The sequence below is a fragment of the Myxine glutinosa genome, unplaced genomic scaffold, assembly GCF_964187855.1.
Source record: "Myxine glutinosa unplaced genomic scaffold, kmMyxGlut1.1 SCAFFOLD_718, whole genome shotgun sequence".
In the NCBI taxonomy this organism is placed as follows: domain Eukaryota; kingdom Metazoa; phylum Chordata; class Myxini; order Myxiniformes; family Myxinidae; genus Myxine; species Myxine glutinosa.
In genome coordinates, this window is record NW_027616813.1 from 42,238 (window position 1) to 103,185 (window position 60,948).

General features: G+C 46.8%; 1 protein-coding gene across 5 annotated transcripts; it reads right to left on the reverse strand.

The window, feature by feature from the left end:
* Positions 1 to 34,833: 34,833 nt before the first annotated feature.
* Positions 34,834 to 60,236, reverse strand: LOC137427475 (uncharacterized). 5 transcript variants are annotated; one of them, XR_013621583.1, is made up of 6 exons: positions 59,939 to 60,221; positions 59,798 to 59,854; positions 49,023 to 49,076; positions 41,063 to 41,206; positions 35,716 to 36,900; positions 34,834 to 35,217 (listed from the first exon to the last, which is right to left on the reverse strand). XR_013621583.1 is itself a non-coding variant. In XM_068117006.2 (6 exons), exons 1-6 carry the CDS (start codon positions 60,081 to 60,083, stop codon positions 36,107 to 36,109), a joined length of 1,257 nt encoding a protein of 418 aa, XP_067973107.1. In that variant the 5' UTR covers positions 60,084 to 60,231; the 3' UTR covers positions 34,842 to 36,106. The 5 variants fall into 5 exon arrangements, 3 of the variants coding, with proteins under 3 accessions (XP_067973108.1, XP_067973109.1, XP_067973107.1); XM_068117006.2 differs by adding an exon at positions 49,367 to 49,429 and having other exon boundaries at positions 34,842 to 36,900; positions 59,939 to 60,231; XM_068117007.2 differs by having other exon boundaries at positions 34,834 to 36,900; positions 59,939 to 60,227.
* Positions 60,237 to 60,948: the final 712 nt, after the last annotated feature.

Here is a 60,948-nt window from a genome sequence, read left to right on the forward strand (position 1 = left end):
GCCGCCCCCCGGTCCTGCACCCATCCCAGGGGCAGCCAGGGGCATCCCAACTGGCATCCCTGCACCCCGGACGCCGCCGATCGCCAGGGGGCGCTTCGGCCGGGTCATTCGTCTGCCCCACAAAATGGCCCTCCAGGTGCGCGGGAATTCTGGGGGGGCGCGTGTGGCGGACACAAAAGCCCACTGGCGTGGTGACATCATTCCGCGCACCAAGTGGGCGGTGGCCACGCCCGAGGGGTAGGCGTGGCCTCATGATATACACCGGGCGCGCAGCCCGGAGCGCGCCAGTGTTACAGTGAGCTCCTGAAATAAAGACGCTTATAAGTTACCGCTTGACCGCTTCCTCCTTGCTCGCAAGCAGCGCGCGTAACGCCGCGCTTTAATACCATCTATTTATCACGCAAGGCAGAATTACCAGTACAACTACAACGGCACTCAGGAGAGAACAAACCTCCGCCTGATTGGCCATATCACTCAATGGTGAAGAATCACTTAAAAAATTCTACTAGCTGGAACCGGATCCGGATCTTCTCCAAAATCGATTTGGATCGTCCTTATCAGACACCCAACCTGTCCACAAAGCTTTGTCCAAATCCGGCCACAACTTTTTCAGATATCCTGCTATGTATCGTTTTTGGCCCAATCTCCCAATGGTGAAGAATCACTTAAAAAATTAAATAATTCTCATATCCGAATCCATATTGAGATCTTCACCAAAATCGAATTGAATCGTCCTTGTCAGACACCCAACCTGTCCACCAAGTTTCGTCCAAATCCGTCCACAAATTTTTGAGATATCCTGCTATATGTCGTTTTTGGCCATATCTCCCAATGGTGAAGAATCACTTAGAAAATTCTCGTACCCTGTTCCGAATTCGGATCTTCACCAAAATATAATCATTTCGTCCTTGTCACATACGCTACATCTCTGCCAAATTTCGTCCGAATCCGTCCACAACTATTCGAGATATTTTGTTCACAAACGGACAGACAAACAGGGGTGAAAACATAACCTCCATCCACTTTTGGTGGCGGATGTAATAATGGCAGAATAAACTGGGCGGTGTATAGCGCGCGGACCACTGACTCGATTGCACCCATTTTTTTCAATGTACCTTTCTTATATTATAAATGAACAGGATTGTAACAATTATATGTATGTGTGAGAAAATTGCACACCACTGCCTTCATCGCTCCCGGTTGTAGTTAAACATCAACATATCTATATTTTATTCAAATGAACCGGATTGTCATAATTCATATGTATGTGGGAAAAGTACACGCTCAGCCCAGGAATCGAACCCCAGCCTCTGGTGAACCGTATAAACTGGGCGGTGTATAGCGCGCGGACCACTGGTCGATTGCACCCAGTTTTTTCAATGTACCTTTCTTATATTATAAATGAACAGGATTGTAACAATTAATATGTATGTGTGAGAAAATTGCACACCACTGCCTTCATCGCTCCCGGTTGTAGTTAAACATAAACATATCTTTATTTTATTCAAATGAACTGGATTGTTGTGGCGGACACAAAAGCCCACTGGCGTGGTGACATCATTCCGCGCACCAAGTGGGCGGTGGCCACGCCCGAGGGGTAGGCGTGGCCTGATGAGATACACCGGGCGCCCAGCCCGGAGCGGGACAGTGTTACACTGTTACAGTGAGCTCTTACAATAAAGACGTTTATATGTTACCGCTTGTCCGCTTCCTCCTTGCTCACAAGCAGCGCGCGTAACGCCGCGCTTTACTGGTGACCCTCGACGTTGGATCTGCCGGAGCGATCCTTCCACACGCGACGCATCGCCATGGCCGACTTCCTCAAACTTCCGGAATTTTGGGAGGCTCAGGCCGAAGTCTGGTTCGTCCAGGCCGAAGCCCAATTTCAGCTTCGGCGCCTCACCGGCGATGACACGCGCTATTGCCACGTCGTCGCCTCCCTCGGGCCCGGCACGGCCGCTCGAGTTGTGTCCGTCCTTCGCCACCCACCGGACGGCCACAAGTACGAGGCACTCAAGCGGCTACTCCTAGCCACGTTCGGCCTCACGGACGACGCACGGGCCGACCGCCTCTTGGATCTCCCCGAGCTCGGTGAGACGCGCCCGTCGGTCCGAATGGACCATATGCTGTCACTGTTGGGCGACGAAGCCCCCGGTTCGCTCTTCCGGGCGCTTTTCCGTCGCCAACTTCCAGCGCAGGTTCGCCTCGCGTTGGCCGGGACCGGGCTAACGGAACCCCGAGCATTGGCAGCCGAGGCGGACAGGTACTTCGCCGCTTCGGACACGCGGGCGAGAGTCGGCGTGGCCATCACGGCCCTCGAGGCTGATGTTCAGCAACATGTTCCACAGCATCAGCTTCTACAGCATACGCAGCATGCTGATACGCACCTCGTGAACGCCGCCACACCCCGCCCACCGCCGCGGCGAAAACCGCCACCGTGGGGAAACCCACCAACTCCACCGGCCTGGCGGAGCCAGCCACGCTCCTCCAGCTCCACCACCTGGTGCTGGTTCCACGCCAAGTTCGGCCACGAAGCTCGGCAGTGTCATCCGCCATGCTCCTTCAACAGGTCGGGAAACGCCCGGGCCAGCGCTCAATAGTGGCGATGAGCGCCGGCCGTTCGAGCAGCCTGCTGTTCATAACGGACACCTTCTCCGGGCGCCGTTACCTGTGCGACACGGGAGCGCAGGTGAGGGTCATTCCCGCCGGCACATCAGACAAGCACGCCGCGGGTGGGGGCCCCGCGCTGCTTGCCGCGAACGGGACGCCCATCCGTACGTACGGAAAACGCTGCCTCTCTCTGCGGTTTGTAGGGCAGGTTTTACGATGGACGTTCGTCACCGCCGACGTGCCCATGGCACTGCTTGGCGCGGACTTCCTGTGCGCTAATGGGCTCCTGGTCGACGTCAAGCGCAGACGTCTTGTCCAGGCCGAGACGTTCAGCTCGCTCGCTTGTGCGTTGCCCAGCTCAACGAGCGGCTTGCCAAGCGGCTTGCCGAACGGTTCGGTTCCGGCCACGTTGGTCTGTACGCTTCCGGCAGCAGACGCATTCACCCGCCTCCTCGCCGGCTTCCCGGCCCTCACGCGGCCCACCTTCTCGGCGGGGGCCATCAAGCACGGGGTGGCCCATCACATCCCCACCGTCGGGCCACCGGTCTACGCCCGGGCACGCCGCCTCGAGCCGACGAAGCTGGCGGTGGCAAAAGCGGGGTTCGCTACCCTGGAGCGACTCGGCATCGTTCGGCGCTCAGAGAGCGCTTGGGCGTCGCCGCTGCACATCGTGCCGAAGCCCGGCGGGGGATGGCGACTGTGCGGGGACTATCGCCGTCTCAATGACGCCACGACTCCCGACCGCTACCCCGTCCCCCACATTCAGGACTTTTCCACCCGTTTGGCGGGCAGGTCCTTCTTCTCGAAGGTGGACCTCATACGCGGCTACCATCAGGTCCCCGTCAGGCCGGAGGACGTCCCGAAGACGGCGGTCATCACGCCATTCAGACTCTTCGAGTTCCTGCGCATGCCCTTCGGTCTGAAGAATGCGGCTCAGGCGTTCCAGCGACTGATGGACAGCGTCCTGCGCGACTTGGATTTTGTCTACGTCTACCTGGACGATATCCTCGTCGCCAGCGCGTCCCGCGAAGAGCACCTACGCCACCTCCGCACGCTCTTCGAACGCCTGGGCCAGCATGGCCTGATTGTGAACCCCGCAGAGTGCCGGTTCGGCGCCGCCACAATCGATTTTCTGGGGCACCGTGTCACCAGGCACGGAGCCGTCCCCCTGCCGGCCAAGGTGGAGGCGGTGAAGGGGTTTCCGCGCCCCCGCACGATCAGAGGGCTGCAGGAGTTCCTGGGCATGGTGAACTTTTACCATCGGTTCCTGCCCCGTATCGCCCAGCTCCTGCGCCCCCTGCACGAAGCTCTCCGAGGTAAGCCGGGCAAAGGCGACGTTACCTGGACTGAGCAGATGGACATGGCGTTCACGGGTGCGAAGCTCGCCTTGGCTAACGCCACCATGCTCGCGCACCCGGCGCCCGATGCACCGATCGCCCTCACCACCGATGCCTCGGACTACGCGGTGGGCGCGGTGCACGAGCAATGGGTGCGTGGAGCTTGGCAACCGCTGGCGTTCTTTAGCCGGCAGCTTCGCCCGCCCGAACGCCGTTACAGTACCTTCAACCGCGAGTTGCTCGGACTTCACTTGGCGGTCAGGCACTTCCGCCATCTGCTCGAGGGCCGTGCGTTCACTGCCTTCGTCGACCACAAGCCGCTGATCTTCGCGATGGGCAAGGTCACCGAGCCATGGTCGGCCCGGCAGCGGCGTCACCTCTCGGCCGTGTCCGAGTACATGACAGACATCCAGCACATCGCGGGGAAGGACAACCCGGTGGCGGATTGCCTTTCCCGGGCCGTCGCACACGCAGTCCACCTCGGCATCGACTATGCCCGGATGGCAGCGGACCAGGCCGCTGACCCCGACGTCCAGGCCTTGTGGACCGCCATCACGGGCCTCCGCGTCACCGAGGTGCCGTTCGACGGCGCGGGCGCGGCCCTCTTGTGCGACGTCTCCCTCGGGCATCCTCGCCCCATCGTGCCCGCGGGCTGGCAGCGCCAGGTGTTTGACGCCATCCACGGCCTGTCCCACCCGGGCGCGAGGGCCTCCCAAAGGCTGATCGCTGACAAGTTCGTCTGGCATGGCCTCCGGAAGGCCGTCCGCGGCTGGGCCAGGACGTGCCTCGCGTGCCAGCGCGCCAAGGTGCACCGGCACACCCAGGCCCCGTTGGCCCCGTTCACGGTGCCGGAACGCCGGTTTGACCACGTCCACGTGGACCTGGTGGGACCTCTGCCCCCCTCGCAGGGTTTCACCTACGTCCTCACCATGGTGGACCGCACCACCCGGTGGCCGGAGGCCGTGCCCTTGGCGTCGACAACGGCGGCCGATGTCGCGCAGGTTTCATCGCCACCTGGGTCGCCCGGTTCGGCGCCCCCTCAGACATCTCATCCGACCGCGGCCCCCAGTTCACCTCGGAGCTCTGGGGGGCGGTTGCGCAGGGGCTCGGGGTCCGGCTGCACCGAACCACGGCCTACCACCCCCAGGCTAACGGCCTGTGTGAGCGATTTCACCGCTCATTGAAGGCCGCGCTCTGGGCCACCCTCCGCGACGGCGGCTGGGTCGACAGGCTCCCCTGGGTCCTGCTGGGCCTCCGGACGGCACCCAAGGAGGACCTGCACGCAGCCGCGGCGGAGTTGGTCTTCGGGCAACCGCTGCGGGTGCCGGGCGAGTTCCTCCCCGACTCCACGGCACCATGGTCCGCGGCACAGCAGCGCTCCGCTCTGCACGAGACCGCCCAGAGGTTCACCCCGGTGCCAACGGCATGCCACGGGCACCCACCGACGCACGTCGCCCCGGAGCTTCGCACGGCGGAGTACGTCTTTGTCCGCCACGATGCCCATCGGACACCACTGCGGCCCCCGTACGACGGGCCTTTCCGCGTGCTGGAGACCGGGGCGAAGCACTTCACCCTGGACATCGGCGGTACTCCTGACCGCGTTTCGGTAGACCGCCTCAAGCCGGCCCACCTCGATGTGGACCATCCACCGCCAGTGGCCCGACCCCCACGTCGGGGCCGCCCTCCTGCGGGCGGACCCCCGGCACCGCCCAGCCCCGCCGCCACGCCGCCCCCCGGTCCTGCACCCATACCAGGGGCAGCCAGGGGCATCCCACCTGGCATCCCTGCACCCCGGACGCCGCCGATCGCCAGGGGGCGCTTCGGCCGGGTCATTCGTCTGCCCCGCAAACTGGCCCTCCAGGTGCGCGGGAATTCTGGGGGGGCGCGTGTGGCGGACACAAAAGCCCACTGGCGTGGTGACATCATTCCGCGCACCAAGTGGGCGGTGGCCACGCCCGAGGGGTAGGCGTGGCCTGATGAGATACACCGGGCGCCCAGCCCGGAGCGGGACAGTGTTACAGTGAGCTCTTACAATAAAGACGTTTCTATGTTACCGCTTGACCGCTTCCTCCTTGCTCACAAGCAGCGCGCGTAACACCGCGCTTTATTGTCACAATTCATATGTATGTGGGAAAAGTACACGCTCAGCCCAGGAATCGTACCCCAGCCTCTGGTGAACCGTATAAACTGGGCGGTGTATAGCGCGCGGACCACTGGTCGATTGCACCCAGTTTTTATTTTAATACATCTTTCATCGTAAACTCGTATGGACAAGTTGTCAAAATGAATGGAAAACACTGTTGTTATCACTCTTTTGGGTCTCACTATCTGCCATGATCTTTCCTGGGAAAACTGTAAAGTTCTGATGTGGAATAGATCATGAGGCGATGTCAAAGAGAACAATCATTTATTGCAGCACCTGGAATCATGTTAATGTGCAACGACCCCGTACACACACCTCCTGCCCCCGACCCGGAACTCCACCTTCATGCTCCAAAACACGAGCAAGCACTTCCGGCACCACACACCAAAGTGCATAAATGCAAACATCAGATAAGCAACGTGTTTTATGGATCAAGACGGCATGGCGCTTTCACACCTCGGCCAGACCTCGTGTGGACAGGTGTCAGGTTCTGTGACGGAGGCGACATGTGACTAAAACTGGCAGAACGATGGGGAGATTGGTGAAGGTGAACCATGTCTGCTCTGGTCGCACAGGTGACGTCACGGTCATGATTCACAGGTTCATTACCACACCTTGCAGATGGTTCACTGTTCCCACTCGCTGTGGCTTCAAAACCCTTGTTTTGGCTCGAAGATTGAGGTTGTCCTCGTCGTGCACGTTGGTGATTCTGGTTGGTACCAGCGATTTGATTTTTCTGCCCATATAGTGGGGCGGTTTACCTAGGATATTCAAACCTATTGTGCATTTTTTAAAATAAAAGTACCAATTTTTGCACAGAGGTAGACCAATATATTGCTACAGACGCGGTTTTAAAGATGTTATTTTACCGAGCGGTTGGTATTACCGCGTCCGAACAGTTACTCCCCGATTAGAACCCGATTCCACCCGACGTTGACCAGATCGCACCACAGATATTCAATCGCGAAACCTCTAAAGCGACCGAAAGAGAAGGAAAAAGAGAAGAAGACAGAGTACGGAGGAAGAACAGATTTATTATACACACACAAGCAATGGATGGAAGAAGCAGTCACACAGCGAATCGTTAACTTACACTATTCATTTTACTTAACCCCAAGACAACGAGTAGGACAGACGACGTTCACACTTACTCAGGGGATATTGCAGGCAGGTAGGGCTTGAGGTGGATTGCTGGAGAGGGAAGGCAGGGTCGGAGGCAGCAGCTCTCAATTCCTCGCGGTTCTGGCGGGAAAACCCTCCGTCGCGTATCCGCTGCTGTAGACGTCACGCGCTGGCTCGGCACACCTGCTCCTCTCCTTCTGGTGGAGCCGTCTCCCTCCTTTCAGCGCGTCTCTCCAAAGCTGGTTTCCTTTCCGAGTACCTCTCCTCTTTGGCTTGGAGCGTTTCGCATCTCCCCGCTCCTCTTGGTGCCGCCTCTTCGCTCCTCTCCCAGGTCATCTCGTAAAGCAGTCCCTTACAGTCGCTTTTATAACTCGGGGCGGAATCAAGCCGCCGGCTGCGAGGGCACGCCTACCGGGTCGCTCACCACGGTGCTGATTGGCCATGTGGGGTTGGCTCACTCCTCCCCTCTATGCCGAGGTGGAGACACGCCTTTCTTCTCCGAGATTAGCACATGGGCAATGGCGGCTTGCGGGATTGAACACAACTCGCACCCTTTTCAAAGGAACTTTGGAGAGCGGAGATGTTTGGAGAAATTGCAAGGGCCTATGCTTATTTTGTTTGATACAATGCAAAGTCAATCTAGTGGGAAACACATATTTAGCCTACATGGAATAAGGAAATACACTATTTAAAAAGATATATCGTGACCTGCGTGTAAGTTTCATGGAATTAACTAGGAGGACGGCTGCGACCATTATTTACATTACCAGGGTGTTACCATACTTTTGTAACGTTCACATTGTAACGTTTTCACATTCGTTACACTTCCTCCAAAATTGTTACACTTCTCAAAAACCGTTACACTTCTCAAAACCGTTACACTGCACCCTCCTTTCTTCAGGCCCGTACTCGGGCCTACTAAACTTTAACTTAGTGTGACACGTAGGTGTAATTCCCTCTACAATTAACCTGACCCTGAGTGTGACAATCTTAAAACACAAATAAGTATGTCCCCCTATTGCATTTCACCCTGTCTAACAGACTCAAGCCCACAGCTAACCGAATTACGGAATTATTCTCAAACTATACATTTACGGTGGGGAGCATTATTTACAATGACGTGATTTCTTATTTACAACGCAACCCAGGACCTGTGTTTTTTTTTTGTTTCTTTTTCTTAGGGAACAAGAAAAAGAAATTCCTGTTGGGAGGGAGGAGACAGCACGCATTGCATCGATGCACCAGTACCAATACCACCAAAGCACCCAAAAACACCAAAAGCACCACAAAGCACCAAAAGCACCACTCGGTGCGCAGTCACCATGGTTCATAATAAACACAACAAAACAACTGGTGGTGGTCTTCTCTTTCTCTGCTGGGCCGATGTTCTTCCCGACGTCTTCTGGCTTCATGCGGCCTACTTGGAAATATAAAAAAGCACAACTTGTGTTCGTTTTTTTATTTAGGGCCTCAGGGGCCAACTAAGGGTGGTCCACCTGTTTGGCATAGGTGCCACCTTACCGAGGTCCGCAAGCAAGATTCCCTGGCCACTATGGCCGGTCTCCAACAGAGGTGCCCTGCCCCAGAACCTGGGGTCCATCAAGTGGTACTTGGCCGCAGAACAGCGGTCCATAAAGTGGTACATCAACGCAATGCATGCTGGTTCTGGGAATCTCGGGCGCACAATGGCCACCTCACGCATGCTCCCCTCGGCACCCAATGGCGCACAGGTCATGTGGGAGACAAAAGAAAGACAATTGAGCGAGGGGTAAGGTCACAAGGGTACACGTCAATAAGGCAATGCAAGGCGAAATGCGTACTGAGGGCGAAGTGAGAAAGCTCGTCCCTACCGTACGTCACCCCCCTGTCACCTACACTACCCTTGCCCTTACCCCATATGTACAAGATCTACACATTACCAATTCGTCACTACTGTCACGTCTTCCCCATATTTCCCCTATACCAAATTCGTCTCCACAATCCCTCGACTTCAAAATTTGCCATCACCAATTCATCATCAATCCTCATAAGGAGGGAGAGATGGAATTACGCACAATGTCACACCCACGTCATGATGCGTCTCACAATCCAAACATTTGCATCAAAAATAATTAAACATGGCATGGTGCGGAGTACCTGTCACCTCAGGTGAGTGGATGCAGATGGTGTGAGGAGATCCTTCTTCCTAACTATCCTCTAAATGACTTTAACACACTTTACACTACCCGGGGTCTCTCCCTGCCAATCCATTGGCCAACTTACACTATGGGTTCTAAAAACCAATTCCCATTGACCAAACTGTGGTGCTTCTCAATTTGGGGTCTCACTCCCCCGATTCATCTCCCGGTGCTCTCGCACAATTTCTGGGCTGCGACGTGTAGCTCTCCCAGCAGGTCTACCCACCTGCACACCTCCACCACTGTAGTTGCCACCCGAGCTTACCGAGCTCCTCACCCTAACCTAACTAACTGGGGAAAGCCCTCTACTGGCTCTGTCACCCCACTCGGTGCCCTCTGACACTGGGCTACCCGGGTCCGTCCTCCGGATCCTCGGGCCCCATCCACAACAACTACTACCGGCTCCCAGAGCCCACCTGCGGCCTCACCTGGCCGACATCCTCACAGTGGTGGAGCGCCCAACCAACTACACACACTAACAGGCTACACGCCCAGCCATTTCCACAACACTAATGCACCCATCCAAAGACCATTCTTTCACCCGCACCACAGATGCCAATATCCAACCACAATTTACCTGTACCCTCTACCTAACACTTACACTACCCGCCCCGGGTATCCGTGATGGGGGTCCACTCTTCCCCCATTCACACCTTCGCACCATCCACTCCACTCCACAATTTCCACCATACTCACTCCACGACCATCCATTCCAATACTCCAGATATTCCACACTACCATTTATTCCACACAGCCACATACACCTGTTGTTGCACACCTGTGCCCTCACACCTGGTGCCACCTGCACCCTCCTTTCTTCCTGGACCATTTGGTCAACACAACACGCAATCACCACTACTCCCTCATACACTGCTCCACACACCTGTTCAGTTGCACACCTGTGCAATCACACCTGTTCAATCCTCACACACACGGCATCATCTCAGCTAACTACTCCCCTCTGAAACTTGCGCTTCCCAGTCGCCCTTTTAAACTATTGCGCTCCCTCGTCATTATAATCCACGCTAATCTACCTGCGTCCCCACTACAGGTATCAGTCACTAACTAAACTTAACGTTACCTAATGTCATCTTCGCTAGATCCCTACACACGATATATCCTAACCCACCCGGGCTAGTTTTCACTGCCATCAACCCCATAAGCTATAGCGCATTTGCCCCCCTTTGTGAGAGATGGTGGATTGGCCATCCCACCACATCGGGCATCTCCCACTACCAATTTTGCACATCAAATTTCAACAAATCAAAAATTTGCCAATCACTACTCATCATCTGCCAATCATTACTGCCAATCCTTTGCCAATCATCAAATTTTGTTTTTTTCTAATTTTGGGTCCAAAACACTAACCTCATCACACAGTCTACTCACTAATGCCTCTCGGTGCGCCAATTCCTGTCCAAAGCCCGGCTTCGTAAAGCCGAGCAATGAATGCGGGTTGTTTGGTGCCAGCGGCTGGATACGTCCCGCACTCGGTGCAGGGAAGGAGGTTTACCCGGGCCGAGGTCCCACTTACCATCTCGGCACGGAGCCATCCCATGGCCCGATCTCGACCTGCCGGAATGCCTCAACAAAAAGTGGTCGCCATGACGACCCTTCCTATCGGGCTGCCCGCTCCGCCTAGTGGAGCCCGGACGCGCCGTTCCAAGCGAGGCACAGCGTGGATCGCGTACGGCGGTTCTTTCGAAACCGCCGTGGTTCGGATCCCCGCTGGTCCTCGCGGCACGCGAAGCTGCCCGACGCGCACCGAGGGCCCGATTCGGCTATAAGTCGTTCTAACCTCTAACCCGGTTACCGTCGATGCTTCACCTGGATGCTTACATGCATACGCTACCCCTTGCTTGCTCATACCTCCAGCCGTTCCCATGCTCCTCGTACCTTCTCTAACACACCCAGGTACACTCATTCCACTCACAGCCTTGGTCACACACCTGACCGCCGAACACTTTGGCACACATTCGTTGTTCGCACACCTCACCAACACACCTCTTCGCGCCCCTTCCTCGGTCACCTCCTCTGTGACAATCACAGGTGTGCTTTCACTCGCACACCCATCCACGTGCCTCACGACCAACTCAAATGTGCATTCCCACACACGCTCTACCATTCCAGGTGTGCATCCTTCCATTCCAGGTGTACATCCTCGCTCACCTGTCACAACCAACTCACGCTCCGTTTCACTCTCACTACTCTCACCACCACTCTTGGCAATGCACTCTTTCCCCATGCACCCGTCCGTTACACACCTTTCTCGCGCACACTCTCCCGTTACACCCTCTGTAACACTCACCACAGGCGTGCATTCTCCCTTACTCTTGACAGCATGCGCTTTCCCCATACACCCGTCCGTTACACACCTTTCTCACGCATCCTTTTGCGCACACTCTTTCGTTACTTCCTCCGTAACACTTACCACTCTGCGCTTCCATGTTCCCCCTCGCACACGCGCTACGACCGACTCACTCCTGACGGCACACTCACTCCTCGGCGTGCACTTTTTCCTCACACACCCCATGGTCGGACATTCTCGCACACCTCTTTCTTCGCACACCAGACCTGTCGCACACTTCACCAACGGCCTCTCACGAACACCCAGATCCAAACCAATCCCCAAGCCGACTGAAACTTTCCTCACATCATATACATTGCCACTCACCTCCGTACCTCGTCTCCGCACCTCCTTTGCCACCTGCAAACTCTTTATTTGGTTAGTGAGCACCTCATCATGATTTGAACACAGACCTTGTACATATTCCATGACTTCCTCCTTTATCTCCCTCTTAGTTTCCCTCCGTCTCTTCTTAATTTCACTCACCCCCTCTTCCACCTCCTCTAATTTTTCCTTTACCTCCTTCATCTCCCGGTGCGCCCCCTCTATCTCTCCCTCTAACGCCACCTTAACCGTTTCTATGTGCGTCCTCACCTCTCGGTCCTTCGTCTCCATTACTTCTGTCACCTCCTCCAACTTCTTCGTCAACCCCTCATGTACCATCTGACATTCCTTTTGTGTTGCTATTAATTCGTTTTTAATGTCCTTTTGTGTCGCTTTTAAACCCCCGATAATTGCAGTGTTCTTTTCCACTTGGTCCGCTAGTTCCCTTTGTCCGACTGTCAGCTGTTCTACTCCCTTCGTCAGACCCTCTATTCCCTCCTGTAACTTAGCCGTATTATTTCTCACCTCTTTCTCCATACGCTTCTCACCTCGCTTTACCTCCTCGCGTAGCCGTGGGACCCTTTCGCCCAACTTGCGGTCTCTGACCCTCTGCTCCTCCCTTGCTTCATATGCGACTCTGTCCCTCGCCAGTCCCTCATTTACTTCTTTGGCCCGGTCATTTATTCCCTCCAATTTTCCCCGATCACACCTTGTTTTGTCTATCATGGCATCCATTTTTGCTTCCAATCGCTCACCCTGAGCCTCCATACTGTTTTTCAAACCTCCAATTTGGTCTCCCATTTGTCCCATAAGGGCCCTCATTTGCAGGAAGAAAAGGTTCGAATCCACCAGCAGCGCTGCTACGGTCGCGGGCGGCGTGGCCATGTGCGAGGCGCCATTTTGCGTGCCCGTAACCTCGTGCGTGAGGGCGCCATTGTGTGCGTCTGATACCCCCTCAACCGCCTCCTCATTGCTCTCCTCCTCCCTTTCTTCCCCTAAGTCCTGGGTTACCCCTAACCCGTCTATCTCCCCCACCGACATCCGATCGCCTTGATTGTCCATGGCGCGATCTCAAAATTCGGGTTTTGCTTTAAAACAAAACAAATTTCGTCAGCTCGTAATTTTGACCAAAAATTTTTTCTACACGTTTTAAAAATTTGGTTTGGGCCTCGAATCTCACTCCCCGACACCAATTGTTACTTAATAACACAATTGGTGTTCCAAAATTTGGGCCTAACAAATTTAGTCCCAGTTCCGAATCCAACTCCTGACAACCAATTGTTACAGACGCGGTTTTAAAGATGTTATTTTACCGAGCGGTTGGTATTACCGCGTCCGAACAGTTACTCCCCGATTAGAACCCGATTCCACCCGACGTTGACCAGATCGCACCACAGATATTCAATCGGGAAACCTCTAAAGCAGGGGCGGGCAACCCCCGGCCCGCGGGCCACATCCGGCCCGCGAAGGCTTAGCGTCTGGCCCGCCACCCTGCTAGGCTTTATTATTGCAATCCGGCCCGCGGACCTCCCAGTAAAACTCATATCATTTGTAAATGTAAGAGTTTATATTTAGCCGGTCTGAATTCAAGAAAGGGACATTTTGTCTTCAGCACCGTCCTCTTCCGGAAGACATGCGCACGGGGAACTGTCTTGCCTAGACACCGCCTGCTTGCTGATAGGCGGTCTTTTCAAATCAGCCGGCATGTGATACGGACGTCCTTCCGATTCAGTCAGCTTGCGACAAACGTTGGTGTCTGGGACAAATAACTTGCAACAAAGAGGTAAGCGACGCAGAGTTCTCTAAACCTATTTCAATTTTCACTTTCTTTCAATTTGCTTTGTTTTGTTTGTTAGAACATGTTATTATCTTTCATTTGCTGCGTTTAAATAATTTTATTCTCCCTTTTTATTTGTAAAAATAAAAATATAACGAACTTTCTATTTGTAAAGAAAAAATATATATAACGAACTTTCTGTTTGTAAAAGAAAAAAGAAATTGACGAACTTTTGTTTAAAAGGAAAACGAAATTGACGAACTTTTGTTTAAAAGGAAAACGAACTCTTTAAAAAAAAAAGTATGCAGACTGATTCATTTCCTGTATTTCAGTTTTACGGTGAAACTGTGTCATATTCAGCGTTGGCCACGTGCGCGCAAAATAAATACATTCATCTGTACAATTCGTCTTCCGAGATTTTTTGTGCCCCAGATTGCTTGCTGTTATATCATTTATTCATTGCTGATATACCTAATTTTCTTCCTTTTCAGCTCATCATGTCTGCGACCCAGCGTGTTAAGAAGAGGAAAGTGGACCTCGAGCGTCGGATCTTCAACCCTGAGTGGGAGAAGTACTTCTTCATCGAGCGCTTTGGACAGGCCCAGTGCCTCATATGCTTGAAGACTTTGGCTGTCCTAAAAGAGTACAACGTGCGCCGCCACTGGGAGACAGAGCACCGCTCGTCAAACTTCGCGTCGGTGTCTGCCACTGAAAGGAAGGACGCCATGGTTAGACTATCAGGCAACTTGGAGAAACAAACTTCACTCTTCCGCAAGCAGAATACTGAGGCCGAAAAGGTGACGCGCGCCAGTTATGAAGTCTCCCGCATCCTTGCTCGCCGAATGAAGCCATTCGCGGATGGGGACTTCATCAAGGAATGCCTCCTCGCTGTAGTGGACTCCGTCTGTCCAGAGCAGCGTTCCGCCTTTGAGAACGTGAGCCTTTCGTCCCGCACCGTTCGTCGCCGCATCGAGGATATGTCGGAAAACGTGCACGACTCACTCAAAACACGCAGCTCAAATTTCGTCGCCTTTTCCCTCGCTCTGGATGAGAGCACCGACACAAAGGACACGGCCCAGCTGTCCGTTTTCATCCGTGGCGTCACCGCTGACTTTCAAGTGTGTGAGGAATTCCTCCAGCTTGTCCCGCTGCGCGACACCACCACTGGGAAAGACATCTGCGACGCCGTGCTTCTGTGTGTTGATCAGCACTCCCTGGACCTCTCCCGTCTTGTGTGTGTGACGACCGACGGTGCCCCGGCGATGGTTGGTGAGAAGAAGGGCGCCGCTTCGCTGCTAGTGCGTCACTGTGCAGCCGCCGGATACACTCAGCCCATTAACAAGATGCACTGCATCATCCACCAAGAGTCCCTGTGCGCTAAGTCTGCCAACCTCGTTGGTGTCATGTCTGTCGTGGTGAAGGTCGTCAACTCCATCCTCTCCCGCAGCCTTAACCATCGTCAGTTCCAGGCACTGATGGACGAGGTGAACGTGCACTACAACGACCTGCTCTACTTCTGTGAGGTACGCTGGCTGAGTCGTGGGGCCATGCTGTCTCGGGTGTGCGACCTACAGCAGGAGATTGCCACCTTTCTACGTCAGAAGAACCTTCCCCACGCTGATCAATTCTCTGATCCGCGGTGGCTAGCTCGCCTGGCCCTGCTCACGGACATCACGGCGCACCTGAACACCCTCAACATAAAGCTGCAAGGCAAAGACATTCTCGTGACAGACATGTACGTGCACATCACTGCCTTCGAGGTTAAACTGCGCTTGTGGGAGGCTCAATTGGCTTCTGGTCAGTTTGTGCATTTTCCTCGCCTTGCTGCATGTGCCCCTGACGATGTGGACCTGGGCACTTGCGTTAGTGTCGTCAACTCTCTACGTGAGGAATTTGCTTCCCGTTTTGCAGGAGTCAGGGTGCTGGCTGCGGACTTCAAGCTTTTCACTGCTCCCTTTCACTTCCCCGTGGAAGACGCCCCTGCCTCCTTACAGATGGAGTTGGTGGAGCTGCAGTGCAACGATGAAATGAAGGCGAAGTTCCGCACCTCTTCTCCATTGTCCTTCTTCCGCGACACCGTTCTCCCTTCTAACAATTTTCAAAAATACATTGCCCATGTCCAACGCATTGTGGCCATGTTCGGCAGCACCTACTGCTGTGAACAGCTCTTCTCGAAAATGAAGTACACGAAGTCTCACCTTCGCTCCCAACTCTCGGACCGCCACCTCAATGACATTCTTCTGTTGTCTACCTCAACCATCGAGCCAGACATGGAAATACTTCTTCATGGCAAACAGCACCAGCAGTCTCATTGATTTGTAGAGTGTTCAATGCAATTTTTGTACAATCTATTCATGTAAACAAAATATAGTAATTCTGAGATTTCGTTTTTCACTCCGGCCCGCGATCTCCTTCCAAAAATCTCATCTGGCCCTCACTCTGAAAAGGTTGCCCGCCCCTGCTCTAAAGCGACCGAAAGAGAAGGAAAAAGAGAAGAAGACAGAGTACGGAGGAAGAACAGATTTATTATACACACACAAGCAATGGATGGAAGAAGCAGTCACACAGCGAATCGTTAACTTACACTATTCATTTTACTTAACCCCAAGACAACGAGTAGGACAGACGACGTTCACACTTACTCAGGGGATATTGCAGGCAGGTAGGGCTTGAGGTGGATTGCTGGAGAGGGAAGGCAGGGTCGGAGGCAGCAGCTCTCAATTCCTCGCGGTTCTGGCGGGAAAACCCTCCGTCGCGTATCCGCTGCTGTAGACGTCACGCGCTGGCTCGGCACACCTGCTCCTCTCCTTCTGGTGGAGCCGTCTCCCTCCTTTCAGCGCGTCTCTCCAAAGCTGGTTTCCTTTCCGAGTACCTCTCCTCTTTGGCTTGGAGCGTTTCGCATCTCCCCGCTCCTCTTGGTGCCGCCTCTTCGCTCCTCTCCCAGGTCATCTCGTAAAGCAGTCCCTTACAGTCGCTTTTATAACTCGGGGCGGAATCAAGCCGCCGGCTGCGAGGGCACGCCTACCGGGTCGCTCACCGCGGTGCTGATTGGCCATGTGGGGTTGGCTCACTCCTCCCCTCTATGCCGAGGTGGAGACACGCCTTTCTTCTCCGAGATTAGCACATGGGCAATGGCGGCTTGTGGGATTGAACACAACTCGCACCCTTTTCAAAGGAACTTTGGAGAGCGGAGATGTTTGGAGAAATTGCAAGGGCCTATGCTTATTTTGTTTGATACAATGCAAAGTCAATCTAGTGGGAAACACATATTTAGCCTACATGGAATAAGGAAATACACTATTTAAAAAGATATATCGTGACCTGCGTGTAAGTTTCATGGAATTAACTAGGAGGACGGCTGCGACCATTATTTACATTACCAGGGTGTTACCATACTTTTGTAACGTTCACATTGTAACGTTTTCACATTCGTTACACTTCCTCCAAAATTGTTACACTTCTCAAAAACCGTTACACTTCTCAAAACCGTTACAATATTATGAACAAATTTGGATGTGGAGCCATCGCCCAACTGCCCCCTGGCGGCCGTGGCGGCCTTTTTCCAAAATGGCCGCCATGTGGCTGCCGAGGAAGACTTATCCCTAGGTGAATGAGATGTGCTGAGTAAATGTGCAGGAAAAAATGATTGTTTTGAATCTGCAATGTTGTGCAAACATTATGTTGCGTGTTGTTGCTATATGTAGGGTAGCACTTAACAACAAAGAAAGGTGCCCATGTGTTTTTAGAATCTTATCTTTTTATAGATTTCTTGAATTATTCATAGATTAGCATAACAACCATGACGAACATCTCTGAATTGAACATGTCCTAATTCACTTGGATTCTGAGTGCTCCTTTCATACAACTTTGTCATGTTCCATTTCCATTTGCTAATCCTGTCCACCTGGCGCGTGCTGCCCAAATTGTGAGACGCCACATCATCGGAGATGCCAAGGTGTTCAACGTGTTTCCTGCAGGATGCCAACAGGACTCCGTGCCACCCATGCTGCTTGCCTTGGTCAATATGATCTTGGAAGGTCCCAGTATCGAGCACCAGAGTGAAAGCACAACACCAGCGGCACTGAGCATCGCCCAGCTCCTCAAGTTCAACAGCGTGCAACTGTCCTGCAACTGGAGGTGACGGTCCTGTTGTACGTGCGCTCTCTGCGCCAAGCGTCGTTTGCGATGTACCTAGATGCCCTGCCAGAACTAGCAGTGTGGTTCCATGCCCTGGATCACACCAACTACGCGCGCTGGATTCCTGTGCATCTGCGAGACATTGTGGAACTGCCGACACACCCTGAAATAGCCCAGGAATTCCGAGCTGGGAACTTCACCGTCCAGAAGACGAACAGGTCGTTCTCCGCCATCCCCGTCGATCAGGCCCACGAGCAGAACAATGCTGCCATCAAAGGAGACGGAGGTGCAGTGGGCCTGACTGACAACCCCAGCGCTCTACGACGGTGGATGGTGGCAGGACCAGAGGTTACCACGCTCATCGAACAGTTCCACGATGAAACTGACCCGGGGAACAGACCACAAGACAAGACACAAGGCACCATGACCAGTCAGCAAGTGTGCAGACTGCTTTCCTGAAAGATGTACAGTCGATGGTCAACGTGATGACTTCGGGATGATGACCGTGACTTCGGGAATCCATTTGAAGAGGAGAGTCAAGATCTGCTGGTACTCGACACCAAGGGGATCGCGCCACCTGGAGCTGTAGATGCCCTACGTCATGCACACGAAGTGGGTCAGCTGCAGTTTGACAACTTCGTCAGAGAACGCCTGGTGGAGAGAACGAAACCCATAGGAGATGCCATCCACAGAAACAAGCTGAAAATCTTCGGTCAGCCTGCTTCAAAACCTCCGGGAAAGGGCAAGCAGCAGATGAAATCCCTCAAGAATGACGTGGACCTGTTCTCTCGTCTGTATATCGGGTGCCAGAACCGGGATGGGAATCTAGAGGAATTCTTCCAACATTAAAACCAAGCCTGCCCCCCTGCACTATCAGCTGGCGGTGGCATCCGGCTGGGTGTCAAGAGTGATCTTCTCGCTTGTCTAGTAGACCTCAGTCAGCCGAAGTCTGAGGTTCCTCCAACCAGCTGCATTGTGCTAGATGGAGCGGTCATCATCCAGATGCTGAAGCCAGCTACTGCAAAAAAGCTTCAACGAGTATGCACAGCAGGTCTTTGTGCCCTACATACTCTCAAAACTCCATCAAGCCACGCGACTGGACCTGGTATGGGACCGCTACAATACAGACTCGTTGAAGGGTACAGCAAGAGCCAAGCGCGGAAAAGGGGTGAGAAGACGGGTGGTGGGTGGTGCAACAATCCCCGGGAACTGGGCCAGATTCCTCAGATTCGACGAGAACAAGACTGAGCTGTTCAGCTTCCTCTCTGGCGTCCTCCACGACTCATTCCAGCTTGCAGACAAGGAGCTGGTCATCACTGAAGGAGATGATGTCTTGAGCAAGCCACCGCTCCTAGATACTGCAGCCCTGGCTCCTTGCAACCACGAAGAAGCCGACAGCCGCATGATGTTGCATGCCGCCCACGCTGCTCACAATGGCCACAAGAAGATCCTCATCCGCACAGTTGACACTGATGTTGTTGTCCTGGCAGTGGCTCTGGCACGCACCCTGGAGGAGGAAGCCGAAGTGTGTGTGTCCTTCGGCACGGGCAAGGCTTTCCGGTTCTTGGCAGCCCATGAGATGGCACGGGCTCTGGGCCCTGAGAAAGCACAGGCACTACCAATGTTTCATGCTTTGATGGGCTGCGACACGGTCTCCTGCTTCGCCGGACATGGCAAGAGGACAGCATGGGCAGTGTGGACAGCTCTACCTCAGCTGACCCAGACACTCACTGACTTCTCCACTGCACCGGATCATATTGATGAAGATGCCGTGCACACCATCGAGAGGTTCATCATCCTGCTTTATGACAGAACAAGCACCGCAACCGATATCGACAAGGCACGCCGCAAACTGTTTGCAAAGAAGAGCAATGTCCAGCTGATCCCACCGACAAGTGCAGCCCTGAAGCAGCACGTCCGACGAGCAATATACCAGGGCGGACATGTCTGGGGTCAGGCCCTGGTTCCTGCACCAACATTGCCATCACCAAACGACTGGGGTTGGATCAAGACCAGCGACATGTACGAACCTCTCTGGACAACGCTCTCCGAGGCATCCAAGGTCTGCCGGGAGCTTGTCTCCTGCAAATGCCAGAGGGGCTGCATCAAGAGGTGCAAGTGCAAGAAGGCCAGTCTGGAATGCACACCACTGTGTGCTTGCGACGGGGAGTGCTCTCAGAACTGAACTCGCAAACTTAAGATGAAGATGCTGAGCTGTTCCAGACAGTACACAGGTACTGTAAAACAGTGAACTTATCTGCATATTGCATTTAGCAGATTGTGTTAATTAACATGATAATTAAATGTAGTAGTGTCCCTTGACCACTGAAGTATAACATTTGACTTGCCCAGGATTGATCTGATGAGAGCAAGCCACCATAATTATCACTATCTGGTTCTGTTATTGTTGTATTATCGATGTAATTATCATAATTGTGTTAATAATTTTGTTAATTGGCATCTTAATTGGCATGGGCAGTGTCCATGAATAGCTATTGACAGACAGAGGAAGAAGGTCAGATAACATTTCCACAACTTAAATGAATCTAGTCTATTCACAAGGAATGGCAGCATTTGATGCCTGATCATGGGTTTCCTTGTCGCCATTTCATCTGCAATTAGCCTAAATATGTTAATATCAGCAGCATCTCCCAAAATGTGACTAAGAGCTATCTGGCATGTCTTGATTCAAAACATTCAATAAACATTCACTAAAACCTTCAGCAGCAAACTTTATCTAACTTCTGTGCGTCTTTTGGGTGTCTGCTGGCGGCCATTTTGGAAAATGGGCGCCACGGCCGCCAGGGGGCAGTTGGGCGATGGCTCCACATCCAAATTTGTTCGTAATATATTGGTCTACCTGTGCCAAAATTGTTGCTTTTATCAAAAAAAAAAAAGCACAATAGGTTAGCTTACCCGCTGTACTATTAGCAGTTGAGCAGGACTTCCCAAGCGGTAACTCACCTGGGTGGACCGCCAAGCGGTAGCTCACCAAGGTGGACCGCCAAGCGGTAGCTCACCAAGATGGACCGCCAAGCGGTGAAAATCGTTTCCCGCACTTTTTGATTTGCGGAGGATGGATTTCCCTGTCTCGACTTGGCGCTCAATGAATCCAGTAGATGTTGGGGATGTTGGGGATGACGTGACGTGGTCAAAATTCCATTTCCCAGAAAATGAACGAAATTCTGCGCTGGAGAAATGAGGACATTACCTCTCATAAACGTATCAGGAATTCCGAACTCAGAAAAATCTGTCCCAAGGTCGCAATAATCGTGTGAATGAGATGTTTACGTTATCGGTTGCTTTGTCAGCAAAATCACTCATAGTGTGCAGCTGTTTGATGCATGTGGCCGACGCCTCGTATGTGCGCCCCAGTTTCAAGGCCTCGTTAAGAGTAGAGGATACGCCCACACACAACAATTGGACACACACCCGCGAAACACTCACACCCCCGTGACACACTCACACCCCCGCGACACACTCACACCCCCGTGACACACTCACACTCCTGTGACACACACCCTCACGACACACTCACACCCCCGCGACACACTCACACCCCCACGACACACACACCCCCACGACACACACCCCCACGACACACTCACACCCCCATGACACACTCACACTCCCGTGACACACTCACACTCCCGCGACACATTCACACTCCCGTGACACACTCACACCCCCATGACACACTCACACTCCCGCGACACACACATCCTCGTGACACACTCATACTCCCGCGACACACTCATACTCCCGCGACACACTCATACTCCCGCGACACACACACCCGCGAAACACACTCACACCCCCGCGACACACTCACACCCCCGCGACACACTCACACCCCCGTGACACACTCACACTCCCGTGACACACACACCCTCACGACACACACACACCCTCGCGACACACTCACACCCCCACGACACACACACACCCCCACGACACACACACACCCCCACGACACACACACACCCCCACGACACACACACACCCCCACGACACACACACACCCCCACGACACTCACACCCCCACGACACTCACACCCCCACGACACACTCACACTCCCGTGACACACTCACACTCCCGTGACACACTCACACCCCCATGACACACACATCCTCGCGACACACTCATACTCCCGCGACACACTCATACTCCCGCGACACACTCATACTCCCGCGACACACTCATACTCCCGCGACACACTCACTCCCGTGACACACTCACTCCCGTGACACACTCACCCCCGTGACACACTCATACTCCCGCGACACACACCCTCATGACACACTCATACTCCCATGACACACTCACACTCCCGTGACACACTCACACTCCCGTGACACACTCACACTCCCGTGACACACTCACACTCCCGCGACACACTCACTCCCGTGACACACTCACTCCCGTGACACACTCACACTCCCGCGACACACTCACACTCCCGCGACACACTCACTCCCGCGACACACTCACTCCCGCGACACACTCACTCCCGTGACACACTCACACCCCCCGTGACACACTCACACTCCCATGACACACCCACACCCCATCCACACACACACTCACACCCCCGCAGCACACTCACACTCCCGCGACACACTCACGCGACACACTCAAACCCCCGTGACACACACATCCCCGTGACACACTCACACTCCCGTGACACACTCACACCCCCACGACACACCCACACACACACACACACCAATGACACACCCACACCACTGCGACACACTCACAATACACCCGCTCACACACTCACACCTACGACACACCCACACACCCGCGACACACTCACACACCCGCGACACCCACACACCCACGACACACTCTCACACCCGCGACACACACACACCCGCGACATACTCTCACACCCGCGACACACACACACCCGCGACATACTCTCACACCCGCGACACCCACACACCCATGACACACACACACCCGTGACACGCCTACATACCCGTGACACGCCTACATACCCGTGACACGCCTACATACCCGTGACACGCCTACAGAGCCGTGACACGCCTACAGAGCCGTGACACACCCACACACAACCACTGAATGCACACCCTCAGAAATGATGTTTTGCTCGAGTGTTCAGGACGCGCTTACTGCCACCTGATCCATCCTCATGACTGGGTCCAGAGTGACTGACCACCATTTTAAACAGAAGTGGCACCATGACACGACCTCAGTCCACATGTCATCAATGTATTCGATCACGTGTTCGTGCTGAATCCCAGCTGTGGATCTACGTGGTCGCTATCGATCCGATTGGCAACGCTTTATTTGTTGTGGAACTGTCCAATGGACACACAGTAAATAAACATATTGATCACCTCCACCAACGACATTGTGACCCCCCCCCAACCCTCTAAACCAGTTTCCCAAGGTTTTTTCGCGATGTGGCCCAACTGGCTTTTGACCTAACATGTCACGGTCCAGTGGGGATCAGAGCAATTTTTTGAAACCAAAGAAATGTCAATAGGAACCACAACTTAATTCAATGTAGACGTTTAGAGTATTTAATGGAACGATATTTCTCATTTGAACAATTTATTTGTGACATGAATTAATGCGAGTGAAGTAAAGCAAGTTTATTTGTGACAAAGGGTCTTGCGAGAAATTTTAGAACAGAACATCAAGAAAATCAATTGAAAAGGCAAATGAACACTTCAGACTTGGAGGCTTTTCCATAAAAACAAATATTTATTATAAATTAAGAAATGAAACTCCATTAACACATTGCAATAATAACCAGGAAAATAAAAAATATTTAAAAACTCATCTCCAGGGTGCTTTGCTTGTGAGTTGGAACACAAAACATTGCAGGATCTGCCGATTGAAAAAAACCTCAAACCAGTTTAACCTAAAGCTACTTTAATGAGAGATGTTCTCCTGAATTTTCTGCACCAGTTTCCAAATCCTAGGTTCTGTTGTGGAAACCGAGACGGAAGCCTAACAGTTCAATCTTGGTTTCATCAGACCACAGAATCTTGTTTCTCACAGTCTGAGAGTCCTTCAGGTGATTTTTTGCAAACTACAAGCGGCCTTTCATGAGTCTTTCACTGAGGAGAGGCTTCCGTCTGGCCAATCTGCCATAAAGTCCAGATCGGTGGAGTGTTGCAGTGATGGTTGTCCTTCTGGAAGTTTCTCCCATCTCCACACAGGATCTCTGGAGCTCAGCCAGAGTGACCATCGGGTTCTTGGTCACCTCTCTTACCAAGGCCCTTCTCCCCCGATTGCTCAGTTTAGCCGGGCGGCCAGCTCTGGGAAGAGTCCTGGTTGTTCCAAACTTCTCCCATTTAAGAATTATGGGGGCCACTGTGCTCTTGGGAACCTTCAATGCAGCAGAGATATTTTCTGTAGGCTTCCCCAGATCTGTGCCTCGACACAATCCTGTCTGAGCTCTGCAGGCAGTTCCTTCAACCTCATGGCTTGGTTTTTGCTCTGATATGCAGTCAGCTGTGAGACCTTCTATAGACAGGTGTGTGCCTTTCCAAATCATGTCCATTCAATTGAATTTACCACAGGTGGACTCCAATCAAGGTGTCGAAACATCTCAAAGATGATCAAGAGAAATGGGAGGCACCTGAGCTAAATTTCAAGTGTCATAGCAAAGGGTATGAATACTTATGTCAATGTGATATTTCAGTTTTTTCTTTTTAATAAATTTCCAAAACTTTCTAAAATCCTGTTTTCTCTTTGTCATTATGGGGTATTGAGTGTAGATTGATGAGGGAAAAAATGAATGTAAACGATTTCAGCATAAGGCTGAAACATAACAAAATGTGAAAAAAGTGAAGGGGTCTGAATACTTTCTGAATGCACTTTATGCATGCAAAGTTTGGGGCCGCTAGGTTTTATGGTTTTGGAGTTATGGAAGAGACAGACAGACGGACAAATGCTGCCTTTTATTGTCATAGATTAAACTAAAACGTCACTCGGTGGATCGCGTACCTCCTCCAGGCTTTCAAATTAAACTAGAATGGCATTCGGTCGATCGTGTACCTCCTCTCGACTTTCAAATTAAACTAAAACGTCACTCGGTAGATCACGTACCTCCTCCAGACTTTCAAATTAAACTAAAACGTCACTCGGTAGATTGCGTACCTCCTCCAGACTTTCAAATTAAACTAAAACCACTCGATAGATCGCGTACCTCCTCCAGGCTTTCAAATTAAACTAGAATGGCACTCCGTAGATCGCGTACCTCCTCCAGGCTTTCAAATTAAACTAGAATGACACATGGTAGATCGCGTACCTCCTCCAGGCTTTCAAATTAAACTAGAATGGCATTCGGTAGATCGCATACCTTCTCCAGACTTTCAAATTAAACGAAAACGTCACTCGATAGATCACGTACCTCCTCCAGGCTTTCAAATTAAACTAGAATGGCACTCTGTAGATCATGCTCCTCCTCCAGGCTTTCAAATTAAATGAGAATGGCACTCCGTAGATCGTGCACCTCTTCCAGACTTTCAAATTAAACTAGAATGGCACTCCGTAGATTGTGCACCTCCTCCAGGCTTTCAAATTAAACTAGAATGGCACTCCGTAGATCGTGCACCTCCTCCAGACTTTCAAATTAAACTAGAATAGCACTCCGTAGATCGTGCACCTCCTCCAGACTTTCAAATTAAACTAGAATGGGACTACGTAGATCGTGCACCTCCTCCAGACTTTCATATTAAACTAGAACGGCACTCAATCGATCGTGCACCTCCTCCAGGCTTTCAAATTCAACTAGAACGGCACTCCGCAGATCGTGCACCTCCACCAGACTTTCACATTAAACTAGAATGGCACTCCGTAGATCGTGCACCTCCTCCAGGCTTTCAAATTAAACTAGAATGGCACTCTGCAGATCGTGCACCTCCTCCAAGCCTTCAAATTAAACTAGAATGGCACTCCGTAGATTGTGCACCTCCTCCAGGCTTTCAAATTAAACTAGAATGGCACTCCGTAGATCATGCACCTCCTCCAGACTTTCAAATTAAACTAGAATGGGACTACGTAGATCGTGCACCTCCTCCAGACTTTCATATTAAACTAGAACGGCACTCAATCGATCGTGCACCTCCTCCAGGCTTTCAAATTCAACTAGAACGGCACTCCGCAGATCGTGCACCTCCACCAGACTTTCACATTAAACTAGAATGGCACTCCGTAGATCGTGCACCTAATCCAGGCTTTCAAATTAAACTAGAATGGCACTCTGCAGATCGTGCACCTCCTCCAAGCTTTCAAATTAAACTAGAATGGCACTCTGTAGATCGTGCACCTCCTCCAGACTTTCAAATTAAACTAGAATGGCACTCTGTAGATCATGCACTCCTCCGGGCTTTCAAATTAAACTAGAATGGCACTCCGTAGATCATGCACTCCGGGCTTTCAAATTAAACTAGAATGGCACTCCGTAGATCGTGCAGCTCCTCCGGGCTTTCAAATTAATCTAGAATGGCACTCCGTAGATCGTGCACCTCCTCCAGGCTTTCAAATTAAACTAGAATGGCACTCCGTAGATCGTGCACCTCCTCCAGGCTTTCAAATTAATCTAGAATGGCACTCCGTAGATCGTGCACCTCCTCCAGGCTTTCAAATTAATCTAGAATGGCACTCCGTAGATCGTGCACCTCCTCCAGGCTTTCAAATTAAACTAGAATGGCACTCCGTAGATCGTGCACCTCCTCCAAGCTTTCAAATTAATTTAGAATGGCACTCCGTAGATCGTGCACCTCCTCCAAGCTTTCAAATTAATCTAGAATGGCACTCCGTAGATCGTGCACCTCCTCCAAGCTGGACACTTTACGTTTTGTATCCCATTGATAGCCCGGATGGACATCGTTATTATTTGGGATTGTACGTTAGTTGTTATTATTGCCAAATTATACGACTATTATTGTTGTTAATATTATTAGTATTAATTAATATATGCTTTGTTACAATGTTGCCGTAATTTTTATTTCTTATTTTTTAATTAGAATGCCTTGCCATAGAAGGACCTATTAGTCAATTAATTAGCAAATCAACTCAGGAGATCATGACGATCATTTTTGTGTCACGCTCCACAAAAATATGCTATAGAAACAAAACTGGTCCATTTATAGTAGATCATGCCAATGCTATGTTATCGTTTTTGGCCCCATCTCACAATGCTGAAGAATCACTTAAAAATTATATGATCCGGATTTTCACCAAAATGGAATCGATTCGTCCGTCACACACCCAAACCTATCCACCAAATTTCATCCCAATCAATCCTCAACGTTTTAATAAAGGATGATCTTAGTTTAATAAAGGCTACTTTTCGTTCGATGGTTTAGTTTATACAGGCTAATTTTATTTTAATGTTTAAGTTTAATTATAGACTAATTTTAGTTTAATGTTTTAGTTTCATATCGGCTAATTTTAGTTTAATGTTTTCGTTTAATATCAGCTAATTTTAGTTTAATGTTTTAGTTAAATATAGGCTAATTTGTTTTATTATAGACTAATTTTAGTTTAATGTTTTAGTTTCATATCGGCTAATTTTAGTTTAATGTTTTCGTTTAATATAGGCTAATTTTAGTTTGATATAGGCTAATTTTAGTTTAATTATAGGCTAATTTTAGCTTTATGTTTTAGTTTCATATCGGCTAATTTTAGTTTAATGTTTTCGTTTAATATCAGCTAATTTTAGTTTAATGTTTTAGTTAAATATAGGCTAATTTGTTTTATTATAGACTAATTTTAGTTTAATGTTTTAGTTTCATATCGGCTAATTTTAGTTTAATTATAGGCTAATTTTAGCTTTATGTTTTAGTTTCATATCGGCTAATTTTAGTTTAATGTTTTCGTTTAATATAGGCTAATTTTAGTTTTATGTTTTAGTTTCATATAGGCTAATTTTAGTTTTAGTTTAATATAGGCTAATTTTAGTTTAATTATCGGCTAATTTTAGTTTTAGTTTAATGTAGACTAATTTTAGTGTTAGTTTAATATAGGCTAATTTTAGTTTAATTATAGGCTAATTTTAGTTTTATGTTTTAGTTTAATATAGGCTAATTTTAGTTTTAGTTTAACATCGGCTAATTTAAGTTTTAATTTAATTATAGGCTAATTTTAGTTTAATGTTTTTGTTTCATATCGGCTAATTTTAGTTTAATGTTTTAGTTTATTATAGGCTAATTTTAGTTTAATATAGGCTAATTATAGTTTTAGTTTAATTATAGGCTAATTTTAGTTTAATGCTTTAGTTTAATATTGGCTAATTTTAGTGTAATGTTTTAGTTTAATATAGGCTAAATTTATTTTAATGTTTTAGTTTCATATAGGCCAATTTTAGTTTAATGTTTTAGATTCATATAGGCTAAATTTATTTTGAAGTTTTAGTTTAATATAGGCGAATTTTAGTGTAATGTTTTAGTTTAATATAGGCTAACTTTAGTTTCATGTTTTAGTTTAAACTAAAACATTAAACTAAAGTTGGCCTATATTAAACTAAAACATTAAACTAAAATTGGCCTATATTAAACTAAAACATTAAACTAAAATTAGCCGATATGAAACTAAAACATCAAACTAAAATTAGCGGACATTAAACTTATGCACATAACGTAAATTTTAGTAATTTATGTCCATGACGTCAGTGTCATGTCATAGGGATAGTGTGCTTCTTTGGTTAAAAAAAAAATATATATATATATATAAATATCTATATATATTAGGCTAATATTGTCCGTCTGTCTGTCTAACTGAAACATGGAAACGCTCTTGGAGAGACGAAATTATGAAGGAAAAGTTGCTTCAAATTAATCCAAACTTACAACACATAGAAACCGGGTGGTGTATGGGCATTGGGCAACATGGCTGCTGCCTTGATCACTCTCGAAAAAAAAATCGCTGTTAAGAAATATATTACCACCCTTCCCCTCCCAATTTTGAGCTCTTTCAACCAGTAATAGAATAGAAGGCTTCCTTTCTTACCTTTTCATATTGTCGTATTTTTGCCAAGGATGCTGGTAGTGTTTCGTAATCTGTCATATTCATCTCGTAGCCTATTTTGGGTTCCCTAGTTCTTTAACTTGACTTGTGTAAGTAATTTTAAAGGAACCTAAGGCCCTCTTGGTATTTTGAGATGCTGAATTGAAGCTTGTGGAAGAATAGAACAGAAGGTAGGTAAATACATCACATAAAAATATGGCAACAGGGGAGAAAAAGAGGAAGGCAACAAACGGATGCACAAGAGCAAAAGGTGAGGATATTGTATAAAAGTATGAACATGTCTCAGTGGGTGTAGTATACAGCTCAGTAATGGAAATGGAAGAGATCATAAGGTAGTGGTGGGCAGTGGACTTGAAATAGAGTATGGAAGAGCATGCGACAACAGACTCTTGAAGACACTTTCACAGAAGAGAAAAGAGGGGTATGGAAGGATGAAGGTGGGTGTTGAGCTTAAATTTGGAAAGAAACAAGGAAATGGTTTCTGGAAGAATACGTATGATGTTGAGGGTCAGGCCAGTGCAGCAAGGTGAGAAGGAAAGAGGAGCAGGACCAAAAAATAGAGCTGAGGGATGGAAGGGAGAAACTACAATAATCCTGATGAGATTACAAGAGTCCGATACTGATACTCAGCTTCCTGATGCAATATTCCAATGGCAGGAAGGTCCTTGGATTCCAGGGGCTCAAGGTAGGTAGGTAGCACCAATTCAGAGTGTGAAGCCTATATTCAGTGACACTTCGGACGAGATGGCTTCATGCATTGCGAAAGCACAGGATGGATTTTACCCTGCGGAGAATTATGAAGGGACAACAAGCTTTCAAGGAAACTTGGGGATAAGATCCTTTAATCAATGAAAAAGAATTGATAGTTTGTTCCTCAATAATGTATTCCAACTATAAACTGAGCTGTTCGGTTGAATTTACGACCTAAGTCATTTGCAGAAAAATCTTTTTCAGGATTTGTGGATTTATTCTGTGGTTTGATTAGGGAAAAGCTTTGGCCCCTAAGGAGTGGGGCATTATATGACATTTTGGGCCCTAAGGGGAGGGGACAGAGGCTTGGTCGTCAAAAAAACAATAGTTTAGCTGCACTCAAGTCTAGATATGAAAGATTACCGAAAACTTCAAGAACAGTAAAATATAGCGAGTTCAACGACATAAAAAGTACCTGCTTTGCACAAAATACAAATGTTAAGGCATTCCAATACCTGCTAGGTTTACTTGACAACAATGTATGCAAACAAATCAGGAACTAGAACTGCACTCAGTAGAGAGCAAACCTCCGCCTGGTTGGCCATATCACTCAATGGTGAAGAATCACTTAAAAAATTGTTCTAGCTGGATCCGGATCTTCACCAAAATTGAAGCGATTCTTCCTCGTCACACACACAACCTGTCCACCAAGTTTCGTCCAAATCCATCGACAACTTTTTCAGATATCCTGCTATGTACCGTTTTTGGCCCCGTCTCCCAATAGTGAAGAATCACTTTAAAAATTAAATAATTATCATATCCGAATACATATTCAGATCTTCACCAAAATCGAATCGAATCGTCCTTGTCAGACACCCAACCTGTCCACCAAGTTTCGTCCGAAATTCGTCCATAACTTTTTAAAATATATTGTTCACAAACGGACAGACAAACAGACAGGGGACAAAACACCTCCATCCACCTTTGGTGGTGGAGGTAATTAAATAATTCTCGTATCCGAATCCAGATTCAGATCTTCACCAAAATCGAATCGATTTGTCCTTGTCACACACCCAACCGGTGCACCATGTTTCGTCCAAATCCATTCACAACTTTTTGAGATATCCTGCTATGTATCGTTTTTGGCCCCATCTCCCAATGGTGAAGAATCACTTAAAAATCACTGTCTCCCAAATCCGAATCTTCACTAAAATCTAATCATTTCGTCCTCTGCGCATACGGTACATCTCTGCTAAATTTTGTCCGAATCCGTGCACAACTTTTTGAAATATTTAGTTCACAAATGGACAGACAGACAAACGGACAAACAGACAGACAGGGGTGAAAACAAAACCTCCATTCACCTTTGGTGGTGGAGGTAATAAAACGAATGAGAACATAGCAAACAGTAAAATATTAGAGGTGCAGTGTCATGAGCGAAATATATTACATCAAAAAAACAACCAGACAAATTAAATCGGATATTAAAACAAAACATTTCATAAAACAAAACCTTTTCACAAAACGTGCTGAATTACATTCCATCTCGAGACTTGGAAACACTTATGGTGCACTCTGTTGTCATGTGTGAACCACGTGTGTAAAGTACTTTCTCCTCAGGTAAGTTCATCCAAGGCTCCAGCATGAAGTTTGTTGAAAACATCCATTGGCTTTTGCCAAAGTTGACGGTTAAACCAGGAATTTGAAATTTTTATGTTGCTGTTTCAATTTTACGTGAAGCATCTTCGATTCGTACCAGTTGGAAATTTTATGCAAGGAGAGTTCGAGATACTTTTTCTGACTTGCTGTCTTTATGATTGTGTACAAATTCGATTCGGTAGTTTGTTGAGCTTTTCACGTACTTGGTGAATCCTACTCATCGCTTTGTGCACTTGGTTGAACTCCATCAGGCCACTAACTCCTTCTCGTCTTGGTAGGGATGCACTGGTTTTTGTAGAGAATTTTGTGGATGGTGATGCCTTTCCTTGTTTTGACTATCGTGTTGATTTCTGATTGTGTCCAGTTTTTACCACTCCACATCCATATTGGAACACTGGTCCTGCGCGTTGGTTTGTACATTTGATTTTGTTTCTCGGGGAGAGGTACACTACATTGTTACATATTTATGGGAATGTATGTGAATTACTATTCAGGTCTTTGCTTATCAATGTGTAGTCGATTAAGGGTTGTTGTGGTTGGAGGGTCAGGAGCCCTTCTGGAAAAAGAGACCGGAAACGGAAGAAGAAAGACACGAGGTCGAGAGAAGCGACGAGGATTCTTCTTCCTCGCCCCGCTCCGACGAGAGGTGGGATCGATATTGAGCCGTGTGGAAAAGCGGCGTTCCCGAGCCCGTCTGGCGAGAGGAGTTACCGGGACGGGTACCTACCCGGTGGACACGTCAAGCTGCCGTGGGGCCGTGCACCGACCCAGTGTCTGGCACCGTTCGCGGCACCGTCTACAAAGACGCGTACGGGTCGCACGTTGGGGCCTAACACGCGTTGCAAGCGGCGTGTGGCTTTGGCCTGCTGTACAGTACCCGCTTCGCGTGGCCAAGAGGGGGCTGCAACCTTGGTTCCCGGTACGATACATGCCCGGTGGAAAAACGTCCACCCGGGGTTCGTTCAACCGCCCGAGTGCGGCGAAGCCGACCATCATCTTGGTCAGGAGGGGCCCAGAGACATTGTGAGGGACAGAGACAAAAGGGGGTCGTGAGTACAAAAGGGGACACACGTATGTAAGATGGCCATCTTAATCATCTAGGGGATTGATTGTTGAGTGTGAATTGTGGATGGTGGATTGCTCGGGGAATATATCCTTGATTGTATCATTGAAATTGTATGGTATCATTACCATTGAAATATATCATTGAAAATCAGTTTTCTCTTGGGTGGAATTCCTAGGGATTGCGTTGCGAAAGCGCATATATAATATCACTTTCTGGCGAAGTTCCTCTCACGGTCCGGGGGTCACCGAGACCAGGTAGTCACCGAGGGGGCCACGTAACAACATGACCAAAAGTATGCGGACACCCCTTCTAATTAGTGGATTCGGCTGTTTCAGCCACACCCATTGCTGACGGGTATATATAATCAAGCACACAGCCATGCAATTTCCATCGACAAACATTGGCAGTAGAATGGGCCGTACTGAAGAGATCAGTGACTTTCAACGTGGCACCGTCACAGGATGCCACCTTCCCAACAAGTCAGTTCATCAAATTTCTGCTCTACCAGAGCTGCCCCGGTCAACTGTAAGTGCTGTTATTGTGAAGTGGAAACATCTAGGAGCAACAACAGCTCAGCCGCAAAGTTGTAGGCTACACAAGCTCACAGAACGGGACCGCCGAGTGCTGAAACGCGTATCGCATAAAAATCGTCTGTCCTCGGTTACAACACTCACTACCGAGTTCCAAACTGCCTCTGGAAGCAACATCAGCACAACAACTGTTCATTCATGAAATGGGTTTCCACGGCTGAGCAGCCGCACAGAAGCCTAAGATCACCATGCGCTATGCCAAGCGTCGGCTGGAGTGGTGTAAAGCTTGCCGCCATTGGACTCTGGAGCAGTGGAAACGCATTCTCTGGAGTGATGAATCACACTTCACCATCTGGCAGTCCGTGGACAAAGCTGGATTTGGCGGATGCCAGGAGAACGCTACCTGCCCGAATGCATAATGCCAATTGTAAAGTTTGGTGGAGGAGGAATAATGGTCTGGGGCTGTTTTTCATGGTTCGGGCTAGGCCCCTTAGTTACAGTGAAGGGAAATCTTAATGCTACAGCATACAATGACATTCGAGACGATTGTGTGCTTCCAACTTTGTGGCAACAGTTTGGGGGTAGGGCCTTTTCTGCTTCAGAATGACAATGCCCCCGTGCACAAAGCGAGAAATGCAGAAATGGTTTTTCAAGATCGGTGTGGAAGAACTTGACTGGCCTGCACAGAGCCCTGACCTCAACCCCATCGAACACCTTTGGGATGAATTGGAACGCCGACTGCGAGCCAGGCATAATCGCCCAACATCAGTGCCCGACCTCACTAATGCTCTTGTGGCTGAATAAAAGCAAATCCCCGCAGCAATGTGCTAACATCTAGTGGAAAGCCTTCCCAGAAGAGTGGAGGCTGTTGCTATAGCAGCATATTAATGCCCATGATTTGGGAATGAGATGTGTGATGTTCGGGTGTCCACATACTTTTGGTCATGTAGTGTATATTTTCAGGATCATTTTTGTTCTACGTAGTTATTCCTTGGCAATTGTTTTGTGAATTTGTTTGTGACATATTTGATGGCCTTCTTCTACATCCGAGTCATTGTTATGGTACATCATTTTCTAGTTCCTGCCTTCTTGTTCTTCAGTCGATATTCATGTTGTTCATTTTTGTTGGTTAACCTTGTACGAATGTGCACCTGACACATTTATCTGGGTCACATTACATTTGAATGTTATCGGAATACCGTTTTACTAGTTTTAGTTGTTCTGCCAATCTTTAATCCTTCGGTGGGAAGGGTTTAAATGATCCATATACAGTATATTTGTCCACCTTTCCTGATCCGCTGGACGTTCTTCTGTTGGATGAGTGTATCCAACGTGTATCCATGTCCTTGCTCGTTAATGAGCTTGTTCAGTGTGCCCAGGACCAGAGAAAGCAGGAGGGGGAAAGGCTGGCTCCCTGGAAGATCCTGCTTCATATCTTCCTTACTCCTGATATTTTGATATTTTCTTTCGAGTGCTGTAATATCAATGTAGTGTTCTGGAGTTCCATTACCTTCTCAATTAGTTTGATTATTTGGGGATTGATCTTGTACAATTGCATGCATCTTATCATCCATGAATGTGGGACACCATCAAGAGATTTAAAAAATAGTATATCCAAGAAATGGACAATTTGGTGCTTCACAACTTGAAATTTTCGACTATGGCCTTGTTCAGTAATAGGTGGTCTATTCTGCCATATCACCTCTCTTAAATCCCTTCTGCTCTGCTTCATGCTCTCCTTGTTGTGTTCTTTTCGGTCTTCATAAATTATTTGCAGAAGTTTTCTAGTTCATCTTTTTTGGAGGGACTTTGGACATTCTGCTTGTTTCCCGAGTTTATGGTGGAATCTTCTTGGGATATTTTCAAACAGCTGGTTTTGTTTTCTTCTTTTGTTTCCTTTGTCGTAGTTTTTTCCCGTGCTATCATTTCTATGTTGTTTGTTTTCAGCACGCATTTACTCAAGTCTCTCTCTTCAATTTTACTTTTTTATTTTTTGGATTCTTCTGTTTCGCTTTGGGCTTTGGTTTCCTTTCTTCAATTGTTCTGTTTGTCCTGTTTCCTTAGTTTTTTTTGTCTCCCAAATCCCTGTTTCTATGGAGGTATTTAGTTTCTGTTTGTCGTGCCTGGTCTATTTTAGCTCACCTGGACTTCAGTCCGATTAGCTTATGTGATCGAGCAGTGTTCGTGGGTTAGTCAGTCGGACAGTGAGTGAGTCCGTAAACACTTGTCATATCGCTTGAACCAAACACACGATTTCGATGAAACTTGGCCACAATCTTCATATCTGATGCCAAAGAAGGTGTACTGACCACATCGAAATCTGTGCTCATTAGGGGAGTCTGAGGGGGGGGGGGGGTTTGACCCCCCCAAAATAGGTATTTCCTCTCTTCTTTGAAACTACACACAATGTTGATGAAACATAGCCACAAGCCGCATATCTGATGCCGAAGGAAGGTGTATTGTCTGCATCAAAGTCTGCACTCATTAAGGGGGATTACAGGGGATGGGGGTATGGGGGTGTTTGACCCCCCCAAAATAGGGATGTGCTCTCTTCTCTGCAACGACACACACAATTTTGATGAAACTTGGCCACAAGCTTATCTGATGCCTAATGACGGTGTATTAACCGCATTCAAATCTGTGCTCATTGGAGGGTTTACAAGGGAAGTGGGGGTGGGAGTGTTTAGGGGGGGGGGGGGTTTACCCCCATAAAATATGTATTTGCTCTCTTCTCCAAAACTACACACATCATTTTGATGAAACTTGGCCATAAGCTTCATACCTGATGCCTAACGAAGGTGTATTGACCGCATCAAAATCTGTGCTCAAGGGGAACTATGGGGGTGTTTTCGATCCCCCGCCCCCCTTAAAATAGGTATTTGCTCTCTTCTCCGAAACTACACACACAATTTCGATGAAATTTGTCCACAACCTTTATCACCCGTGATGTACCAAAGTTTGTTCATGGCATTAAAACTATTGGGGGCTCAGGAGGACTGTGCGGGGTTTGAGCGACTTTTGCTCCTGATCCAGGTGAGCTTCTGGACCCGCGGTCCTATTTTTCTTGTGGTGGTGTTTGCCTGTTAGTTTTTCTTGAATGAGCAGTGTTGCTGGAAAAAACATTTCCTTCAAGGGGGATGATGTTGTTTTCATTTTTGTGAGTACATCAAGTTCTACAACGTCGCCTCTGAGAGGCGCTTCTCTCGTGTGTGTATTTTTTGATGTCGACATAAAGACGATGAACAAGCAAAAACCTTATTGCATAAAGAACACTTGTATGGCTTCTCTCTTGTGTGTACTGTTCGGTGACTTTGTAAGGTTGTTAAATGGGAAAACAGCTTATCACACACACAACATTTGAATGACTTCTCTCCTGTATGTACTATTTGATGCTTCTGTAAATTTGATAACTGAGAAAAGGCCTTGCTGCAAATATCACACTTGTACGGCTTCTCTCCCGTGTGCATTCGCTGATGACTTTTGAAAGTTGTTCTGTGAGCGAAGGCCTTGTGACACACAGAGCAATTGTAGGGCTTCTCTCCGGTATGTCTTCTTTGGTGATCTTTGGACGTTGTTCTGTCAGCAAAGGCCTTATGACAAACAAAACACTTGTAGGGCTTCTCTCCAGTGTGCATCCTTTGATGATCGTTCAAATACAGTAGCCGATGAAACGCTTTACCGCACACAGGGCACTTGTACGGCTTGTCACCGGTGTGTATTTTTTTATGTAGTTTTAAAGATGACAACAAGGTAAATGTTTTGTTACACACAGGACACTGGTGTGGTTTCTCACTTCCTTGGAGTCGCCCAAGTTTCTTCAAACAACTTTGGCAATTGTTCTTGTAAGACACACTACTAACTTTGTCATTTCCCTGACAAAACGTCTGTGTCGTTTTCTGATCGAAAGGAACTTCCGTGTTGAATAACTTGGAACAGATGGTACAAGAAACCAATTTCGTTTCTTCTTCTGCAAAGATAGGTCACAAAGGCATCTTTAAATAATGATGACATGTATTCACTCGAGATAAGCCACTCAGTTATCGAGCAGCACACATGCTACTGCCCCCTTTCAGTATAATTAGCTTTCATTTGATGCAAGATTCAGTAATGTTTGTTTTTATTTGATGCAAGATTCAGCATTATTGTGTATGCCACCTCAAAAGCATTGCAAGAAATTCAAGCTTTCAATATTGATAATCATGTCCACACTGAAAGGAATTTCAAGAGAGAAATGTGACAAGGGAAACACCCAAAAAAACTATTATAACAAGCTAAGGGAGGTTTAAATGTTGCTTTCTTTTGACAATGCTGCCTGATGCTGAAAATCTCAGAGCACATGAAAAACTAGAGCGGCACTCTTCAATTTTGTGATGTCGACACATTATTACATCATTATACATACTTGTACCAAGTTTGATTTAAATCCATTCAGCTGTTCTCAAGTATCACAGTTTTACCTGGCATGACCTCTGACTTTTGACGTCGAAATATAATCAGTTCATGTTTTCATCATAATATATACTTGTACCAAGTTTGGTTAAAAATCCCTTCACTGGTTCACAAGTTAGCGCAGTAACAGAATTCTTACCTAATGGAACCTCTGACCTTTGACCTCTTGACCCCATAACCTAGTCCGTTTATCTTTACATTGTTATACATGTTATACAAGGACTTAGTTCCTTTCAGCCGTTCCTTAAGTTATCGCGGTAATGAAAACCTATTACAACAAACTCTGACCTTTGACCTCTTAATGCCAGTTCATCAGTTATAATATATATAATATCAGTTAGTTAACACTAACTTTTTTTTTTACGTTAGTTATAATAACTAGGGCATGCCCGTACTATATCTATATCTAAAATTATATCCCCCCCTCTATTTACATGAAATGGTTTGGTCCAAAGCGAACGGCTTGCGAGTGGTGACAATCCCCCCCCTCTATTTACATGCAATGGTTTGGTCCAAAGCGAACGGCTTCCGGAGTTTGGTAAAGAAATCGCCATCGCGTGCACAAACGCGCAGGAAAGCGAATGAATCGCAAATTCGTTTTTATTAGTTGTAAAACATAGTTTAACGCCAACATAGTTTGCAAACGTGAAATAAATGAATACGCTCTCAAATGTGCCATCCGAGGCAGAGTGTGCCCGCCACGTTCGGCACACGCGATCGTTCGCTGCTCTCTGATTGGTTGAATCGTTTTTTGGACATAGCTCGGTAAGTAATTGTCCGATTAATATGAAACCTTGAAAAGGCACATCCTCGGGTCCCCAGCAATATACCTGGCAAGTTAAAAGTATATCGGACCCGTGGTTGTCGAGAAACAGCGGTCACAGACAAACGTACAAACGTACAGACAGAGATTACTGGAATTATAGATAGATATATAATATCAGTTCATCTTTACATCATTATCCATACTTGCATGAAGTTTGGCTTAGATTCCTTCAGTCATTCTTAAGTTATCGTGGGAAATAAATATTTTTGCTCGACACGACCTCTGACCTCTTGATTCCAAAATGTAATCATTCTAACCTTTGCATCATACAAATCATTCATTCATTCTACATACTTGTACCACGTTTGACTTCGATCCCTTTAGCCGTTATCGCGTTATCAGAGTAATGAAAACCTATCAAAGACGGATGGACGGACAGACAACCCGAAAACATAATACCTCAGGCGACTGAGTCGGCGGAGGCATAATCATTGTGACAAAAACTGGAGTGCATGTTCAATGTTCTGAGGCAAGAGGCTGAACTAACTGAAATCTGTATAGTTATGGATTTTTTTTTCCCCAAGGAGGAAATATCCACCCCTTCCTTCAGGGACCGATCAAAAAATGTCCACCTACCCCCTCCCACCCCACCTTTATAAATATCCTGGTTGCACCCCTTCCTGATCTCGGTGGTTTTGGCAGCTTTACATCACACCGAGTTACAATCCTTTCCCTTCGATTATATTTCACACTCTCCTGCTGGTTCAGACCTATTGCGCCAACAGGGAGGCAGATGATGGTGTGTATACTGTACATATAGCGCACTACATATATCAGTTAAAATATATTTACTTCTTCATGCGGGTGTATGAATCAAATTGGCACCCCTTGATATGAACTTTTCTAGAGCATTACTTGGTTTCTCCTAAGAACACAAGGGTAGTCCAGCATGCACACAAGATTTTTAGAATGCCCGTTATTTTGTATTGTGTGGCATTTTCTACAAGCTATGGAATGTCCCTTATTTTCTATACTTTGCCACATGGCGCATACCATATATACAATGCATTCAGAAAGTATTCAGACCCCTTCACTTTTTTCACATTTTGTTATGTTGCAGCCTTATGCTGAAATCGTTTAAATTCATTTTTCCCTCATCAATCTACACTCAATACCCCATAATGACAAAGAGAAAACAGGATTTTAGAAAGTTTTGCAAATTTATTAAAAAGAAAAAACAGAAATATCACATTGACATAAGTATTCAGACCCTTTGCTAAGACACTTGAAATTTAGCTCAGGTGCCTCCCATTTCTCTTGATCATCTTTGAGATGTTTGTACACCTTGATTGGAGTCCACCTGTGGTAAATTCAATTGATTGGACATGATTTTGAAAGGTACACACCTGTCTATATAAGGTCTCACAGCTGACAATGCATATCAGAGCAAAAACCAAGCCATGAGGTCGAAGCAATTGCATGCAGAGCTTAGAGACAGGATTGTGTCGAGGCACAGATCTGGGGAAGCCTACAAAAAAATCTCTGCTGCGTTGAAGGTTCCCAAGAGCACAGTGGCCTCCATAATTCTTAAATGGAAGAAGTTTGGAACAACCAGGACTCTTTCTAGAGCTGGACGCCCGGCCAAACTGAGCAATCGGGGGAGCAGGGCCTTGGTAAGATAGGTGACCAAGAACCCGATGTTCACTCTGGCTGAGCTCCCGAGATCCATTGTGGAGATGGGAGAAACTTCCAGAAGGACAACCATCACTGCAACACTCCACCGATCTGGGCTTTATGACAGAATGGCCAGACGGAAGCCTCTCCTCAGTGAAAGACACATGAAAGCCTGCTTGGAGTTTGCAAAAAAAAGCACCTAAAGGACTCTCAGATTGAGACACAAGATTCTTTGGTCTGATGAAACGAAGATTGAACTGATTGGCCTCAATTCTAAGCGTCATGTCTGGAGGAAACCAGGCACCGCTCATCACCTGCCTAAGGGTGAAGCATGGTGGTGGCAGCATCATGCTGTGGGGGTGTTTTTCAGCAGCAGGGACTGGGGAACTGGTCAGGGTTGAGGGAACAATGAACAGAGCAAAGTACAGAGATATCCTTAATGAAAACCTGAAACAGAGCGCTCAGGACCTCAGACTGGGCCGAAGGTTCACCTTCCAACAGGACAATGACCCTAAACACACAGCCAAGACAATGCAGGAGTGGCTTAGGGACAACTCTGTGAAGGTCCTTGAGTGGCCCAGCCAGAGCCCTGACTTGAACCCAATCGAACATCTCTGGAGAGACCTGAAAATGGCTGTCCACTGACGGTCCCCATCCAACCTGACAGAGCTTGAGAGGATCTGCAGAGCAGAATGGCAGAACATCCCCAAATCCAGGTGTGCAAAGCTTGTCGCGTCATACCCAAGAAGACTCGAGGCTGTAATCGCTGCCAAAGGTGCTTCAATTAAGTACCGAGTTAAGGGTCTGAATACTTATGTCAATGTGATATTTCAGTTTTTTCATTTAAATAAATTTGCAAAACTTTCTAAAATCCTGTTTTCTCTTTGTCATTATGGGGTATTGAGTGTAGATTGATGAGGGAAAAAATGAATTTAAACGATTTCAGCACAAGGCTGCAACATAACAAAATGTGAAAAAAGTGAAGGGGTCTGAATACTTTCTGAATGCACTGTAAAGGGGCATTTTCCATGCCCCTGGCATTTTCCCCAAGACACATTTTAAATTCAGGCTGTAACAACAAAATGTGAAAAGTCAAGGGGTGTGAATACTTTCTGAAGGCACTGTAGCTGTGTTCGCAGCAATGAGGTAAACCAACAGGATGTGCCACACATTAAATGATGACGAGAGCAAGCAAAACAAGTCGAATAGTGCTGTGTGTTCCACATACAGCTCTACTTACTTTCTTGCAGCTGAGCAGCATCACTGGGCTCCCTCGGAGGAGAATCACTCGGTTCTTGCTTTACATCCTTGTTGCTCAAAACATCCTGGGAAGTCTGAAGAAAGTTACTTTGGAAGTTTTCTCTCTTTCCTGGATGAGGTTCACCTGCAAAGTGTGTTACATCATGTTATTACAGCAAGGCCAGGGATAAGTTGTATCCCAAACCAAGGGATTAAAAAAAAAAAGGCCTCATTTGCAACATAACACAGACTATAATGGGATGATTAAATCTATATATATATATAAAACACAGTGTGTGTGTGTGTGTGTGTGTGTGTGTGTGTGTGTGTGTGTGTGTGTGTGTGTAATGTTACCGATAGACTCCGAAACGGAGAGGCTCACGTGCTTGATATTTGGCATAGACATAGACATGGCCATTGAGCTTGGGACGAACATGGCCGACCTCAAAATATTTGACTATCCATATTTTTTATTCATATTTACCTCAGCGCATTTCAGCGAAGTACCCGCTAATCTCAGCCGGTGTCAGAACAGCTCGCTGATTCGCTCAGAGCGATCACGTGATGTTCCATCCCCGCCGCTAGACTTATTCGCTCAGAGCGATCACATGATGTTCCATCCCCGCCGCTAGACTGATTCGCTCAGAGCGATCACGTGATGTGACCATTGCCATTCACTCCACATAGGTGGAGATGCAGTTACCGGGCGCCATCCTGGTTGGCATTCGATGCTGGGCGATGGTGATTTCCGTCACTTGCACGTAATTCAGAGTGAAAAGCGATCGTGTTTTGTGTCGATTTTGTGCGATATGAATTAAATGTCTTTGATAGGGACCGGTAATTCCGCCAGGGGCGCTGCGCGCACTACTTACGTCACGCTATGCATGGCACTCTGTGACCGCCGTTGCGGTGCAATGCTTTGTGGGCAAATCGTTTTTATGCCATGGTATGCCATATTTTGGACTTAACCACTCTTCATGACTGATCATGTGACATCTACACACTCATGGCTACCACCGAGACGGATCCTGGTTTCACGTGAGTAATATTTACCATATTTGCTCGATTTTTGAAACCGATGCATGCAAATATCATGTCTATACCACACCTAAAATATTTTTTAGAAAGAATAAGCACATCTCCCCTTTGAAAGTGCCCCCTGAAGTGTGTCCAGGTGGAATTTCTAAGTCGTAGGTCTTAGCAACTCTCAGCAATCTTTTACCGCATGGATTTATCTCGAGTATTTACTAAACTGTGCTAAGTTGAAGTTGCGTACATATTTCAGCAGTTTTCAATGTAAATCGGTGTAATGTAACCTCCCCCCTCCCCCCCTACCCCTTCCATCCCTCATCCCCCTCCCTCTCCCCCCATCCCCCTACCCCCTCCCCCACCCCCTCCCCCCTCCCCCTCCCCTCCCCCTCCCCTTCCCATCCCTCACCCTCCCCATCCCTCACCCTCCCCATCCCTCACCCTCCCCATCCCCCCCCCTCACCCCTCCCCCCTCCCCCTCCCCCCCTCCCCCTCCCCCTCCCCTCCCCCTCCCCTTCCCATCCCTCACCCTCCCCATCCCTCACCCTCCCCATCCCCCCCCTCCCACCCCTTCCCCCCCCCCTCCCACCCCTTCCCCCCCCTCCCACCCCTTCCCCCCCCCCCCTCCCACCCCTTCCCCACCCCCTCCCACCCCTTCCCCCCCCTCCCACCCCTTCCCATCCCCATCCCCCCCTCTTCTCCTCTCTCCCCCTCCCCCCTCTTCTCCCCTCCCCCACCTCTTGTCCCCTCCCCCCCCATTCCCCTCCCCCCCGTTCCCCTCCCCCCCGTTCCCCTCCCCTCCCGCCTCCCCTCCCCCGCCCGGCAATGCCGGGTACCTCTGCTTGTAAACAATAAAAGTTTCACCACTTTGGAAGCTTTAAAAAAACATTTTATTCTGATTTTACAAAGCCCTAAACACACACTGTCTTTCTACCAAAATTTAACAATGAAAAAAACAAAGGATATAAATGTGAATATTTTAAACATCCCTGCTTGGAGAAGGTGGAGGGGAAGGGGTGAGGCTTGGAGGTTGTGGGTGAGTGAAGTACAGTGAGGATAGAGGGTGGGGTGTGAGGTGAAGTGCTTGGTGGGAGTGATGCGAGTTCCCTGCTTCCTTTTTCTCTGCCCAGGTGATGGGAGAGGTGAGCTGAGGTGATGGGGGAGGGGGAAGTGAGGTGAGGTGAGGTGTTGGCGGATGAGAGTGAATCAGTGTTGGTGGAGGGAGAGTGCGCATGTGCACACAACTGTTTGTATCTCCCCTGAAACCACCCATGGCTGGTTTTTGAGGGCCATTCCACAGGAAGTGAGTCAGCGCTTTGCCACAGTGTCCCCTTGCCGCCCCCCGCCCCCCGGTGCAGCTCTTAAGGCCGCTTATCCCTTGAACCTTTTGCAAGCACGCACTTTTGCAAGGAAATGCCATACCTGCATGTAGCACTTTCCAAGCATCCATTACGTCTCTATAAAGCGCATTTATAGCACTCTTCTGGTGCCTTTGTGCCCACCAGTCCTCCACCTGGCCTCGCCTGTACAGGAGGTTTTACACCTGTCCTTACACAGTACCCAGATGGACAATCACTGCACCCTAAGTGCACATTTTACAATACAACTTACCTATGACAGATCCCTGTTGCAAGCACAAACCTAACCTACCCGAGCACACAGACCAAGCTACAGACACTTCCCGGTGTACTTCAGTTATATTTAAGCTATCCATAAGTAAATCATTTAATTTTCACGACCATTATTTGATTGAAATCTACCAAAATTAAGAGTTGACATCCAACTTTTCTGGGGTTTTTACTTCTTTTTTTCCAGACGCAGATGTAACATCAAACTGGAGCATACAGTACAGTCGAGTACCTACTGTATCTGTGCATTTGATGTACATTCGTTCCCTGTTCAGATAAGAGTGTACATACTGTACAGTACTTTATTGTTGTACCACGATAAAATATCTGCAAACAAGCGTTACGCCTAGGTCCCCCGTCGGGGAAGTGATGTGAGTTGACAGAGTGGAAGACGCAGAAAACATGCTATGATATGATATTTCGCTCACAAGGTTCAGACATACATGGAGGCAGCCATCTTGGATTTTGACGTGGCGACCCAATTTTCAATAGCGTTCTTCCTTATGCCGAGATACACCCACACACCAAATTAGAAGTTGGTACTCCGCTTATTTTTCGAGATATTTCGCTCACAAGGTTCAGACATATATATGGTGGTGGCCATCTTGGGTTTTGACATGGCGACCCAATTTTCAATAGCTTTCTTCCTTATGGCGAGATACACCCACACACCAAATTAGAAGTTGGTACTCCGCTTATTTTTCGAGATATTTCGCTCACAAGGTTCAGACATATATATGGTGGTGGCCATCTTGGGTTTTGACATGGCGACCCAATTTTCAATAGCGTTCTTCCTTATGCCTAGATACACCCACACACCAGATTAGAAGTTGGTACTTCGCTTATTTTTCAAGATATGCAGGTTACAAGGTTCAGACATACATGGCATCAGACATATACATGGCGGCGGCCATTTTGGATTTTGACGTGGCGACCCAATTTTAAACAGCGTTCGTCCTTGTGCCTAGATACACCCACACACCAGATTAGAAGTTGGTACTTCGCTTATTTTTCAAGATATGCAGGTTACAAGGTTCAGACATACATGGCATCAGATATACATGGCGGCGACCATCTTGGATTTTGACGTGGGTTGCACCCACACACTAAATTTGAATGCGGTCCTTCGCTTACGCATGCACGCACGCCGCACACACGCACGGACGGACGGACGGACGGACGGACACACGGATGGAGGGGAAAGCCATAGTCCCCCTTTCGCTCCGCTGAGCGACGGGGGACAAAAAGCAGCAAAGAGTGTTGACCTTTGTGAGAAGAAAAAGCAGAAGCAAGTGATAAATTTAGAAGTGAAGTTAGAAGTGTTGAGTCTGTACGAAGCTGACGAGAGGCCGTGTGAAATTGGCAAAGCATTAAACTGAATATTTTTCTACTGTTCGGACAATGAAATTGATAAATTGAATCAAAGATGAAATTGAAAGAATGATTCACGTAAGTAACTGGAGGATCAGAATGAGTAAAGCAATGGGACAAGTGAACTACAAGTTCAAGAGAGAATTGGAAAATGTTTTCAGTGGCTACAAAGCAATTGGCTATAAATGGACGAGTTTGTCATGTGTGTGTTGTTTTTTTGTTGAGTTCTATGGGAGCTTTCTGATGTCGAATGTGATACACCAAAATTATCGTTATGATCTCCTGAGTTGATTAGGCTCATCAACTTCAAAGTATCCGGAAGACGTGTGCCATTTTAAGGTGTATAAAGCAGTTTAATAGGTACTTCTTGCAAGGCATTCCAATTACAAAATAAATACCGCAACAAAAAGAATGATAACATTGTACCAAAGCATTTATCAATTAATACTGGAGCTTCCCGATGTGGAACTGATGCACCAAAATGATCATCAAGATCTCCTGAGTGGATAATTAACGACAATGAATCCAGAATAATTCCCATGTTTCTAAATGCGCACCAAGTTAAGGTGTATAAAGCAGTTTAATAGGTCCTTCCATGGCGTGGAATTCTAATTACAAAATAAATGAGATGGTATTCATAGAATACTTACCCTGCGCAGTCAACTTGGTGCCAGCCAACTCATCTGTTTTTGAATTTTTTTTTCTTCTTTGATCCAATATGGCTGACAGACCACGTGAGCGATGACATCATAAATTTATATTCTCTAATATAATTGTTGCATAGATCACGCTCAATAAATTTCAAACTGATCAGACTGAGCGTTGTCCCTGTTTAATTATGAGGTCATAATTACAGCACCAATGACATCATTAACAACACCTATTCCCCATGTGGAATTCTTTACAATGAGCCACGTTTAATTTTTTTTCCATCGAGCGGTTTTGGAGATATAGCGGTGCAACCTTTAAAAAAAAATTTTTCCCAAGATGGCGCCTGTACCACATGACCTATGACGTCATGACTATCATTAAAATATTCTACAGAAGGAGGGCCTCCTATGGTGAAAATTTCGTGTCAATCGGATCAAGAATTGCAGAGAATTTTTTTTCATACTGACTGAATCAAGCGTTGTACTTGTCGAATTATCACGTCATAATTAAGGTACCGATAATATCATATTACCATATCTTATTCCCCATGGGGAGTACTTGACAATGAGTCAGTTTCAATTTTTTCCATTGAGCGGTTTGGGAGATAAAGAGGTGTAACGTTTTTCCAAGATGGCGTCCGTACCACATGACCTATGACGTCATAATTATGAATAAAAAAATATTCTGCAGGTGGAGGAGCTCCTATGGTAAAATTTCGTGTCAATTGGACCAACGATTGCCGAAAAAAGTGAATTTTTAAAATGCAGACACGTACACCACACGAACACAACCGAATGCCTAACGCTGCTTTTCGCTTCGTGAGCGCAGGGTAACAACAAAAAAACGATAACATTGTAACAAAGCACATATTAATTTATATACTAATAATATTAACAACAGTAATAATAGTAGTATCATTTGGCAATAATGATGAACATATAATCCCCGCCCTGGAACAAGCACATGTGGGCTTGGTGAAAGGAAAGCTAATAAGCTCAAGCAGTACAGCAGGAAGTTATGTTACAAGACCGTGAAGACCAATGAAAATTTGGTCCAATGGACCAACGGGCTGACTAGTGCTTACTGACAAAAAAAGAAGACAGCAGTACAACAGACAGAGGAGAAGACTGGCTTCGTCCAGAAGGTTGAAAGGCCTCAAGTTCAGGGCTCGCACAGCCATGCAAGAGCAAATTTCCACGAGTCTTCCATGACAAAAAAGTTGTTTTCCAGGACTTTTAATGCAAATGTTTCATGTAACACGTGACATTTGAATAAACCATAAGAATGATACCTTGATTGCTTTCTGTTATTACATATTCCATTGAGGTGAGTCGAGAGGTACGCACACTCGCTGTAAGCTGTCTAGGTTGGGCTTGAATCTCAACTCAGCTATAAACTGTCATCCCGGTGTTTCACAGGCAGGGTGATCAATCAATATTTGTGCTGTCCCTTGGATGGACGTTAAACTGCTGGAATTCGTTGGTGGACATTAAAGATTTCTTTGCGGTGTCCCGTGTCATTCACGAAGAGTAGGGGGAGCTATCCCCGGCATCCTGGCCAAATTCCTGCTCTAACCTACAGGGGCACTGCATCAGCAGCATTGCACATCCTCAGTCAATGATGCTACAAGCAGACTTGTGCTGCACAAGAAAAATATGGGGAAAAACTCCTGGGCACTCACCTGGTAGAATATAGCAGTGTACTACACTGACTGAAGGTAAATTAAACAGTATCATGGTATTTTAAACCAATTTCAATGGTTTCTAGGAGACAGGGCAGCATGGAGAATCATAATAACGTAATCATAAGACTTTAAAGTTTAAACAAAGAAAACAAGAAAGAGCAATCAGAGATTGCACACCCTCGCCAGGACGTATTTTCAGTGGTTTTTAAGGCTTTTGTGTTAAAACAAATATGGCGGCTGAACCACGTGACCAATGACGTCACCGTTTTTTTGTTCTCCACCAATTTATCCCTCGATGATGCTCTAGAAATTTCATCTTGATCGGATGAAGTTTTGTACTTGTCGAATTATGACGTCATAATGGAGACATCATCATTAACATCTTTTATTCCCCATGGAGAGTTCTTTACAATGAGCCATGTCTCAATTTTTTCTATGCAGTGCTTTCGGAGATATAGAGGTGCAAAGTTTTTCGGTTTCTCCAAGATGGCGGCCATACCACGTGACGTATGACATATTTATAATTTATTAAAAATTCTACAGGTGGAGTTGCACCAATGGTGAAACTTTCTTGTCAATCGGACCAACGGTTGCAGAGAAAATCATATTTATTCTGTGCGGACAAACAAACAGACAGACAAACGGACTCAAATGCAATACCCTCTCCTCTGGCGAGGGTAAAAATACCTATTTTGGGATCAACCCCCAACCCACCTCCCCTTAAACTGCACTTTTTCTAATGTCGTGAACAAACTTCGGTACATCACAGGTGGTGAAGGTTGTGGTGAAGTTTCATCGAAATTATGTGTGTAGTTTCAGAGAAGAAAGCAAATACCCATTTTGGGGGGTCAAACCTGAACCCACGTTGACCCCCTTAGACCCAGATTTTCTTAGTGCCGTGAACAAACTTTGGTACATGATGGGTGATGAAGGTTGTGCCCAAGTTTCATCAAAATCGTGTGTGTAGTTTCAGAGGAAAAAGCAAATTCCTTTTTGGGGGGGGGGGGGGGTGAAACCTGCATCCACTTTGACCCCCAGTAGACCCCCTTAGACCCCGATTTTTTTAAATGCCGTTAACAAACTTGATTTGCAACATACCAAATATCATTTGTGCCAAGTTTGGTGACAATGCCATCAGCAGTTTTGGAGAAGTTGCAAGTGTTTACGGATGGACAACGTGCCATCTCAAAAGCTCCCCGGAACTACGTTCCAGGCGGGCTAAATAGGAAAAAGTGAACTGACGGACAGACATCAAAATCCGGATATCATTTAAAAATAGACAGACATCTGGAGATCATGACGCATTTTAAAAGTTCATCTCTTCGAGAATCGAGACGAGTTGACTTAAAAAGGGTGGCCTGAAGAATAACTTGTGCTCATCTTCAGTTGGCTATCTTGAAAGGAAAGATTCAAATTTGTACTATTAAGTGCAGTCATGCAGTACTTTTCACTTCCCAGACCAAATCTTGGAAATCTTGAGCAAGTCCAGCTATTTCTCGACAGAAAATATAAAACCCGCATGTTGCACTCATGCACGTTGGCACGGCCTATTACACGAACAGTGTAAAAAAAGCCTTAATTAGGATAGTAAAACTTACCTTTGATGGGACAATCCACAAGTTCAGGATCCACCTTCAGCTTCTGATCAAAACCTGTAAAAACAAAGGATTATCCTATCGTATCTCTACATTATCGGGATTACATGTTGGTAACCGATCGATTCAGTCACAACCCTTGCTTGGTACGTGCACGTTTACCCCAAACACCTCGAGCAATATCACGAATGATGTCTCAATATGCGCAGCAAACTTTAACGAGCTTGGTGTTTGGGTTTTAACACTGCTTGTCATGCAAGTCATGCAGAATCTCTCTACAGAACAACCTCTATTACCATGCAAACTCATGGTTGTGGGAACAAGCAGATTGGAGTTGTGATCCAAACCTTTTTCTTCAAAGAACGAACCATCGTCAAACTCGGACTTCACCTCCACCTTCACAATAAATTCTGAAACAGAAACATCATCCTATGCAAAACAATTTGTGAGTTCCTGAAGTGAAATAAATTTTCTACATTCACCTTAGAAAATGTTACAAGTGAATTAAGACTACCGTTGCGGTCCCACTTTTCACGGGTTCCGCGCATTCGCGGTTGATAAAATGCGACCTGTTTCTCGATTGGTGGAAAAATGTCCCGCAAATTCGTGTCTTTTTTCATATTGGCGGCTGTGTTCCGCAAATTCGCAGTTTTTTTTAAATATTCGCGGCCGTGTTCTGCGAATTCGCGGTTTTTCCCCTATTCGAGGCCGTGTTCTGCAAAATCACGGTTTTTTTCATATTCGCGGCTGTGTTCCGCAAAATCATGGGGGTTGTTTTCCTTATTCGCGGCCATGTTGTGTGAATTCGCGGTTTTTTTCATATTGACAGCCATATTCCGCAAATTCGCGGTTTTTTTCATATTCGCGGCCGTGTTCTGCGAATTCGCAGTTTTTCCCCTATTCGCGGCCGTGTTCTGCAAAAACACGGTTTTTTTCCCTATTAGCAGCCGTGTTCTGTGAATTCGTGGTTGTTTTTCATATTCGCGGCCGTGTTCCACAAAATCATGGTTTCCCCCCCCCCCCCCCCCCCTATTTGTGGCCGTGTTCCGCGAATTCACGGTTTTTTTTCATATTGGCGGCCGTGTTCCTCGAATTCGTGGTTTTTTTCCCCCTATTCGCGGCCGTGTTCCACCAATTCGTGGTTTTTTTCATATTCACGGCCGTGTTCTGCAAAATCACTGATTTTTTCCTATTCGTGACCGTGTTCCGCAAATTCGTGTTTTTTTTTCATATTTGCGGCCGTGTTCCGCAAAATCACGGTTTTTCAGGGGCACAATTTTTTTTTTCACGAGCCGTTAGTTTCACAAACGGTATTTATAAAACCTTCGACGATTATCATCGCCATTCGTGGATTTTGCCTCGCCATTCGCGGATTTTGCCGCGAGAGCGTATGGGATTGTGCCTCCCATTCCAGGGAGCGTATGGGATTGTGCGTCGTCCGTCCATCAGTCCATAAACACTTGCAACTTCTCAGAAACTGCTGATGGGATTGTGACCAAACTTGGCTAAAATTATATTTGGTATGTTGCGTCTCAAGTCTGTTCACGGCACTTGAAAAAAAAAAAAAAAAAAAAAAAATTGGGCCTAAGAGGGAATACCAGGGGGTCAAAGTGGATCCAGGTTTGACCCCCCCAAAGTAGATATTTGCTCTCTTCTCTGAAACCACACACAATTTCAATGAAACCTGACCAGAACCTTCATCACCTGTGATGCACCAAAGTTTGTTCACAGCATGAAAATACCATGATACTGTTCAAAATACCTTTAGTCAGTGTAGTTTACTGCTTTATTCTACTAGTTGAGCACCTAGGGGTATTGCCCCTACTTTTTAAGTAGCGGGTCAAGGCTTGTGCCTTGTGGGTCAAGTAGCGGGTCAAGGCTTGTGCCTTCCACAAGCCTTGTGGGTCAAGGCTTGTGGAAGAGCTAGGACACAGAACATATCAGCGCACAACATAACAAAGGGAACAGCAGGAGAAAGGGGAAATGCCTACAGCAGGGTGGAGGGAGAAAGTAGATGGAGACAGACAAACAAAGGATGCAGGTACCGATGAGTGCATATATATTCTCTATCATTAATCCCGCGTCTTGCCGGAAAATAGACGTTTAACTTCTTGTTCAATGTGTGGAGAATCGGGACACATTGATTCAGATTGCAAAACAGTTAATGACCCACCACCTCGTGTGGTGGAGGAAGTGATACCCAGCATCTCAAATACTTCCGCCTACACCGTTTCCTTACATATGAGGATGGGAAAGAGGATTTTGTAACTGTCAAAGAAACGTAGAGGGTCTCATGCCCCCCGTGACCCCACTAATGCCCCCAAAGTACTTGCACTAAATACAGGCAGGAACTGAGGAACCCCAAGGTAGTGGAAAAAAGGATGAAATACATTCAAATGAGGAAATTATAATCCAAAGTGCTCCGTGTGGTACGTTTCCTTCTAATAGTTGTTTTACGAACCTGGTGGATTGTTATTTGGACTGTCTGCTTCAGATGATAACATGGAGGTGGCTGATCTGTCGCAGTCGTCATCCGATCATTTACAAATATCCTCTCAGGTTATTGTGTCCTTTCTGAATGAGATGTTTAGGCAGCGGGACGTCGTAATTCAGAAACTTTTCCTGATTTGCCTTCCTTCATTCAGACTACAAAGTGGATAATTTGAAATTCGAAAGATTTTGAAGTAACAAAAGCACAAGTTCATAGACTGAGAAAATTTATTACAAAAGCGGGGTCGGAATGTTTTCAACAGCAAGCAAACCCCCTTGATATGGGATGAAAAGGAAGGACGTGCTTTTTGGCACCTGAAACGTTAATGGGGGTGGTCAGCTCCAAGTTTAAAACCTATTGCTACAGAAACATGTCTATCAGTTTATTGCAAGAAACACACACAACAAAAACTTCACAGCCTGACTGGCCTCTCCAGGGCAGTGATCCTTAAGCAATCTGTCCTCTGTTTCTGCGGGAATTGCTTTTTTGTTAAACGACACATAGCATCCTTAGAGCTGGTTTATCAAGGATTTCACCTCACCTTACCAGCCTGGTGTTGGCTTAGCGGTTAGGGTGCCGGCTTGGGATCCTAGGATCCTGGGTTCGAATCCCGGTCGATCGCTGAATTAACGCCAGGGGGGTTGACTCAGCCTGTCGTCCTTCCGAGGTCGGCAAATTGAGTACCAGCTCACTGGTAATTCCCTGTGTATTGCAAGAGGCAACTAAAAGGGTTGGTGGCAGGAAGGGCATCCGGCCATAAAACATTGCTTCAAAAAGGGGACCACGGTGCCTGAAAAAGGCCAACCCCTGCTCTGTGGGGAAAAATGGCCTCTAAAGGTGGTTCTTTATTCAATGTCTATGCTCCTAGTAATAGTGTAGCTTGTAAAGATTTTTTTTCATACTTCTGGCTAATTACCACATCCTGAATCTCATAAGGATATAATGGCATTATTTTTCATCACTTGGTCTACTTCATGCATGGCGCATACAGCACCCTACAACATCCCAATGCACGTGATGCCGTTGTGCTAGTGATGCAAGACAGTGATCTAAAAACATGAAATGAGAGTGATATAAATTGAGAGTGATGTAAAATGAGAGTGATGAAAGAATGCTTCTAAAAAGTCTTTTTCTGGTTTATTTGCGGAGAAATCTGTGTGTCACGATATTGTTGACGATATGACAAATCATTTTCCTTCTTTGAGTTATGACCAGTGTCAAGGTCTTGAAGAGCCATTTACCCTGGAGGAAGTCAGTGAAGCTATGTGTAGCTTTGAACATGGAAAAGTCCCAAGGATCGACGGCCTTCCAGTGGAATTTTTCACAGCGTTTTGGGACATTTTAGGTCCAGAAGTACTGCTGGTTCTGCAACAAAGTTTACGCTCTGGTATACTGCCTCTCAGCTGCAGAAGAGCAGAGGTTTGCCTTCTCTCAAAAGGCGGAGATCTCCGTAGGATCAAGAACTGGCGCCTTATTTCATTACTGTGCTCTGATTACAAACTCTTTTCCAAATTGTGACCAATCGGCTAAAGATTGTCATTGGAACTGCTGTTCATCCTGACCAGAGTTACAGTATTCCAGGAAGATAAATCAGTGGTAACATATTTGTAATTAGAGATTTGATTGACTGGGGCCTTAAGTAGGAAGAGGAAGTCGGCTTGATTTTCCTTGACGTTGAAAAGGCTTTTGACAGTATTGATCACACATGTTTCAAGTTTTGCAAGAGTAAAGCTTTGTGGGTGTCCTCAGCTCACTATACATTGGGTAGGCTTCTCTTAGCACCACCTCAGTCTCTTCCAACATATCTAACGTGGACAAGAGAGGGGGTGAAATACCTCGGTGTTTATCTTGGCCCTTATCGGTACTTCCTTATTAACTGGGAAGGAGTGGTAGATATGGTAACCAAGCGTCTTTGATAAATGGAAAAGGTTTCTTCCACAAATGTCTTTCAGAGGCGCATATTGATTGTTAACACCTCAATCGCCTCTCTCTTGCTTAAGGAAATTTTTCGACTTGCTTGTGTGGCCATTCAACAGATACTAGTCAATTTACTTTGGGGAGGTTATCACTGGTTGCGGTTGCACGTACTTTCCCAATTCTTGTCTGATGGTGACCAAGGGCACATTGGCGTAGAGTCGCCTGATAGCCTTTCGGCTGAAGTCGATACGATTGTTCAATGTGGAAAAAGTGCACTGGTGCCCCATAGCGCACAACAAATAACGAGACAAACCGGAATGCTCGGCTATGGCCTTGCGATGTTCTTGATTGAACCCCAAAAAGTTGATGCGTCTCACCTTCCTCTGTTTTACCAGAGTCTGTTGAATGTTTGGTAAGCTGTAGCGGTGAGCCCTCAAAAGGATTCTTATGATAAAATGTTTGTGGGAGAACCTTTATCCCTCAACCCACTCTTTCCCAATGTTCCCAAAAGTTGTTGTTTTCCCAAAAACTTCATTTCAGGTGGGATCAAAAATGTTTAGCATCTTTGTGACTCATCTAATCATTGCTGGAAATCTGCTAAGGAAATTGCTGAGATTACTGGTACCAGGTCAATAAGAGCTGGAGATGAAAAGTCATTAATGTTTTGGAATTGTGTATTGACAGAGGCTAAACTAGCAATGTACTCGTCTAGAAAAGCAAAAATTAAAGGAAAACCACCAGAGCAATGCAATCCTGCATTTCTAATCCCTGGTCTCAACTCGGTCAAAACTAGAATTTAATTACTGTAGCAGCAACGCAAATATTAATGCTTTTATTGAAACATGGTGTGCTGGAAAAATGTGCAAAGTAAATGAAAATGCATGAGAAATTTACGTGTAGTTTTCTCCTTTGTTTCGCCATTCCTTTGTTTGAATTGCAATAAATCGATTGTTCTCCTTTTTTTTTTATTACCTCCACAACCAAAGGTGGATGGAGGTGATGTTTTCACCCCTGTCTGTTTGTTTGTTACTTGCAAAATCGAAGATTTTTTCAAGTATATTGGTCGTCATTAAACTTCACCAAGTTGTAGAGGTCGTCACAATTGAGAAGCCTATCGATGTTGAGGTCAAAGGTCACCTGGAGGTCGAATTTCTAAAATCGCCATTTTTCATCCGATTGACTTGAAAATTGAACAGCATTTGTATACAAAGTCAGCTCCAAGCGATATACAACGTAAATTGGGAAACCAACTATTTGAGGTCAAAAGGTCAAAGGTCAACTCCAGGTCAAATGATTAGATTTTGGTGAAGAACCGGATTCGGATCCGGCTAGTATAATTTTTTAAGTGATTCTTCACCAATGGGAGATGGGGTCAAAAACTATACATAGCAGGATATCTCAAAAAGCTATGGACGGATTTGAACGAAACTTGGTGGACAGGTGGGGTGTCTGACAAGGACGAATCGATTTGATTTTGGTGAAGATCTGAATATGGATTCTGAAACGAAAATTATTTAATTCTTAAGTGATTCTTCACCATTGAGAGATCGGGTGAAAAGCGATATATAAACATGAAGTTATGGATGAGTTATGAATAAACTTGGTGGATGAGTTGGTTCGGTGACAAGAACAAGCCGATTAGATTTTGGTTCAGGTCCAAATCCAGATCCAGCCTAATAGGTGGGATACAAAACAAACTCTTCAACCTGGCGGAGGTATGTGCTCTACGAAGTGCTGTTATAGTTATATATGACATTGTTGTTTTCTCTTGAAACTTGTTTTGGTTTTACTCTTTTTGTATTTTTAAAATAGAAGGAGTCAAAAGTCGGCAAAGTCTGTCTGTCTCTGTCTCTGACTATCTAACTCTGATTATCCGTCTCTGTGTGTCTCTCCCCTCCTACTTCCCCACTCCGTATGAATGAGTAAAACATTTATTTATTTAGGCCGTCGAGGATTTGTGAGTGGCTTTGGTATTTATTAAGAATTCATTTGTATCACTTGGTTTTGCCACTTGCGGACGTGTGATCTTCGCCACCCAATTTAGTTGATAACTTCTGTTTGTTAATGAGAATTGATGTGTGGTCATTTGGGGTCCAGAAATTCCATAGGGTGCAGAGAATAGGAAATAAACCCATTACATCGGGCTGTTTGGGATCCATGCCATAAAAGCACAATATGAAGTGAATCGCTTGTGACAGTTTACTCATCCATTTCTGGGACGCTGATTTGCCATGGTCGTGTGTACGGGATACCAATTCACATGCGCATTAACAGGCAGACGCAGGGAATACTCGTCCTTTCCCCGCCCGGTATGTGCATCGGTTGTTGAAGACCTGTGACCATTACAATATTTACCTATAAGGTGTGATGCTCATGTAGGAGCTGCAGCACAAATCACGTGACGTGTGGACAATTATACGAGACAACATTGATACGTCATGTTTACAGTACTTTATCATGACGGTTAACCAGCTGGATGTGAATCTACAAACGGCAAGGATGATCGCCTCGCGAATGGCTGGTTTAAAGACAAATCTAGTCGTTAACGCACCTGGAGAATGCACCAGCACGTCGAACAACATCTAAACTTGTCGGAAATAAAGAGGGAAAATTAACCTAATTTAGACCCTAAGAGAAAAGCCAACATACCAAAACAATTTGCAGGCATGAGAAGCGGCAGCAGCAAGACACACATGCATGCATTGGTTATAATTAAATACACTTAATTAAAGCACGAGACAAACAAGTGGAAACTCGTTTATTTTCGCCTCTTGAAGCGTGATTTTAATTACGAAGGAAATCCTAGTTTGTCTTCCTGCCACCCTCCTCCCCACATCCTTCCAAATTTCCAGGTTTCCTTCCGAAAGTTTGCTTCTGTATCCACCTTGTCCACCCATGCATCTCCTCTACACCTCATTCCTCCACACACCAATTATATGTTGTCCAAGTCTCCCTCTATTTTCTGCTTCATTGGTATGTCACTGATCCGTTCAGTGTCCTCGCTCTTCCATGAGCCTTGACTGGATACAAAAAAGGACACGCTGAAAAAATATTTACAACAGGAGTGGACAGCGAAAGTAAAATTAGGACCCATGGTCACACGTCGACCAATCTCCACCTTTGTTGTATTACTTGTTTATCGTTCCACAAGATTTAATCCTTCAATAATTCCTCTTTTCTCCCGCCTCTGGAACAAACTCCCACACTCTCTTCAGTTCCATTCCACCCTCCAGGTCTTTAAAACAGCTGTTCACCACCATCTCTTATCTTCCCCCATCCAAAACCTTGATCTTTTCTACCCCCGTTAATTCACCCCAGATACACTTTTTTGAAATACAGACTTCTTTCCTGGAAGTCCTAGCAGTGTCCATGTGTTTTATACCTCTCCCACCACCCACCCCCTTCCCATGCCTCCTCCCCCCAAGTCCTCCTCTCCCTCCCACAGATATCCCGATGTCCCTGTTCTCTACTGTTGTATTTGTGTGCTTCCCTCTCCCTCCCCATCTTGTTTCCCACTCCCTTTATTATATGTTTTCTGTGTCCGTTTATGTTTTGTTGTCATTAATGTTAGCTCTTACAAGAGCCTCGATCTTGTATACAATATATATATATATATATATATATATATATATATATATATATATATATATATATATATATATATATATATATACGAAATAAAAAAGATTCAATTTGCTCCGTTTTCTCACTGGCATGTAGCAAGATAGCCTTCGACGACATGGTTGACTAAACCAACCACACTCTTCGTGATAACCTAGAAAACTTTGCTCCTGAAAAGTCCCGTCAGGCAATGCTCCGCCGCTCATCATCAAGGTTCACTGATCATCTTCTTGAAATTAAGTCCCTGGGGCTTAAGCTTGACCTCAGTTGGAGAAAGTCAGGTCTTGCTGTCCACATGCAGTCTTTGAAGAACATCAGTCAGTTTACTCTGCCACCCGATCCTCGGTAGCCGATAGCCGATAGCCGATAGCCGATCCCAGTATACCCGGTAGCCGATCCTCCTTCTACGCCACCGTTATAGATAGCGGCTACAATAACCCAAGGCAAATCTTCTCTACCATAAAGAATCCATCTTCTGAAGCACTCCAATTCCTTCCCTTGTGCATACTATTGCGGCCTTCAACCGTTTTTTAAAGATTTTTTTTTAAACAACAACAACAACAACGACCGCACTGTGGTCACAATCTGCAACAAAATCCGGTAACAGGCCAATTGGGAAACACACATTGAGTGTGCTATGAAAAATTAACTCGACACCTCTCATCCATGACAGCCTCCATCACGGTTATATCAGAACGTGCTGATTAGTCACAAGATCAAGGATTGCTCAACCCCAATATGGAGGTGTGTACCATGTGTGCTGATGGGCTTGATTAAACCCTTGCCTCCTCATTTTACTCAATCCGAGTGCGCCTTTAGACACCAAAAGGACCTCGCAGGTATTTCTGGTACAGAGTTATTAGTTTTCTTCCTACCTTTCCTTCAGAAATCAATGTCATGCTGGTTAAATCTAGATTCAACATCTGTCCTGTTACATTTGGTGTTCCACGGGTGTCCGTTTTGGGTTCCATTTTATTTTTAACGACCAAGTGCTATGCACGGCTGGGACGCAGGATCTCAAAAACAAAGTTTTAAGAATTTTTATGAAAACTACCACCCACTTTGTGACATGTGCAGGGACCACAAAAGATGCACAGAAAATTTGGCGAGGCTGGCCCCAAAATTGCACGAGTAGTACTGTGTAAAAAAACATCAATGTACCTTTAATGATGACGATGAAGCTGACAGCAATGATGAGATATCACCGAACCAGCGAATGTTTCCACATGCAGTAAATGACAAAACTGTGAATGCCGAAACCGTGAATGTGTTTACAGAGAGAGGGAGAGGGAGATGGAGACGGAGAGGGAGAGGGAGGGGAAGACGGAGAGGGAGAGCAGTTTCATACGGGTGGAACCTCAAAATCATAATCACATTGAGATATTTCTAAAACCTCTACAATCCATCTTCAGACACCCGCTGGGACCCCAAAAAGTTCCACAGAAAGTTTGGTGGGGCGAGCCCCAAAACTGAGGATGTAGTTCGCGGACAGACAGTCCTTCTTTATTATACAAAAGGAGTGTGGATCAGCTTGCTATGCTAACCTCACCACACCACACGTCGCTACAGAGGCACAGGCTTGCTTCAACTGAGGATAATGCCCTGACCGAACTTGAGTTGCTATGTTGTCATGATTTACACCAATCATAATACAAACATTTCTTTGGTACAAATTTATTTGGAATATTGGTGATATTCTTTTTCAGTCAGTCCCGTGCACAGCATGAGAATGGGATAAATGAGTTTTGCAATCACTTCTGTGTGAGTGTGTGTGTGTGTGTGTGTGTGTGTGTGTGTGTGTGCACGTGCGTACAAAATATGTGCAATATGTGACGCGCAAGATGAGCGTACACAACATGTCACATATAACATGTGTATACAATATGTATATATGTACATGACACATAAAATAACGTGTATATACAATACACAGCAAATGATGTCATACAAAGCAAAACCAAAACCAAAGCCAAACGTGTAAAACCCATAATCGTGCATGTGTACATACAAATCACAACCCATGCACGTATGCGTGCGTTATCGCCACCGGTCCTCATCTTTCTCAGCCCCTCCTTCCACTCGGGTCTGCCAAATCTCACCTGGGTCAAAAGGTGTGTGTGTGTGTGTGTGTGTCTGTCTGTCTGTCTGTGTGTCTGTCTGTGTGTCTGTCTGTCTGTCTCTCTGTGTCTGTCTGTCTGTGTCTGTGTGTGTCTGTCTGTCTGTGTCTGTCTGCCTGTCTGTGTCTGTCTGTCTGTCTGTGTCTGTCTGTCTGTCTGTGTCTGTCTGGGCTGTAACTTTTTGAGTTTTATCAACAGAATTTCACCAAAGCTTTATTATGATAATACAGAGAAGCCAAATTAAGAATTTTCTCAAAAGGTCAAAGGTCAGCGTCACATAAAATCATCAATTTTCAAACAAATGGGCCTGAAATTTAAATAATTTGCATATTGGGTCACTAAATCGGTTCAACAATCAAATCTAGAAGCTGATAGAAGAGAGAGAGAATTGTGTTGAGGTGAGTGATGGAGATGGGCCTGCCAGGAAGAAGAAGAAGAAGATCCAAGGATGCAGAAGCGAGAGATGTAGAAGAGGTGGGATTGGAAGAAGAGTGGGAGACTAACACAACAGGTGAAAATGAAGAAGAAGATGAGGTATGTGCGCAGGCAGGTTGTGGTAAAGCTTACTCGCAATTGTAAAATTATCATAACCCATAAAACAACATCAACAATGTGTTTGCGGTTAATCAAACCTTCATGTTGAGGGAACGAATCGTCGACGAACTCGGACTTCACATTCACAAAAACACCTGAAGCAAAAAAAATCCATTTATTTTAAACATTTATTTAAATGAACCAGCAGAAGGTGACGGTGCGGAGAGAACGACACGTACCGGGTCCCGGGTCTTCGTCCTCGGGTGGACCGACCCTGGACCCGCGATCTGAGGGAGAACCTCCTGGGGCTGGACCGACCGAGTTTCCTCCATCGTCACCCAGGAGGTTCGATCTGTGATCTTCACCTGAGAGATCTGGGTTCATGGCGCACCGGAGGGGACTGTAAGGTGTAGCGTGTAGTAAAATACGGTACTGTAAGGTAGAGTAGAGTACGGTAAAATACGATACAAGAGGACAAAGCGTGTGTTCCGGTAAAAGAGAACCGCGTGCCTCGTCCCTAACGATAACGAACGTAGCTTATTCAAGGCGGCAGATTCGCCATTCTCATCACGTGATCTCTATACCAAATCACCATGGAAACGGAAAACAACATTCGTAGCTCTTAAACCGTTTACCTTCGTCCGTCTATCTCTATCTCCGTTAACTTAGAAAGAACTACAAATGTTATGATTTAACTTAGAAAGAACAACACAGAATTTGGGAAATACAGCGCACTTTTCCTTTTTCGCACAGACAGTTTCGTTTGTTTTAGCTTCGAGGGAGGTGTTTTCATCGGGTTTCAACGGGGTTACCTGGGTGGAAAAGAACATCAAGAAATATTTATGTTTACTAACTTTTCACATGTTTAGCAGTTGAGAAATACTTTAAAATCAATATCACGAAAATAAAAAGTCCTATAAATCGCGAAAGTCGTTAAAACTTGAAGTCGCAATACAACCCTCGAAACATCGGTGCAAAGTAAAATGTGACTCCAGGTCTTCAATTCTCCACCCTCGCCTCCCCCATACTCCAAGTCCTCAACCTCCCCCCAACTCGAGGGCATCAATACCCTTTCCAAAGCATCAACCTCCCTCTCCCAACTTTGTCCCTCCCATCTTTGCTCCCTCCACCCCCCTCCAATCCCGACTCTGTCCTCCCCTCTTCACCCCATACCCCCACTCATAAAAGCAAACGGCCATACCCACATCGAAGCAACGAATCGTTTTAAGCTTATTCCTCCTCAATCACC

Bases quoted from the DNA above. Each gene is read 5' to 3' on its own strand.
- LOC137427475 (XM_068117006.2), bottom strand. From the start codon at position 60,083: ATGAACCCAGATCTCTCAGGTGAAGATCACAGATCGAACCTCCTGGGT. The intron at 49,430-59,797 runs GTTTGATTAACC...TTTCTGTTTCAG, and splicing joins TTCGTTCCCTCAACATGAAG to AATTTATTGTGAAGGTGGAG. The intron at 41,207-49,022 runs GTAAGTTTTACT...CACACTTTGCAG, and splicing joins TGTGGATTGTCCCATCAAAG to GTGAACCTCATCCAGGAAAG.